Source organism: Chenopodium quinoa, unplaced genomic scaffold (genome assembly GCF_001683475.1).
Source record: "Chenopodium quinoa cultivar QQ74 unplaced genomic scaffold, ASM168347v1, whole genome shotgun sequence".
Lineage (NCBI taxonomy): Eukaryota > Viridiplantae > Streptophyta > Magnoliopsida > Caryophyllales > Amaranthaceae > Chenopodium > Chenopodium quinoa.
Genome location: NW_018744502.1, coordinates 1725695 through 1794453, shown reverse-complemented (window position 1 = coordinate 1794453; position 68759 = coordinate 1725695). Strand labels below are relative to the sequence as shown.

The 68759-nt window shown below is 37.5% G+C and overlaps 3 protein-coding genes across 3 annotated transcripts; all 3 read right to left on the bottom strand.

Annotated features, from left to right (window-relative positions):
* Window positions 1–3488: 3488 nt before the first annotated feature.
* On the bottom strand, window positions 3489–4877 carry LOC110698164. Its single transcript, XM_021875571.1, has one exon. It carries the CDS (start codon window positions 4875–4877, stop codon window positions 3489–3491), a length of 1389 nt encoding a protein of 462 aa, XP_021731263.1.
* A 3392-nt stretch (window positions 4878–8269) lies between these two features.
* Window positions 8270–14016, bottom strand: LOC110698180 (cation/H(+) antiporter 2-like). The gene is made up of 4 exons (XM_021875581.1): window positions 13565–14016; window positions 10169–11170; window positions 9077–9993; window positions 8270–8537 (listed from the first exon to the last, which is right to left on the bottom strand). The coding sequence occupies exons 1-4, from the start codon at window positions 13715–13717 to the stop codon at window positions 8270–8272; spliced, it is 2340 nt and encodes a 779-aa protein (XP_021731273.1). The 5' UTR covers window positions 13718–14016.
* A 49617-nt stretch (window positions 14017–63633) lies between these two features.
* On the bottom strand, window positions 63634–64674 carry LOC110698163. The gene has a single exon (XM_021875570.1). The coding sequence runs from the start codon at window positions 64672–64674 to the stop codon at window positions 63634–63636; it is 1041 nt and encodes a 346-aa protein (XP_021731262.1).
* Window positions 64675–68759: the final 4085 nt, after the last annotated feature.

The following is a 68759-nucleotide window of genomic DNA, read 5'->3' as shown; positions in this document are numbered from 1 at the left end:
CATCCTTTTCTATAGTGGCGGAGCCACTAAGGAACATGGGGGACAGCTGTCCCCCCAATTCCAAAAAAAAAAAAAAAAATTAGTAGTTTTTTGTTTTGTTTTTGTTTTTGTTTTTTATTTTTTTTTCTTATTTTTTTTTATAAAAAATAGCTATTAATAAAACTTATATATATGCATTTTGCATACAACTTTTATCACAAAAATGAATTTGGTTTGGTGGTTGAGTTTGTATTTTAAGGGTCACTTTGCTCTCTAGGTCCCAAGTTCAAACCCTCACAAATATATTTTATTGTGTTTAAGATTTCATTTATTCATAGTTTTATTTTTTTTTTCCTCGTAATTTTTTTTCTTTTTCTTATTTTTGGATTTCTTTTATTAATATTGGATTTTTTTTTACCTTTTTCTTTTTCTCGTATTTAAGTACTAGTTTGTACATCATGGTCACTAATAGATTAATTCATACAGACTACACTTTTTTTTTAATGAATACATATTTCTAATTTATTAATCACTTTGAATATGTGTGCTTAAATTCTTTTGTTGTTCATATTTATTAAAAGATTACCATTAAATTAATTGTTCATAACTAAACTTCATAATTTATTTATACGGAATACATTGTAAATATTGTATAAGGTAAAGAAAGTTGCAATTTTTTTTAAATGTGATCCAAGCCCCTCCATATATATTATCAATTTGTTTAAAGACTTCTTAATTGATTTTATGATCAGGTAATTGATTCGTATGTATTAGTTAGTGGATTACATAACCTAAGATTGATAGTCACAAACCAAAATTTAGTTCTTTGCTAGATATTTTTTTAATATGCAATGTAATGAGACTTTTACAACCCCTCTTTGGCCATATAGAGTAATAGTCATTTACGTGTGATTCAAATATTAAATAATTTATGGTTTGTTTATATATATATATATATATATATATATATATATATATATTTCTTTTTTGTTATTTTTGTCGAATTATTTAATATCCAAAAATTTGTCCCCCCCGAATTAAAATTTCTGGCTCCGTCACTGCTTTTTCACTTATAAAATACTTTATAATGTTACATGTATTATTTATTTGCTAGAAATTTTGCTTTAAATTCATCTTTGTTGCCATTAGTAAGGCTGTGTTTGTAGTATTCTTTTAAATGTAGGTTTTTCTATTGCTTTTTTTTAAAAAAAAAAAAAATTAAGTTACTAATTTAGAGTGGAAAAGAATATAACTGATATATATAAAGTATGAAATATAAGCTAAATTAGTCGGATGATCACTACTAGAAAATAGCCCATTTTCGATGGACGCATAATTCCGTCGGAAAATGGGAATTTTCGACGGATTTATATTCCGTCAGAAATTTCCGACGAATTCAAACAATTTCCGACGGAAATTAAATCCGACGGAATATATGTATTTTCCGATGGAATATTCTATCGTAATTTAAATTTTCGACGGAATTTAAATCCGTTGTAAATTAAATTTTCGACCGAATTTAAATCTGTCGGAATATATATAATGAATAAATAAGAAACCCTTACCTATTATAAACCCTAAACCGACATCCCTCCCTCTTCATTTCATCTTTTCTCTCTCTCTCTCTTTCTATCCGCCCCTTCTCTTTCTCTCTCCTTTTCTCTGCTCCTCCTCCTCTTTCTATCTCCTCCTTCTCTTTCTCTCCGCCTCTTTTCTTCTCTTTCTCGATGTTTCCCGGTGGGTGGTGTGACGGCGAGTGGTTTTTTTGGTCAAATTTGACCATGATAAGTCTAGATCTAGAATTTTCATGGTCGAATTTGGCCTATTTAAACCAAATTCAAGAATTTAAAGCCAATTTTGGTTATGAAGGTATGTTTTCCGAGTCTTTGTGGCGCCTTGGTGGGTGTGGATGTGGTGGCTAGTGTCGTGGTGTGAGGATCTAGTGGTTTACGTTTTTTTTTTCTTTCCTGTGGTGGGTGGGTTGGGTTTAGTTTGGGTGGTTTTAGATCTGGGTTTAGATAGGCCGTGGTGGGTGGTTTTAAATCTGGGTTTAGTTTGGGAGGGTAAGGGTTAGGTGGGGTGGGTTTGGTTAGGTCAGGGTTAGGAGGTGGGTCTGGTTCGGTTAGGGTATGTGGTGGGGTGTTTCGGTTAAGGTGGGTGGTGGTGTGGTTTGGTTAGTTGGGTGGGGGTGGGGTTGATAATGGGTTTTTGGGTGGTTGGAGGTGGTGATACGCCGTGGCGGTGGTGGTGCGTTGTTGTTTTTTTTTTTTTTTTTTAAATTTTAGTGCAGCATTTTCCGACGGAATTTCCGTCTCAAATTTCTGGCGGAATTGTGTCCGTCGGAAATTTCCGACGGACTTTTTTTGGGGCCGAAAATCTCTTTCAACGATGGAACTTCATCGGAAAAGTGTTTCCAACGGAATTTCTGTCATAAAAGACCGTTTTCCTACAAAATCTTTTTCGACAACTAGTTTCGACGGAATTTTCGTCGGAAACGGGGTTTTAGACGAAATTCAGGGTGTTTCCGATGGAAAAGGGTTGTTTTCTAGTAGTGGATAATTTTAATGTATTCATATGCATATTTTTAATACTAAGCGTTCTCTTTTAGTTGTAACATGATTTTTTTTCTTACTACAACTTCGCTCATTTTCGATCGTTCGCCATTGCATTCTTATCTGCTCTATTTTCTTGACCAATTCTCATCTTCTGGAAAAGGTTGTCCTCCCCACCCCCCTCTTGACTTCTTGAGACTATGCAATCTGAGAAAGTTTTTATTAAAGTAGGATTTTACTATACTTTGCCTCTGTTACCAAAAGTTCTTGACGCTATGGAATATGTGTACTAAGACCATTATCAGCAGTGAGGAGAAAACAAACCCTTCAATCTCTCTCTACCCACTTTCTCTCTCTTCCCATCCAATTCCTCTCATTAGAGGTTTTTTTTTTCTACACCAATGCTCTTAAAAAAAACTCCTCATCACTTTATCCTCCACTATTTACTATACCCCACCATAAATACACATCACCTTTTTTTTATCCTTTTTTTTTAATAATGTTTATACTACATATTTAACTTTCCAATACAATTAAAAATATGTCATATTTTTTTTTAATTACGTTTTAATTGTAATGTAATAATTTTTAATAATTTTTTAATTATTTTGGTAAATTTTTATTTTTTTTGTTTTATATTTTTATTTATTTAATGACGGGTAAAATTAATAAAAAGAACATTTTCAATATAATTTTGAATTTAACGTTCTTATTAGAATATAATAATTAAAAAAAATTACAGCAAATATAGATTCTACGAAAGATGTTTTCTTAAACTTAAACGATTACATAATAAGAAGCACATTTTTGAAATAAACACATAAACGACAATACAAATACATCGGATATTAAATAACAGTACGTTTACAAACTTAATGTTAGCGGTTTGAGCTAATATAATACACGAGGACGAGTATTAAAACTTCAACACGATACGATTACATTCTACAACTTTGCTTATTCGGCCGTATTATGACGAAAGTTCTGCCATATGTGTTCTACTAAATCTTGTTTGAGAGACGAATGAATTTCTCTATCACGAAGGGCAATCCTCCTCTGAAAATACGCGTTGAAATCTATGTTGGGCGGCCGCCCGACGTTGAACTCAAATGGCTCGTTGTTATTCACCGTGGCACTTGTGCTCGGTCCCGCCCGCGCTGTTGTACGTTGTGGTCGATCTTCTTCGTAGTATCGTCTCAGAACATCTGCCCGTGTGTAGTTGTGTCTTTCATCCTCGATGATCATGTTGTGCATTATTATACAGGCTTTCATAATGTCACAAAGAATATCTTCGTCGAAGGCCAGTGCAGGTTGTCGTAGTATAGCAAACCTAGCTTGTAAAACTCCGAAAGCCCGTTCAACGTCTTTCCAAACTGCTGCTTGTTGATCAGCAAACAACTTGTCTTTTTGAACTTGAGGATGTGTAATACCTTGTATAAAAGTTGGCCATTTCGGATAAATCCCATCTGCCAAGTAGTAGGCCAACTCATATTGATGTCCGTTTACCCAAAAATTTATTGGTGGTGCACGACCTTGTAAAACATCATCAAACACCGGTGAATGGTAAAGGACATTAAGATCATTACATGAGCCAGGAATTCCAAAGAACGCATGCCAAATACATAAATCCTGATCAGCAACAACTTCAAGAATGAGGGTTGCAGTCTTGCTACGACCAGCATATTGAGCTTTCCAAGCCGTAGGACAATTCTTCCACTCCCAATGCATGCAGTCTATACTACCAATCATGCCTGGAAACCCACGCAATTCATTTTGATGAAGGATTCTCCTTAAATCTTCATCTGTAGGTTTACGTAGATTTTCACTTTCAAATTGTGAAATAACCCCCTGACAAAAATGTTGCAATGCATTCCTTGAGGTTGTTTGGCCGATACGTAGATATTCATCCACGACATCGGGGGCTACGCCATACGCTAACATTCTTATTGCAGCGGTGCATTTCTGCAACGGTGATAAACCAAGCTTTCCAGCTACATTCGGACGTTGTTGGAAGAATTGATCCCCTTCAACCACCTTTATCATAATGCGACAGAACAAAGATCTTCGCATACGAGATCTACGGCGGAATTGGTTGTCGTTATACACTGCATTACTCGCAAAATAATTGTTATATAGTTGTACATGCCTTTTTTCTCTTTCCCTATCCCTTTTAGGCTCCGGGACATTTGCTATATCATTATTAAGCTGGGATTCTTGTGATGAGTGTTGGGGAATTAAAATATGAGGTAGGTGGTTAGCAGCATAATCATCAACTAACCGATCAAATTCAACGTTATTTGAGAAATCAGAAGAACTAGAGCTTGAGGTGGAGGAAATGAAAGACATGTTTTGGTTATGGTTTGATAGTTGGTTTGTTTGGGATTCTTTCTGTTTTGAATAACACTTGCATGTATATATAGTCCAAGTGACTATCAATGCTTGTGAGTTGCTCTGATTTTGCATGTGAGTAACTCTGAATTGATGTGTCATGCATGTATATATAGTCCATATGACACTTCAATGCAATCTCTGCAATGAAATTGATGTGTCATTGCACTCTGAATTGCAATTGAATTATTGATGCATCTGATGTAGGACACTTGAACAGTTGATTTGACTCTTCAATAATCTATAGCATTATCATTACTTGTGTTAAGTTGATATGACTCTTCAACATAAAGTTGTGAAGATTTTATTGGGAGATGTTTATTTGTCATTAACCATTACATGTGATTATTATTAAAAACAAATTTCATAAAGTAAATAATTTACTGCATAATTAATGTTATAAAAAACATAATTCATTTCACATAAATGTAAATAAAAAGGAGTACATCTTAACATTAATTAAAATAAAAAGGACTACATTAAACATTAATTAAATAAAAACAGTAGCAAACACATTAAGCTGATCTAAATTACATGTTCCTTCTACCATAGAGTAGTGCACGTAATTCTTCCTTGTAAGCCTCTTCATCAGGAGTTAGGTCCGGTCCCTTGTTTTTGGTGAAGCTCTACTTGTTTTTGCTTCCTTCTTTCCCTTTCCATGTCGAAATCCATCTTCTTCAACCGCATTTGTGCCTCTATTTCCCTCGTAGCATTATTCTGCTGCATTTGCTCGGTAATGTTTGAGACTTCAACAGCCACTCCTTTTCCCTTATTACGCCTGGACTTTGCCTTTTTAACGCCATCAGGTCGAGCAAGACCCCCAGAAGTGAAACCGGTAACGTGAACAACATCTTCATCATTAGTTCTACACCGCTTTTCACTTCCACTACTGTCATCCTCGACAGCATCACCGCAAGCTAATCTTTCTTCTCTTGACAACGCCCATCTCAGTTTTGTCCTCCACTTCGGGTCATTTTTAACCATTTCCCAACCATGGTGACAATTAAAATTATGTGGAGTAGGCTTGGAGGAAATATAGAATAACTTACTTGCATTATTAATTCGGTCTGCTTCGTTGTAACCACTTCCAGTTGCCCTACCAGCTTCGTCATAGCAACTACTCCATTGTATTAAATCAGTTGCCATCCTTCTCCAACGGCTTTCCAAACTCCTCAAAGGTCTGGCGGTAGGATGTGGGGTCTCTCAGCCTGCGCTTGATCATATGCTGCAGATATTTTTCGCCATAGCGTAGTTGCTTTTTGGCTTGTACCAACAATTGCATCCTCACTGAATTGAAGATACAAACCAATTAGAGCTTCATCCTCCGCAACAGACCACATTCGACTTCCTTTTGTCAGTGGTTGGTTTTGATTCACAGACACTCTTGAAGGAGGTGGAGAGTATTGAGGAGTGTCTGGAACATTTTCTTCCATTTCATCATCTAATTGAGAATCGGTCCCTTGATAAACAAGAGGTGAATGTGGTTCATAGGTAGTGTTTTGGAAAGGAGTTTAATGAGGTGTTTGTTATGTTGAATTTTGCAAAGAAGTGTTTCCAAGCCTTTGTAGGAAAAGCTGAAATCGAGGATTAGTGACAAAATCATCACCCAAATCAGAGAAATGATTAGAAAAATTAGGGTTGTTAGGATCCATAAGTTGATAAAGTAGAAAAGTAATAAAGCTTTTTATTTTTGGAAAAAATAAATAAAGCTTTAAATAATAATTAGTAAAAAAATCAACAATTACTAAAAGAACAATAACTAAATTATATTTTCAAAAAATAAAAACAGCTACAACAGCGATAATATTAATGATAATTATAATAATAATATTGGTAATAACAATAATAACAATAATAATAATAATAATAACACTAATAATAATAATAATAATAATAATAATAATAATAATAATTATAATTATAATTATAATAATAATATTTTTTTTTTTCTGAAAACCGTAATTAATAATTATAATAATAAGAAGTGAGGATTAGGAAATTAGTGAATATAGGAGATTTTTGGTGTTTTTGAAAGTATATCAAAATATATCAAAATGCATGTCTATTTATAGAGAAAAAAATTTTATGGCCGTTGGTGAATTTTTTTTTTTTTTTTTAATATTTTTAACGGCAATATTACCGTTTTATTGAATATAACCGTTGGGAAAAAGAGAAAAAATCTGATTGGCTCAATTACATGGGACTGACGTGTGTCACCTCCTCATTCGTTGCTCTGACGCGCGCCAGTACCCATGCAATTTAAATTTTTTTGCTGGCACAGCAACCAAACGACGTCATTTTTGATGCAGGAAGCACAAAACACGTCGTTTTGGCTCATTTCTCAACAAATTGAAGCAGGTGGCGTCAGCAGCTCGTGGGCCCCACTCAGTCACTGTTCATTCTCAAATCCCCTCAAGTTTTGAGCGTTTTTCATTCTCCTCAACCATGAGAGGAATTCCCCTCATTGTTGTAGCGTATGGAATTTTTTTTTTACACCTCAAGTTTCTCTCGTGAGGGTTTTTTCACTCACTGCTGGGAGTGCTCTAAGATAGTAACCATTAACCCTAAATCCTCACTATTATATATTTCAAACCATAGACATTTGGGGTCTTGTTAGATTTGTTTTGATTTTTTTTTTTTTTCAAATACCATCGATCTTTTGTTTTATTATACAAAATGGGATCTAATAACGATTAAAGATTCCATTAGAGTTTGTTCAAATAGTGAGTGTAAAGAATTTTCAGATTGAAGGTGGTGGTTAAAATAAATTTGTAAATTAAAGTTTTACCTTAAAACATAACAAACATTTATGGACAAAAGCAATATTATTAATTGAGAATTAATTAATCTTTTAATTAATTTTTTATCACCAAGTACAATGCTACCTCATGCACAATAGATCGTAGAAAGTAAAAGATTGAACGATTGGTAATTTGGTATTGAGAATTATATGACAACCAATTTAAAACTTTACACAAAATTTGATTCATGAAAAAAAAAATAAAAATACTCATAATACTTGCAATTCCAGGCCACCAATAATGAAATGATTTCTTACACAAAGTTCTACAAGGTATTGAAAGTTCCAAGCTAGTAATAATGTAGTACCAGGATCTAGCATAGATCTAAGATCTAATTAAGGCAGAAAATAGAAATTAGCAGCTCTAACTGGATCCTAACTAAACTACATTGACCTATCTGATATCTACCTAATGTCTAAAGGTCGATAGACTATAATACCTGCAGTGGTGAGTCAAGATATGTACGAATGTACGCCTCAGTGACTTGGAGTCTTTACTTGGACATAAGAAGTAACAAATCTTCGTCATAAGACATACACAAGTTGTCAGTCAGTCTAATGGAGGCTTATATTGTTGGATAATCAATATTGAGCAATTCGGGTCAAATTCTGATGAAGCTAAGAGATCACCCACATTGCCAAGTTCTGGGCATTCTTCCCAATCACTCATCCCGGTAGTTATGGGTGAATTCCGGCGTCCCCCATTCCCAACTACAAACAACTGGTACATATCTATAATGTCTCTCAAGGCAGTCGCTGTTTGGTCTCCATTCTTCACACGCTTCTCTATGTATGCCACTTGACCGGAAGTTACATACCTAATAACCAATCATGCCAAAATAAATACACAGTCAATCACCATTATGCTTTAAATTTACCACAACAAAGTCATAAAAGATTAGTGCGCACATGCTTTGAAGGATGTCCTAATAATATACACCATAAATCTAAAACCATAGATAAATATAAAGTCAAATTACGTATACACATCTTGCAAAAAAACATGGAGCTTTAATATATTTATACCAATCTTGAACAAGGTCAATTTTTAAATGGTAATCTAATAAACCTCTTAATTAAAATTGAAGAAGAGAAAGGTGAAAAAAATGGAGGCTATCTTCTAAGCTACAAGTAATTGAATATCCAACCAAGGAGGACATGCTTGGCTTCATTACTCTAAGGCTCTAATGTCTAATCTCTTCACCTAAATCCATCACAATAGAATTGAATACAATGTTTCAAGTTTGACAAACTTGTTATTACCAATTAACAAACAAATTATGTTGTCTGTCTATAATGAAGGTCATACCATGATGAATAATATGAAAAAAAATCATAAAGCTTCTGCACGTGATACCTGTTGTAGAAATTCTCTAGAAAGGCATCGTCTGCCTCATCTTGATCCCCACGACTTGGCATTGCCATTAATATTTGCTCATTATCATGTGATGCAATATTGATCCTCTCTGGAGTATTATCATTTGAAGATGTTTGGAGAAACCTAATGACAGTAAGGTTCATGCCGAGATGCATTGCAATGTATGTACTAAGAGACAATGCTTCACGATCATCAGGTCCACCAAAAAACAATGCTGCAACATGTGGCTCTGAGTTTAAATTAGCTGATTGTGACGACCCCATAAGTCCACGGTCAACAAGGATGGCAACCGTGCAAGGGGCATGACGGAGCACTCTTTGATTAGTTGTTCGTATACCCTCCTTACCACTTTCCATTTTTCCATCTATTCTCTGATGCTTATGAAAAGGGAGGATTAGAATTGATGCTCGCAAATCTTCAGCTACGTCACACACATCCTCAAACATTTTTGATATGGATGAGACAACCTTCAATTGGCGAATAAATATTCCTGTCTCATGTATGAAGTCATCTACACCATCATTGATCTCCACTGCATCATTTCCACCATAGGTATCATCATCACTTAGTTCATCATCCTCTAACTGGTGATACATCTTACTTGTTCTCTTCTTTGGAAGAAGCTCAACCAAGTGCATAAGGTAAGCACATAACGGTAAATCTTTGAACCAATTTAACCATCTGATAACTTTGACCATAGTTGAAACATTACGAGGACCATGAACACATGCCAGCACCCGTAGCTCTGTTTCTGGATTTTGTTGCTCAAGGGGTCCTGCCCTATAAGTGAAGGTATGGCTATCCTTCAAAACAATAAAAGTAATGGCGATTCCTGAAATCAGCGTATTCAAGACTATTGTTATTATCATTACCTCAACGAAGCTATTATTCCAATCCTGCAGCATTTCAAAGTGAAGATCAATTAGGTGTAAAATTTTAGAAATCTATGTATAATGAATTTAAAAAACTTTTAACAATTTTGCCAGACCGATATTTTTGTAATTTGTAGTGTGAGGATACATGTTCATTACGAGTATAAGTGTAATCTGTTTTAAGAACTGGTATGCTTACCGATTTCAATTTGATAGCGCCTAAGATAATGACGTCAAAGTGACCTTTAAGATTAAGTAACAAACCAAGAACAATCCCTTCTTTCAATGGAATCTTCAACCGATGACAAGCAATAAGAGTGCCCGAAATCTTGCCACCAATGCTTAACAATAAAACCACCACAATGCCTATCAAATTCTTAGGGATAGCAGCATCTTCTAAGTTAGCTTGAAAACCAGTGTAGCCAAAGTAAATAGGGAGCACAAAGGTATACACAGTATAAGATAGCTTGTGGCTCATTGTTCGAGCAGTTTTTCCTTTGCGAGGGAAAGTCATTCCAAGAACTAATGCAGCTAACAAGCTATTAGCAGATCCCCATCTATCTACAACACTTGAACTAAGAAGGACTAAAAGAAACAAAGGAGCAATTTGGGTATTTTTTAGATACTGACTATCAGGACTTAGCTTGTTAAGCAGAATGGCTATATGTCTCACTACGAAGCTAACAATGGCTGTGAAAAGCAAAGACCAAATCCATTCTCCCCACTTAAATCCACGACCGTCTTCAACAGTCTTCATAACTAGACCCCCACATAATATACATGTGATATCATTAACCAATGAAGCACATACAGATAAACGTCCAAAGTCAGAAGTTCCTAGCTTTAATTCGGCTATAAAGCGGATAACAAGAGGAGAGGCTGAGTTAGCTACTGCCAACATGAAAAGAAACATAAACGATGGAAAACTTTCATGTTTCTTCATAAAATACTGAAACATCAAGTATGAGATAGCTCCAGCAATGAGAATACATGGTAATGCAGCTGCAAATGTAACAATACTCGCAGCACGTAGGTGACGCTTCATATAAGATATATCTAGCTCAAGACCAATCAAAAATACAACACACGTTCTACCAAAAAACGCCAGCACATTATAGTAGTCAACTGAGTTCGAGCGGAGGAGGTATTTTTCAAACGGCTTTATCTTAGCCAAAAGTGATTGATTAACCAACAACCCAGCCTGTTTAAGAAATTTAGCATTAATCATTTTTAAAATCAATAGTTACTTCTAAAAACATCTGTTATTTTTATATAGCAACATCCAACAACAAAATCTATTACAAAGTTTTCTTTAATCTTTTTTTTTTCCTAATTAGATATAATACCTTATTTAAAATTTAGTTGAGTAGAATTGATGAGAGTGGATAGTAATGAGGCCAAATATAACGAATGTTATAATATATTGGATTATTATGGTAGTTTTTTGTATAGGAAAAATTTGGGGCATACATAAAGGGATAGAAGAAGTATATGGTACAATCAACTAAAACAACAAAAAAGCCTCTCTAAGTTTTTTTAAAGGCTTTTTTGTTGTTCTAGTTGTACCATATACTTCCTCTATAAGTTAAAATATGGTAACATAGTAATCCTTTTTTTTTTTTTTTTTTTTTTTTTTTTTATATTTGCATCACTTTGACTTATACACTATTTACATACACTTTTTAATTAATTTTTTTAGAAAAGTGACTTTTGATACTACTAAAATATCCAAGTTTGATTTTTGCTACCTATATCTAATATTATTTTTTTATTTTCCAACCACCAACAATCCAAAAATATAGATTTTACTACCCACTAATAGTTTCTGTTAAAGAAACCATTAGTGGGGCCCGCTTTCAACTATTAATTTTGTTTTTTTTCGATTTGCGTGTTGAAAAATGTTATGTTAGTTTTAGGAGTCATTTTAACCCTTAAGAATCCAATTTGAGTTCGAAATTGATTAAAAAAAAAAAAGTTAAGAAATGTATCGACTTGCATGTTAATATTTTTTTTGCCATGAAAATTGTTCGTGTATGGTTTTGGAGATAGGTTTAGACCTTTAGGATCCAAATTGAGCTCAAACTAGACATAATAACGTAAAATGCCTGGTTTTGTGAGTCCAATAATGTCAATTTGGATACGCAAAACGAGGAATTTATATTTTTTTGGTCAATTTTGAGCTCAATTTGGATCCTTTAGAAACAAACCGACCCCCAAAACTTTACTCGAACAATTTTCGTGGCAAAAAGAATGGTGACAAGCAAATCGATATATTTCTTGACACGCAAAACAAGACATTTATGTTTTTCTTTCCGATTTCAAGCTCAATTTAAACTCATAAGAACCAAATTGACCCCCAAAACCTTAAGGGAACATTATTCAATATGCAAAACGAGAAAAAAAAAACTTAATAGCTGACCACTAACGGAAAACGTTAAGGGGTAGCGAAAGCTATATTTTTGTGTTTTTGCTGGTTGTAAAATAAAATAAAATTTTAGATATGTGCAAAAATTAAAGTTGGGTATTTTAGTGGTACCAAAAGTCAAAATTTTCATTTTTTACTATTATAAAATGAATACTTGTCGTTATGTAATGTATCATAGGATTAATTACGGTGTCACTTTCACTATTTAATTTTTGTTTTTTTACAATATTAATTTACTAATAAACAATTGAAGATATTAATGGTCAAAATTATGTCTCGGAAAATATAATGATTAAAGTAATGCAAATATTTAAAATACTAAGGAAGTATATGAATTTAGCTTATTGGGATTAATACTTTAATTGAACATCCTCATTTCTAAACATTTAACACAAAAGATTGATGAATCGAAATATTAAATCAACTAAATGTCTGTGAATTTGCTAAATACTCTAACTAGCCTACTAGCTTATGCCAAACAACCCTTCATATCATGACATTGGCCTAACCCTCTAAACTTCTTAAAATTGCAACAATTCAACCCACGTACAAACTTGGACCACATCTTTTTACTAATATAGTATTTGGTTTTTTTTTTTTTTTTTTGTATGAAACTAATAAAATATATATATTCAATGTATTAATTTTTAATACTTCACACACATAAAAGTTACGCTACTTTCTAATATGGCTATTAGTGGTCAAAGTTGTTCTTGACAAAAATAACAGCTGCTTTGAATTTTCTCCTTAATCTTCCAATTGAAAATTACGAAATATATAATTGATGTCATGACATTTCAACATTGCATATATAGAACATACCACCCAAATCCAATATTCAAGTGATTTTTGGCTAATTCCTTAATGTATCAATACTATATTAAATGTCATATATTAATGTGATTATAAATATACTTCCTTCAATTCCTTTAAATTGCATCAATTTGGCTAGCACATTTATCAATGCAAACTTTGCCATTAAAATTTAAAAAAGACATTAGAAAATATTAATAAGCCTTTGATAGAAGTATGCATTGAGATAAACACAACATTATCTTTCCTAATGACAACCTATTGACTATTGAGGAACTACGTTTTTAAAATTGCACAAATGTAAAATGACTACTTTGTTAAATATAAAAAGAATAGGGGAAAATAGAATGGACGTACAGTAATTTGAGGAATAGGCGTTGGAATGCCAATAGACTTAACACCAATTTGTAGAAGGTGAGAAACAGAAAGAAGTAGAGATGCCTGCAGACCCATCGCTATTACTGGGTTAAATAAGTCATTCCCACATAATACTTTTCGTGTAACATCCATATTCTCTCTCTCTCTTTTTTTTTTCCCTCACAATTTATCAATCTTTTACCAATTTTTTGATGTTTATTAAAGATAAATAAAAATGGTTATAAAATTGAATTTGTAACAACAATAATGCTTAAAATTGATGAGAGTATTGGGAATCCCTTTTCTCCCATCTTGTATAATTCCGGCGGCCCAATGTGTAGATAAATTTTGAAAAGTATGATAATTTTAGGTGTTGTTGACATTGAAGATAGTTGGAGAGAGAGAGAGGTTTGGTTTGCATGCTTTTTTTTTTTTTTTTTTTTTTTTTTTTTTTTTTTTTCTATTCAAATGCTTGTTTTTTTTTTGTGTATCTTTGGTGGAAGGCCTTCGTTTCAGGAATTTATCTAGGAAAACCCTTCAAAATTAACTTATTTTCCACTTCTACACTTTTGATTTCTTGCATTTTTTTTGTTATGATATAAACAACTCATTATCACATTACATATATTTCAAAAATGTTATAATATTGTTAAAGTATATGACAAACTTATGCATTGATCAATACTCCAATATTCATGCTAATCTACTTAAATTTTTTCTTTAATATTATATAATATATTAAGTCCCTATATATTATTAGACAAACTAAGAATTATAAAGATCTTATAGTTCAACCACACTTTATAAAAAAAAAAAAAAAAAAAAAGTAATATATTTAAGGAAATCAAATAACTTAGTCAAATTTAATTAGTCACATAGTCAGTGGCGGACTGGGCCTTGTGCCTGGTGAGTCAAAATGACTCACCAGGGCCCAAAAAAAAATTCTAAGTTTTTATTTAAAAAAAAAATTATTTTCTAAATTCAACCTGGTGAATCCCCACTTCCTCAACTCCTCAAGCCCTAGCGCCTGCCCTTGCTCTTCGCTTCTTCATCTTCACCCAAATCCCGCATTCCCGCCGGCAGCCGACTCTGTGAGACCTCCAGACGACCAGCAGACCAGACGACCAGACCTCCAGTGCTGCTCATTCTTCTCACTGCTCACTGCTCTTCGCTTCTTCTTCATCTTCGCTCACTGCTGCTGCTGCTGCACACAGGCGGCTCCACTGCCTCCACACAGTGATTGGGTATCTCATTCTTCTCTCTATTTCGTTGATTCTGTTAGTTTTTTGGTAAAAGTTTGAAACTTTGGTTGATTTTGTTGTTGTTTGTTTGGTAAACTTTGAACCTTTTGTTAATGTTGTTGGGTTTTTGATGAAATTTGAACCTTTTTTTACCATGTGATTATGTGAATTGTGGTCAGTGTTTATTTAGGGTGTTTATTGATGTCAATTATGTCTGTCAAATTGTCAATACACCATTGACTTTGGTAGATTTATATGGGGTTTTGCATATGTGCTGATTTCATTGGCGATTCGGACGATTATTTATTCAATTTTCAAAATGAAGAGAAAACGCACTCCAAACGAAATGCAAAACATTGCTAGCTTCTTTGCTAAAAAGAATCCTACTCCAACTTCTCTTCTACATCCAACACAAAATGAACAAATTATATCTCCACCTCAAGAAAGTGAACAACATTCATCTCCATCTCATTATTCAACTCAAAATTCCCCTCAAAATGAACAAGGCCAATGTTCTCCTAATGCCCCAATCTTTGGTGAAAGATTAAGTGAACATGAATTTGCTAATCTTCCACAAGATCCAGGAAAGAGGAGAAAGATGAGTCAATTTCATAAAGATTATAGAGATTTATCACATTACATATATTTCTAAATTTTTACATTCTGTTCTAAATTTTTTTTGTTATGATATAGACAACTCATTATCACATTACATATATTTCAAAAATGTTATAATATTGTTAAAGGATATGACAAACTTATGCATTGAACAATACTCCAATATTCATGCTCAATCTACTTAAATTTTTTCTTTAATATATATAATATATTAAGTCCCTATATATTATTAGACAAATTAAGAATTATAAAGATCTTATAGTTCAACCACTCTTTATAAAAAAAAAAAAGTAATTTATTTAAGGAAATCAAATAACTTGGTCAAATTTAATTAGTCACATAGTTGATGATAGTATGTAAACACAAGTTGGTACAAAGCTATAACAACTATTGTAAAATTATTACAGAATTAGACATTGCCAAAAATAAAAGAAATTAAGGTATTGTGGAATATATATATGAAGTACTGTTCTAAACGTAAAAACTCATAAATTTGAGCTTATTGATAAGATGTATGTTAGATTTCCATTAAAGGTGATCTTAACTAGTCTGTCTCGTTAACACGATCCTCTCGCTAGCACAATCCAACTTTTTTTTTTTTTTTTTTTTTGACATCGGAAAAAGCATTATATTAATAATAAAACAAATTACACACTAAAACATTAGGGGTAGGACCACACAATCTTTTTCTACTGGGGAACCAAATGTTTTCGGAGGAACATGATGCTCTTCTTTTAGAGCCACTCATCCTGCAAAATAAGGAGTTAGTAATACTAGAGGGAGTTTTACATTTTTGACAAAAAATTTTCCTTCTAACTCTGAAGCGGTAAGAGGAGGCAAATATCTTCGACGTCTGAGAGGAGCACGTTTTGGGGTTCGTAGTAGACTTTAATTGGGACAGGCCTGGTGCATCTAGAAGTAGCATCAACATACTTTCACATGATGATGCATGAATGACTATACCTATAGTCAGATCTTCTTGCGTCAAGATTGGAGTTTTTCACCTATCATGCCCTTCAAAAGGGGGGTGACTAATCTCCATTGGTGTAGAAACTTCTTGAGTTTCAACACTATCCTTCTTCTTTGGAGGATCAAGTACTCGAATGCTAATAAAATTCTTCCGGGAAAAACAATAGTAGAGTAGTGTTCGTCCCGTGGAAACCGCCCCATACATTGTCGGGGTGAGATGTAGATAGGAATCAATTCTTCGTTTCGAAACCAATAACTTGATCCTATAAGATTTGGTTTTTTTTTTCTTCTAAAGTTAACTTTAGAACAGAATGTTATTAATACGTTGGGCCTTTCATCTTGATCGGAGGGGTTGACCTTACCTTCCAAATCCAAAGATTTGCCAACAACATTCTTTTCCACTTTGGTGTCATCTTTTACACCAATACATCTACGAACACACCCATTTCATGACCATCTCTTTCTTTTCTTTTCCCCTTCTTTCCTAACTTTCTTTTTTCTTCTTCCTTCCCAAACTGAACAAAGTCTCTAAACCACTCATCTTCTGTTGTAACCACAAGTGCATCATCAACAAAATTTTGAGACCAACCCAATCTAGAGGTCACCTCCTTGGTTTTTGTTGAAACTCTTTGTTGTTGGGCTCAATCCTAATTGCTTGCAAATGATCCATGAAAGCTAAGTCGCGTTTGTTTAGCTCTAAAGCTGCTACCGCTCTTCTAAAGTAAGCTTTCGCATTTGAGTTATCATAACACAACACCGTCGAGCACAATTGACCAACCTTGTCAAAGTTCCTCTCTTTGACATAACATGCCCCCAAGTCCAGATTAAGAGACAGCAAGGCTCAAAAAAACTAATTTATCATCATCATTACAAACCAGAACAAAGGACAAGATCTTGAGTGCAAAAGAGTATTTTGCAATGGCTAAAACCATATTACTCTGCTTGTACAATTGGTTACCCTCATCTTTTAAACTGCTAACAAGTTTCAGAACACCAAAAGGATTCTCCAATTCCCCAACTATTTTCTCTAACTTATGAGAAGAGAATTCCTCCTCTTCAAACTGAGCAAAATACAAATCCCCCCTAAGCTCCTCAAACACACCCATAGTACTTGAAATAAGAATAGGAAAACAAAGTACAACACTAGCAGCTAGATATTTAATGCCATAAAGAGCAAATAATATGCTTCTATAAACTGAACAAAATAAGGGAACACAAGCCCACAAACCTTGAACTGAAGAAATTAACAACACCGAACACTTCCCACAAGGTTAACAAGCCAAAGAACCTTCTGTAATTGACCAAAAGAAGAAGATACTTGCCGGCAAAACGAGGTTGAAGCTTAATGGAGGTGGAGATCGTCGGTGTAAGGTCGACTTGGCTCCGCTTCCTCTTCACCGCCGGTGGAACCCCAAGAGACTTAAAGAGGTGGGGAGCTCGACCACGACAAGGGGTGAGAATCTAAATCAGGGAAGATTCGCCCACAAAATAAAAGAAAATTACAGGGGTACTCGCTGGAGAACCGGTCACGGCGCCAGAACTCTGATGAGACCCTAGGTTTCCGGCAGTAGCTTTGTTTTGGAGGAGGAGAGAGAACAGAGAGTTTGGAATTTCTAGTTGACGATCCAGCTCATGTCGAGAAAAATGTTCGTTTTAATAACCCGAAACCATATTTTTGTAGGCTAAAAAGTATGGTGTAAACTATAAATTCGTGGGTTTGTGTATGTAAATAAGTCCAAATCGACCCATCTTTAATATCACTTAAAAAGTCCTTATTCTTTAAATTTTTTAAGATTAAAGTGTAAGTATTAAAGTAGTAGCCATGTAATATATGAATTTTTATAAAAAAATTGTAAAATTTGTTTGTTTGATTTTTTTTTTTTTTTTTTTTTTAATTTATTTTTTTTAAATAAATTTACTTATTGATTTTTGTAGGTAGTTGCAAAATTTTTTATTGAATTGGGAAGAAAAATTCATTTATTTATTCATATGTTAAGTTTACATACATTTTCCAACAGAATTGCAATGTTAATAAAGGAAAATAATTGCAACTATATATATTTAATATGTATTGATAGCTAGTTTTACATTATGCTCATATAAAAAATTTAGCATATGCATATTTAAAAGGTAATGATAAATAGGATCGGAATTGTATAAAGTATCGTATAATGTTAGAAAGGAAAGCTACATATAATTTTTAAAAATCTTGTACTCTATAATGTTTAACATATGATGGATGTTGTTTAACCCTTGCAAATAGTACTGTTACACCCCAAAATCAGATTTTTGACTTTGACCGAGTTAAGAGGTTTCTAGAATCAGTAAAAGGTCATTAGGCCGAATTGGTCAAGACATAAAAGCAACTGGGATGATATCACTTAGAGGCCCAATAACATAGAGGCCGGTTTAGGAGGCTAATGGATTTTAATTTTAAAAGAAGTGTTGGCGCCAAGAAGCATAACCATAACCATACAACAATTATGGGAGTCAGCCATAACCGCTCCATTAGCCTATAAATAGAAGTGCAAGGATTAAAAGAAGACATTAACAACAAGAATTTCATTTTTTTATAAGCTTTCTTTGTAGCTTTCGTAGATTCCCTTGGCTTAGTAGCCAAGCTATAGTGTAATTTATCGCGTAGCATGTATTGAAGATCATTCGTCTTTTCCAATTGTATGATCATGGACGTAACCTCTCCTTCAACTTGTACAATTGCAGAACTAACTCTATCCCTTAATTAGTGGAATGCATTTGTATCTTTTGTCATATATTTATCTACTCATTTCTTTGAGCAATCTAACTTGTTTTAGTTCTTTTGGGAAACCTTCCTTATTGTTTTGTTTTTACGTTATCAAGGTTATCAATCTTTGGAATCGGTAACTCAAGGGCCAACCCCCTAATACTCTAGAACAAGATAGAGTATTGAACTTGTTGGTAAATAAAAATATTTACCTCAACAAGTTTTTTGGCGACCACATTGGGAGAACACTAAACTAAAGCTATTTGACTTTGTTAATTTAGAAGCTTTTCCCATGGCTCCTAAGCGTTTATCACGTAAAGGAAACACTCAGGAAGATGTTAATTTATCTGAACATAATCCTGAGACTATTTTAGAGGATCAACCAGATCTAGAAAATCAACTGCCAACAGAACACATGGCACACTCTTTCGAACCATTCGAGCCTCATACATAAAGGCAAGATGAATCGTTCTAGAAGGAGTAGATAGAGGGCCAATCTCCTACCAGACACTTACTCAACACAATTTACACTAAATATGTGGAAATCATGAAGAGTCTGATGGAAGATCTAAAAGAAAGTAATGGAGAGCAGTTTGATAAGTACTATCGTGTCATGGTAGAAGAAACCGTCAGAGTGGTAACGATCGAGTTAAGAAACTTTGACTCTATTACCCAACAACCGGTTACCAGACAGGTATATAGGATTATTCTAGATATTAATGATACTTTGAACGCTACTAACGTGGCATTATCAAAGATTGTGGCGACCAAAGTAGTTACTTGAACCTTTAGTGGAGAACATAACCAACTTAATGAGTAGTTGATGAGTGTTTTAACCGATTTAGATAGTGAGATTACTGAAGTAAATCAAAGGTATAACGTCCCTCTAGGATACCCTAGACTAGATAATGTGACAAGATCTCATACAAATCCCCCCCCCTTCGGTCAGCTCCAAGAAGTATCCCTCCTTTTGGTTCTAATGAGGTGTATAGGAGTCAAGGGAAAATGAATGGTTTAGGGCCAGGTTATGAATCAGGCTATAACCATAATGGTCAGGGTCCATATTCTTCCTCCTTGCCTCCACCGGTTACCACATACCCATTAACCTCTTCAATGGGTAACATACCTCCTTTAGGAGCAGAGATTGGTGTCAGTTATGCCAACTATGGTATTGGAAATATGTTAGATCCAACATCCCATACATAAGTTGTTGTATCTGCACAAAGGATGTCCTCTCAACCTATTGGCATGAATGGCAACAATCATCTCACAACTTGGAAATTACAACTAATATCCATATGGATATCCAAACTCTATCCACCCTACACAAGGTTCTTCATGGAACCAGGGTCAGGCCAGTGGTCTATATGGAGAAAGATATCGAGCGATGTCTCAACCCAATCTTAATACTTTAGGAGAGACATGCGTTGGGTATAGGGGTTTCCACAATCCTCAAGGGAACCAACATAATCCTTTTTATATGCAAGATACACTAGTTCAACCTAATTCAAGGTCAACCTCCACAAATAGGACAGGAACCCCTGCTCAGACAAGTGGAGGAAATGATCTAGAAAGTTACAGGCCAGAACGGTGGATTTTAGAAAGGGAACATGCAATCTATATCCTGAGTGGATTGATAGGATGCATCCATTCCCAAGAGGGTTCAAGGTTCTTGAATTTTCCCCTTTTTTCTCTGGCGATAGTACAATGTTTGCCGAGGAACATTTGGTCAGATTCAATTGCCAGTGCAGAATGGCAGCAGATAATGAATTCCTTAAGCTTAAAATGTTTTCCAGTTCTCTCACTAGTACTGCATTCTCTTGGTTTACTCACTTACCACCAGATTCAATTCAAAATTGGCAAGATATCCAAACACAATTTCTTTGCCATTTCACTAGAGTTCAAGCAGGGGTCACTATAGGTGATTTAGCCAAGATAGTGCAGGAAAAAGGGAGCATGTAGGAGATTACATTCATAGATTTAAGAATGCTAAGATTAGATGTCACTTAAATATACCTGCATCAGAGTTTGTGTCTATCGTCCAAAAAAGTTTGTGTTTTCCTTTCAGGCTAAAGTTTGAAGGACAATACTTCCCTGATTTTGTTGCTTTGTCTAGCGCTGTAATGGCTTATGAGAGATGCTTAGAAGAAGAGTCTAGATATAAACATAAGTATTATGCTAGCATAGTTGAGGAGTATGATCAGGAAGATGATGTGTATAAAGCGGCAATAGCCGAGTTTGTACATGGTCCTTCATTTAAATGTCCTCCTCTAACTAATAAGAAGTTTACTTATAAAAAAGGTTTAAAATTTGATCAAAAGAGGGAATACACCTTCGATATTAGGAGATGTGATGAAAAATTTGATTGGCTTTTGAGTCATAAAAATATTAAGTTAGTAGGGAGACATGAAACTAGAAGTCCTGCCGAGGTTAAAGGAAAGAACTATTGTAAATGACATGACTCTTTTACTCATAATACTAGAGATTGCATAATATTTAGAAATAAAATTCAAGATAAAATTGATAAAAAGCACATAAATTTCCCGATGAGAAAGTTAACTCTTGCGAATTAGAGTCAGAGTCTGCGCCAGAGTCTAAAGTCTATGAAATGAATTATTTTGTGGTAAGTGCTAACATGGGTATTGTGTAGGATAACATACAAAGACCGAAAGAGGTTATCGTTGCAGTTAGATTTTATGAGAGACTAGTCAAGGAAGGAGTAATTATGTCACCTCAATGCCAGGATGATGACTATGAAGATATGATGATATGCAGATGGCACTTTAGTTCTGTTCATGCTACTAGTGAATGTTTGGCCTTCAAAGGGTTTTTGAACAATAAGATTAAAACAAATGCAATAAGAATTTCAGAGCAAGAATATTAGGCAATGAACCTTGCTGAATTTAACCTTAAAGGGAAGAAAGATAAAGCTAGGTCCTCTGAGGGTAGTAAAAAAGCTCACAGGTCACCTAACAAAATAAGTAATTACATACAGAAGGCACAATCAGTTGTTTTCTCTACACGTTAAGGCACTAGAGGGACTTAATAACTTATGACACAATCTTTGTCATTCATGTGCGGATCTGTTACATTTTGAACTGGTTAGGGCTGAGACCATCCTAAATAATCCGGATTGGATACCCAGACACCAAAGAGTTCATCATAAGAAGAGGATAGAGATTAGTAATCTGACCTCTTTTGTGAAGAACAGGTTGGGATATCTTAAGGAGAATGTAGGAAAGGAGAACTTCTTGCCTATGGCCAAACGAGACAAATATGTGAGCATGAAAAGAAGAATAGAAGGAGTGTTGAAGGATAAGGTGAAAAAAAATGATAATCTGAAGCTCAAGGAGAAAAGGAAATCCACATAAAAGAAGGCGAAATCAGTAAAAAGAAGCTTAAGCAGCTAGATTCAAGCGATGACAGTGCAACTGGATGAAGATGCTTTAAAAAGAGGTGTCCTCAGAACCATTCCATCACAAATTGTTCAACTTGGAGTTGACACAATGATTGAGCAATCAATGGATGGTGACATGTCCACCGAAATGCCTAGCGATGATATTCAGAATCATCCCATAGTGAAGGAGCTGATGAAAAGTATTTCAGAAGAAGATCAAGCTCTAGAACATCATCAGGAACAAAGCTTAGGTGAGGATCTGATGGCCACAGATTAACCTGCATCTGAGTTAGTAGACTATGACCTAGAAGGTCTTGATTTGGATGTTTTGAGATCAGATCTGGAATTTCTGTCAAAGTATTTAGAGGAGGATTGCGAGGTAGATTGCAACACTGTGACTTTACCAGTGGAGTTTAGAGCTCAAGTGGTGAAACCTGGTACCAGTTCATGGGCAGATGAAGTGGATCAGGCAGAAGCTACAGGTAAGTATAAACTCTCTGCTATATTTGATGAGTTGAATAAAGAAACATCTAGTTTACCTAGTAGAGAAACAGTAACACATGATCAGGAGCAGTTAGTCATTCAACATTGATTAAGAGATTACAATGTTAATAATGCACATAACAAACCTCTTTTTGTGATCGTGAATTTCAAAGGGTTTGAGCTAGGAAAAGTATTAGTCGATACTGGGGCCACTATGAATCTAATGCCTTTGTCTGTTTTTCATAAAATTGGTAAGAGCAAGAAATATTTGGCTAGAATTAAGATTAATATAGCTGGTTTTAACGGCAACTCTGAACGTACTAAAGGGTTGGCATGTATTGAAATCCAGGTAGGTACCACTAGGGTTGTTTCAACATTTTTTATAGTAAGAGGAGAAGCATCTTGTGATGATATCCTAGGTAAAGAATGGTTGCATCAAACGTATTCTATCCCTTCTTCTTTGCATCAGAAAATAATATTATGGAATGGTGATGAATACGAGGTAGTTTGTGCTGATGTAGAGGCTTTTATGATTGATACTAACCAAGATTTTTCTAGGGTTCTTCTGAAGTCAACACCAAAGATAGATGAGATTGTACTCAAACTTGACTCCCAATCAGTTCCTAAACTGAAGGTAGTATCAAGTGCAATCGCGAAGATAGATGCAGATGAAGATAAACACATCACCTGCAGAGTCCAACTCTAAATTTGGAGTACTTAAGATTGGATATGTTTCTTTTCTATGAACAATTGTATTTTGAACAAATTTTATGGTTAATTACATGAAAAACAAATTTAGATCTGGCACTTTATTAGCTCTTCAAAACTTATATGCAAGTTATTACTCGCAACATAATACAGAGGTTAACACATACATGGAAACTCCTGAATGTTTATCAGAATTGTCAAACTCTGATGACCATACTCGATCATCGCCAAACTCCAAAAAGGAGTTTTATGGTGGAGAAGTGAATCAAAAAGTATGGGCTAAGAGTGATGATATCAAACAGGAAGCCCATGATCCTCTAGAAGATGTCAATCTCGGAACAAATGACTGATTCACTTATGTAAGTAAGGAATTATTCGACAAGGAAAAGTCATTGTTGATTGACATACTTCATAAATATAAGGATTGTTTCGCATGGGAGCATCACGAAATGCCTGGTATAGACCATTCTATCATCAAGCATTGGCTTCCTTTTTAAACCTGGCTATAATCCTATAGTCCAGAATCCAAGACGTTTATCGCCAGAATTAATTTTGGAGGCAGGATTTATACAACCCTCCAAATATGCGGAGTAGATAGCTAACATTGTTCTTGTGATTGAAAGAATGGCAAGATCAAGATATGCATAGATTATAGAGTTATCAACAGTGCATCCCCAAAGGATCAGTAACCCATGCCTGTAGCAAATATGTTGATAGACGCTTCGTCAAGACATGAGTTTGTATCAACGCTAGATGGTTTTGCTGGGTATCGCCAAATAAGGATCGCTGAAGATGATCGCTCAAAGACAACATTTAGATGCCCAGGCTCCTTTGGACTCTATAATATGTGGCGATGCCATTTGGACTTAAGAACGCAGGGGCAACGTATCAAAGAGCTATGAATCTCATATTTGATGAAATAATTGGCGACTTTATGGAGGTTTACATAGACGATGTTTAGGTAAAAGCCCATGAATTATTAAAGCATTTGGAACATCTCATTCGGGCTTTTGAAAGGATGAAGAAGTTCAATCTAAAGATGAACCCCCTTAAATGGGACTTTGGGGTTAAAGTCAGTAATTTCTTGGGATTCTTGATCCATAAGAATGGCATTGAGGTTGATAAGAACAAAGCTAAGGCTGTTCTTAAAGCATCACCTCTAACCAATAAAAGGGGGTCTGGAAGTTTTTGGGACAAATTGATTATGTTCAAAGGTTTATCACTAATCTGGCCGGGAAAATGAAAGTGTTTTCTCCTCTTCTTAAACTTAAAAAAGGAGAAGAGTTTAAGTGGGAACCAGAACATGAAGAGGCCTTACAACAAATTAAGAGTAAGCTGGCTACTCCACCACTCCACCAGTATTAATTCCTCCCAAATAAAATGGAAAGCCACTAAGGTTGTATCTTTCAAATACAAAGGATTCAATTACAAGCATGTTAACCTAAATGTAGGGAATTTTTCAAACTCAACCTTTTGAGCCCCACTGTGTTCATGCTTTTAGGCATGGCGGCTCTCCAAGGGAAGGAAGCTAGAGATAGAAGAGTCGCCAACAAGTTGTAGGAACTTGTAAACCGTTCACAGGTGCGAAGGTTACAACCCATTCACGATCACGGAGATCGCTAACTCCATAGTGGCCCGGAACCATGATTGGATGTTCGGGAATGATGGTATGAATCCAACCTGAAAGATATTGAACCCTCCCTAAATAAGCCTCTACTAAATTCTTATGATATTCATGTGCGCTTTCCGATCAACATACATACATCAAGTTAATCCTAAGCATATTTAATTTACGTTGTTGATTATTAATGCACAATTAAATCTATTATTGGTGATCACTTGACTTAGAATCATATTAAGCCTAAATCAAATTATTAATTATCTTATTAGGCGTGATTTCAACCCTTTAAACCTGCAAGAAGGGCGTGATCAAGATATAACAATAAATCATGAATAATCCAACAACGTATAATTGACACAACAATCATCATCATAATAAAAATTATCAAAACAACATCATTTGTAAGCTCCTAGGCATGATACTAAACGGAATAATAACAAATCCTAGCATTTCACTAATAATGAATATCAAAGATTTAACCTGAACATGATACTATCAATCAAAATCAACATCCTAAACATGATGCTAGAAATCATAAAGACATCCTAACATGATACTAGAAACCATACAAACATCGGGGAAACTTTGCCGAAATATTGAATAATGACCCACGAAAATCCTCTTTGGGGGAATTTCTCCATAGTGAACTCGGTGAATGACAATCCAATCTCGAAAAAATTTGCCAAAGGAGATGACTTGTGACAATCCATTTTTTGAAAAAATTGCCAAATGAAGAAGGTGCATGACATTCCACTCTTGGAAACGTTGTCAGTTGAGGTGACAATCCAATCTTGGAAAAATTTTCAGTTGAGGAAGATGCGCGATAATCCACTCTTGGAAACATTGCCAATTGAGATGACAATTCAATCTTGGAAAAATTGTCAGTGGGGGTAATGTACCTAAGCCCTGCAAAAAATTCAAATTTTGCCAAAGGACCTTGGCAGTTTGTTAGCTTGAGGTTTACTTATTTAAGGCTTGGTGGAACTCGACTCATTGTGTAACTCGATGTACTCAAATCAACTCGATGTGTGTAAACTCGATCCAACGTGATATGACTTGATATGTACGTTGTGCATACGACTCGTGTGTGTAAACTAAACTTAATGTGGTAACATGACATGACTCAATGTGTATGATTCGTGTGCATGGACTCAACTCAATGTGACTCGAAAATGCAGAAAAAACAAAAAATTTCTGTAATTTTTGTGGAGGGTACCGACTTTCTCTCGAAAAGAAAGACGTGAAAAAGAGGTAAAGTGTTTGTGAAAAGCAAAGTTTTTGAACTTCCCTAAAAGGAAAACGATGAAAAGAATGAATCAAGTAATGATGTATGTTGAATGAGCTTAATCAAGTGTATGTATTAATTGTTGTATCTCATGGTGCATGGATTGTAGTATATTACTATCGCAGTTGATGATCCGTTAATGAAAGTATTTGGGTAACTTAGGTTCGGAGGCTAGGTACTTCATACTTTGCAATAATGAGTGATTCGAAGATGACAAGGCATGCTTCAAAGTTGTATCAAGATTTCATGACAAAGAGTTCCTAAGGGGAGGATTATTTGGCTATGTATGTGTGATGTGTGTGAGAGTGATGCTAAAGTTAGGCTGCAAAGTCTAAAGATGTGGAGAAATATTTTGAGAAGAGCCAAATGATGGTGACTTTCAGGCTAGGTAAGCTAATGAAGTAGGGATCAAGCCCCCAAGTCTAGCTCTAAATGAATAGGGATGAGCATTGGAGATCCCATGATATGATCATGCATGAATGTGAATGAATAACTATTACGGCCGCACCCTAATGTGAGGTTGCCTACGTATCCGTTAGGAATTAGGCCGAACGTAGCTCTAGCCGAACCTCACACAAGTGTGTGTACACCTCAAAGAGGTCTTTTAAGAGTTATAAAGAGGTTAAGCTAAAGGTTAAAGAATAAGGGATAAAGACTCAACACACAAAATAAGCCCCCAAGGTGTGCAATCTTGCATTTAAATCTTAGTATTTGTATGCTTGAGGTTCTCGCTTTTGAACCTTTTTTTTTTGTTTTTTTTTGTATTTGCGATTTGTATTTGAATCTTCTTTGGATAAGTGTGGGAAATCTCGATCATGTGGTCTATCACTCACTTGGCACTCATGTTTCTCAGACGCGGTGGAGATTACTCTATAAGAGATGTAATTCGAGACATGTTCATATTAAAGACATTAGAACACTTGCCCTTTTGCACACTTTTATTGCTTTTGAACTTTCGAAAGTTTGGTAAAAATCATTCAAGCTTTTGTATTTAACTTTCAAAATTGCATAAGTTGCACACCATCCCATCCCAAGGTTAGGTAGATGTGGGTTGAAAAAATGAAAGGTCAACCATTAGACGAAGCTCAAAGTAGTTTATCAAGAAAGGATTGTATATTTGAAAGGGATAAAGGTGATATGATGTGACTACAAAGGGTGCCTTGAAGCATAGGTATACCTTGTAAGGTTCGGTGTGGAATTTATTTTTTATTTATTTATTATTTTATTTTTATAAATGCAATGCAATGATCATTTGCAAGGAAAGAAATACTCATTTTATTGAAATGAAAAAGGGTAAAACAAACTCATTAAGTAAAATGGAGGGTTCCTATGCTAGACTTATTGGGGAAAAGGGAAATAAAAAAAAAGACAAGAAAGAAAAATCATAAATTTTTGTCGTTGAAAGCCCGCCTCGTGCTTTGTGCTTATCATCACTCGGTCTTCTTACTAGTTGGAGGGAATGGAAGTTTATTTGCATCGATGAAATCTTGAATGAGGTTTTGAAACCTGTAACATTCATCTGTGGTATGACGATTGCCTCGATGGTACTTGCAATAGGAGTTGGGATTCTATCTTGAAGATCGTTTTTCTGGTGTTGGATCCTCAGTAGGACCAATAGGTTTGATTAAACCTCGATCATAGGGACGATCGAAAGCAACATTATAGGATATTCCAATAGGTTTGAATTCTCTTTTGGGTTTCTTGGCTTTTGAAGCGTCTTTATCAATGGCCCAGATTTCATCAGCATCATTGTTGTTAATGTGATTGACAGAAGCGGAAGAAGGATTGTCGTTCTTCCTACTCTTGCCTATGTCATAGACGACCTTGAAGGTGCTTAAAGGTTGATATTTTAGGTGCTTTTGGTATGTCTTGAAGGCTTTTTATGAACATTCGCACATATTCTTTTTCATTTGGAACCCCAATCTTTTTGGCAGAAGTTTCCTTCCACCTATTGTAAAACGCGATAAAGCCTTAATTTTCCTTTTTGTTTAAGGATTTCAAGTTCCCTATAATCAGTTTCTCTTGAACATTACATTTTTGTCTATGATTGAAAGCATGAGTAATACTGCCCCAAGTAGCAATTTTCTCAGAACCTATAGAGAAGAACCATTGTTGACATATTGGGTTCTAAGGAAAGAGAAAATAATGAAGGGAATATTTTCTTATCAATCCCTTTAATCTCCCTGATTGTCTCAAAAGCCTTCAAATGAAAGTAAGGATTGTCAGTAGCTTTGAACTTGGGAATGTCAGTGGCAGAGAACTTGGGCGGAAGAAGATCCTTTTCTAGTGAGATTCCCTTAGAGCTTAGGCCAAGATACTGATAGTCATTGGATACTTGAATTAGGCTTTCTTCGATGCACTTGATTGTCTCAGGTGGGACATGTTTTCCTGGGTCTTCGACCTTCTTTATTCGATTGGTGAGTCCTTTGAGCATTTCAGCAAGGTCATCTACGGTCTTTTGAATTTTGTCAACATCTTCTTGTTTGGCCGCCATTGTTCTCTTTCTTCTTGTTCGAACTGGGCTTTGGAAAAGAAGTAATTTTATGAAAGTGTTATCTTTGACTAAGCGTCCTTCTCTCCTTGACCAAACACTGTAGAAGGGGAAACCACATACACTTATTGTTAATCACTTGACTCAAACTTGATTCAACATGCATAGATAGGGAAAGATCACGGTGTATGAGGGGAATGATATGTATGGAAAGCATGAAAGAGGAAAGTATGTGATGGTGGAAGGTGTTTAAGAAGGAAAGTGTAAGGTATGTGTATAAGAAAAGTATGTGAATGTGGAAGGATATGGAAAAAATTCGGGAATTGGATGGATCCTCAACTCAAATGATGGAAAAGGTAACTTATGCGTGGACCTAAGACATGGTCATGGTGTGGAAAAAAAAAGTATGTACAAAGTGTGTGAAGACTCGTGAGTAGAAGTGATATGTTCAAGACTCGTGTGATGACCTGGCACACAAACCTACACTAAAAGATATGTTAGGTCTACTAGCTGTCAAGTAAAGTAGAGAGCCAATCATACCTCGGTACATAGTGTGATCTATGAAAGTTCCAGATAGGTCTTCATCAAGTTTAGTTGCAACACCCATAGGAGTCCTATTGGTCTTAGCATTATCAAGGTTGTATTTCTTGATCAGTTCCTTTATGTGCTTTTGTTGATGGATCATGATCCCTTCTTCAGTTTCCTTAATTTGCAAAACGAGAAAGAAATTTAACTCACCCATCATGGTCATTTTAAATTCTCCACCCATGAGGTCAGCAAAGTACTTACACAAAGATTCATTAGTTGCACCAAATAATATATCATTAACATAAATCTATACAACTAAGATGCCAGTTCCATTTGATTTTAAAAACAAAGTTTTATCTATTTTACAACATTTAAAACCATTATTCAAAAGGAACTTGGACAACCTTCATACCATGCTCTAGGAGCTTGCTTCAGTCCATAAAGGGCTTTGTCAAGCTTGTAAACATGGTTTGGGAACTCTGGATTTTCATATCTAGGAGGTTGTTCCTCATAGACGTCTTCCTCAAGGAATCCATTTAAAAATGCGCATTTGACGTCCATCTGGTACAACCTAAATCCCATATAAGCAATAAAAGCTATAAGTAAACGAATGGCCTCTAACCTTGCTACCAGAGCAGATGTCTCGTCATAGTCGATTCCTTCCTGTTGATTGAATCCTTGAACCACAAGTCTTCCTTTGTTTATGACAATAATACCATGTTCATCTAGTTTGTTCTTGTACACCCATTTGAGACCTATAATCTTTTGATGACAGGGTCTAGGTTCCAGATGCCAAACTTTGTTTCTTTCAAACTCGTTAAGTTCTTCCAGCATAGCATTAATCCAGTCTGCATCAGTCAAAGCTTCAACGTGGTTCTTAGGTTCCATGGAGGATAGGAATGGATAGAATGCACAGAAGTTCCTAAGCTGTGCTCTAGTATAAGTTCCTTTGACAATGTTGCTTATGATTATATCCACTGGATGAGAAATTTGATATTTCCAGGACTTCAGTTTAAAGTCTCTGATGGGATACAACCTCTCCTGTGCAGCATTCTTGACTGGTACTTTAGTTGGAACTTCTCCTTGAGTTTCAGCTTGAACTTCTACAGGAACTTCCACTTGCACTTGTTGTAGATTCTGGAGTGGAGTTCCTGGTGCTTCCTATGTTGTTTTCTCTTCATTTGCTTCATTATTCTCTTCACCTTCCTTTTTAGTGTGCTAATTCTACAATGATGTTGATTCCTAATCTAGATCATTCTTTCGTACAAGTCCAATTTCAAAATCATCATCACCTTCCTGTACATCAATCAATTATTCAGTTTCATTAAAAATAACATGTACAAATTCTTCAACACATATTATTATTTTATTATAGACTCTGTAAGCTTTACTATTTGAGGCATATCCTAAGAATATAGCCTCATCACTTCGCTCATCAAACTTTCCCAAGTTTCTTTTACCATTATTATGAACAAAACATCTACATCCAAAAGATCTGAAGTAAGAAATATTAGTCTTTCTCCCTTTCATGAGTTCAAATGGTGTCTTATTGGTGATGGCTCTAACGGTAACTCTATTTAGTATATAGCATGCTGTATGCACTGCTTCTACCCAGAAGTTCCTAGGCAAACCACTGGAAATAAGCATTGTCTTAGCCATATCCTCAAGGCTTCTATTCTTGCGTTCCACCACTCCATTTTTTTGTGGTGTTCTTGGGGCAGAGAAGTTTTGATCCATTCCATGTTCTTTGCATAATTCATCAAACTTGTAGTTTTCAAATTCTGTTCCATGATCTGACCTGAGATTCACTAACTGATTACTTGTTCTTCTTTGTTCTTTCTTCACAAAAGCAATAAACTCATCAAACGTTTCATCTTTGCTAACAAGGAAGAAAACCCATGTAAACCTTGAGAAATCATCAATTACTACCGTAACGTACCTCTTAACACTTCTACTTTGGATTCTCATTGGACCACAGAGATCCATATGAATTACTTCCAAAGGTCTTTTGGTGCTGACCACATTTTTAGATTTAAAGGAAACACGGGTCTGTTTTCCTCTAACACATGCATGGAAAAATTTATCATTTATGAACTTTATAAAAGGAAGACCTTCCACAAGTTCCTTTGATCTAAGCTTATCAAGTAAAGAAAAACTAGCATGGCCAAATCTCTTGTGCCATAGTAGAGGATCATCCTCGATGACACTAAGACATGTCAAACTACTATTTGGAACTTCATTGAGATCCACTGTATAAGTGTTCCCTTTGCGAGTTCCTTCCAGTATAGTGTTCCCAGTGTCATTGTTGATGATTCTACACGAATTGGAAGTAAATCTAACAGAGTTACCTTTGTCACAGAATTGAGAAATACTTAATAAGTTCTGTTTCAGACCCTCGACCAAAAAAACATTATCAATACCATGGGAACTTGACCTTCCTACCTTTCCAATAGCTATAATATCACCTTTCATGTTATCCCCAAAGGTCACAGTTCCACCATAGTAAGCGTCCAGTGAGAGAAATCTTGATTTATCTCCATTCATGTGCCTAGTACAATCACTGTAGAGGTACCACGTGTTGTTCCCCCTCACTGGAACCTGCATGAAAAATCAAACGTTAGGATCAGGAACCCAGGTCTCCTTGGGTTCCTGTGTAACAGATGCAGAATCAGATTTCCTAACCCAAATCTGCCTAACATGATTTTCATTTTTGAGAGTACTCTTTTCTTTCTTAGGACATTTATTTTTCTTGTGTCCTGTCTGACCACAGAAATAACAGACAATACTACTTGGCAAATTAACATACTTCTTTTCTTCCCGGAACTTCTTCTTGTATCCAAGACCTTCTGTTCTTTTACCTTGAGCATTAGCAATCCATTCTGGTACATTAAACTCTATGGGTTGTTTCCCTTTCATATCTCTTTCAAGTTCCCCCTCAAGTCTTCCTTTATCCACTTTCAATTTTTCTAAATCAGATTTTAATTTTTTTCAAAATTTGGATATTGATCAAGAAGAGGAACTTCAGAGTTAGGAGTAGCACCTCTAAGTTTCAACAAGGAAAGTTCCACTTTTATAAGTATGTTATCATGTTTTAGTCGTTCAACAATATCTTTTAGGTTCACATTATCATCAACCAAGTTAAAAAATCATTAGAAGTAAGTCAAATTTCATATTATCTATCCGTTCATTGTGTTCTTTGTAAGTTTTAAGTGCCTTGTCACTTTGTGCTTTTTCAACATAAAGAACCATTGCATCACCTTGAACTTCTAAAACAACATCAATCAATTTTTCTTTAGAGAAATGTTTTAATTCATTAGAAGTAAACCATACCTTAGCCTCTAGCTCCTTTAATTTGGCTTTTTCATCTGTTTTGGCTATCAGACATAAGTGTGCTCATTCTTCTGAGGGTTCTTCTTCTTCTTCTTCTTCTTCTTCTTCTTCTTCTTCTTCTTCTTCTTCTTCTTCTTCTTCTTCTTCTTCTTCTTCTTCTTCTTCTTCTTCTTCTTCTTCTTCTTCTTCTTCTTCTTCTTCTTCTTCTTCTTTTGAATCCGAGTCTCCTTAGGCAGCTATCATGGCCTTTCTCACATTCTCCTTTGAGAAGGATGGCTTATAAGCTTTGGACTCCTTAGCTTGGTTTTTGCCTTTGAACTTTGATCGATCAGTTTCCTTTAGAGAACAGTCTCTAATAAAGTGATCTTTTGAACCACACTTGAAACATGTAGTCTCTTTGGAACTTGAGAATTTCTTATTCTTATCAAACTTCCTGTTACCCATCATCTTCTTGAATCTTCTCACCAGCATGGCCATCTCATCTTCACCACTTTTGATTCATCTGAGTCTTGGGCTTTTAGCGCAAAACTCTTGTTCTTATAACTTTCAGCGTTGGAACCTAAGTGAAGTTCATGAGTCATCAATGATCCAGCCAGCTGTTCCATGTTGAACTTTGTGAAGTCCTTGGTTTCTTGCAATGCAGTCACCTTAGATCTCTAACGTTCATCTTGAGGAAGACTCCTTAACAACTTTCTAGCCTGTTCATCTTTAGTAATATGCCTACCAAGAGAACCCAGCTCATTAATTATATCATTATATCTTGTAAACATTTCTTCTATTGTTTCCTTAGGTAGCATTTAAAATCTTTCATATTTAGACATCAATAAAGAAATTTTATAACGTTTAACCTCGTTTTTACCTTCACGAGTAACTTTTAGTAGATCCCATATTTGCTTAGCAGACTTGCATCCCATGATTTTGTTATGTTCATGGGGTCCAAGTCCACAGTGCAACAATTTAATAGCTAAAGCATTCAATTCATATTTTTGAAAATCCTCTTTTACAAAATCAGATAAAGGTTTAGGAACTACCTCATTTTTCTCATTAGTTTTGGTACCTCAAAATCACCAGACTAAATAACGCGCCAAACTTGGTAATTTTCAGCCTTAATGAATTTCTCCATCCTGTTCTTCCAATAAGTATAGAACTTATAATTGAACATAGGTGGACATTGGGTAGAGTACCCTTCTTCAAGCTTCTCTTTATAATTAATCTCTCCTCAGGAACTTACTCGGCAAAGTTATTTGCTTAAACGAGAGAACCGTGCTCTGATACCAATTGTTAGTTGAGACGAACACTATAAGAGGGGGGGTGAATTGTATGTGAGTTCCTAGTGACTACTGTTGCGGAATTAACACATAATATAAAAGGAACTTAGCAAAGCACACACGATTTTACGAGAAAACCTTACAAGGCCCAACTGGAAGTAAAACCTCGACCCTCCAAGGGATTTCAAACACAAAATCAATCCACTATAATAGGGAAAACTCTCCTAGTTACAACCTATTATAATCAGACCTTTAGTTAAACGATCCAGACTGAACTTGCTACTCAATAGGACCCTATCCTACCCAACCTAAGTCCTGGACTTAGATTCACTAAGCACTCCCTAAATTCTCACACTCTTAGCTTCAACCTTGAAGCTTACAATCTGTATGCAATAAGCTAAACACTCACCCAAACAAAAACAATATAAACTCTTTGACTCTAATATGTGATAGGAAAGCTACACATGGAATCTGAAACTAATATGACAAAGTTTAGACTTGGCAAACTTACACTTTAGAGCACTCTTCAGATTCTTCATGCATAAACTCACAAAGTTGTGCAAATTATGAATTCTACTTTATATAGAAGAAGTACTCATATCAAAGTAGGGTTTTAAAAAAGATAGAAATTATAAAACTACCATTTTCATAAAAACACGTTTTATGTAAATCTTTTGCAAAGAAAATCTTTTTAGAAAACTTATCAAAGATATAATTTATGAAAAGAATATTATTATGTAAAACCAGTTTTTATAAAATCTTTAGAAAATCTTCTCACTAATTAAATTCTTATCTTTTATAAAATTTCTATTTTTAAAGCTTTCCAAGCTTTGTCACGTCTCTAATAAATTCCATGCTTAAAACTTTCCTAACACATTTACAACAATCTTTAGAAAAATAAACTTCACATAAAATTATATATTCTTGCTGGATTGTCTCGTCAATTGCTTTAAGTTAAGGATACTTGGGCTTCACGCAGACTAGGATTAAGTTCCTGTGTCCTTCATTCTCCAGCTCCTTGCTGGAACTTTGCAGGCCAAGTTCTTATAGAACTTGTTGTCTTCAACACAGACCAAGTCAATATTCTTAACTTGTTGTCAAGCTCCTGTTAGAAAGCTTCTCTTGATGTTCCTGTTAGGGAGCTCAGTTAGTTCCATTGAGGAACTCTTCTTCTACTTTCTTTAACTTTCCTTGGAGTTTTCTTGAGTCTTCATAGTCAGGTTACTCTTCCACTTCCAAAATTAACTTCACCTGTTCTAGTCACAACACTTAGAGAAACTTAGTATTAGATGAAGTTTGCTTTTATCCATCATCATCAAAACTCTTAAGTTTCAACAGATGTGTTTAGGCTAGGCTAAGAATATGAAGAATTAAAAGAGAGAGAGAGAATATTAGAAAGGGTATGATGATGATTGTCGATGATTCAAAATGGGGTGAGATGACTTCTATTTATAAGAAAAAGAAGGTCAAAGCAATAAAAAAAGATCTGAATTTGAATCGGAATAAAAGTTCTTTATCGCGGCGTGCCAGGTCCATCGCGGTGCGATGGTGCTGTCATGGTGCGATGGTCCTGCAGTTTTGCGAATTTTGTTTTTATCATAACTTTTGAGCCAGAAATTGGAATAAGATAATTAATATATCGTTGGAAAGCTGTAGAAGTCTACTTCCCAACCCAATTGGAATAAAATTGATATCTTTTGTAGAATAAAAGATATGGCCAAGTGTCAGTTTTGGATAGAGTTTGTTATTTTAATCATATTTTTTTTGTTTTCAATTGGAATTGAGATTATGATATATCATTGGAAAGATAATTTCAAGGGCTATACAACCATTTAAGTTTTAGATAAAAATTATGAGGCGAGAAATTCAGTTTTGACCGGGATTAGGATTATCTAAAAGAGATGTTTTATTCAATATCAAATTCAAGGGCTATGCGTGCTTGTGCTATGGTTATGCGTTCTAGGCATCGCATAGCAGCAACCCAACACTCGCACATAGCAGCCCCTAGTAGCAGCACAGCAGCATCGCAAGCGTGTTGGTTGGCTGCGCATGTGGTGCGTGCTAGCTGGCTGCGCGTATGATGCGTGTTGGCTGGCTGGGCTGCCCATCCTTGGTGCTAAGCGCCAGCTAGCAGCCTTGGCAGCAAAGGTAGGTGCTAGCTAGCCATGTGGCTTGGTCAACCGGTCAAGGGAGGGGACCAAAGGGGGTTGGTGTTTGGCTTGGGGAGCAAGGTGAGTTGGTCCCCCCTTTGGTGGTCCTCACCTACTCTCTCCCTCCATGTGACACTTGGAGCTTGTTGATTGCCTTGCTTTTTTATTTTGTTTTTGATTAAAATAAAATAGAGAAAAATGCAAATCTCCCAAATTGATGGGAGAAGGGAGATCAACTCTCCATTCCCTATAAATACCCAAGTTTTAGGTTTGGGAAAAATCACTTGAGTTGAACTCAAAAAGGCATCTCCTTAAAAGTGAGAAAACCTTTAAGTTCATAATACTCTAGTTTTGTTTGGTTAAGCAATAAACTCAACCTGACAAAACTGACAATCAAAGTGCTTTAGAAGCAGCTAATGACATTGGTCAGAGTCAAACCGACAATGTAAATGCTCAACCTATTACCCTGCGTAGGTCACAACAACCAAGATCTCGACCAGATAGATACCTTGGTATTGTCTTAACCGATGATCAAGACATCCTATTTATGGATGGAGATGAGCCAGTGACATATAAACAAGCTATGACGATCCTCGACTCTGAAAAATGGCAAAAGGCCATGAAATCCGAGATGGACTCCATGTCTACAAATCAAGTCTGGGACTTGGTTGATTTGCCCAAAGGTTACAAACCTATCGGTTGCAAATGGATTTTCAAGTTGAAAACAGACAAAGATGGAAATGTATCTATATATAAAGCTAGACTGGTGGCAAAAGGTTACAGGCAAATTCACGGAGTTGATTATGATGAAACCTTTTTTTCAGTCGCAATGCTTAAGTCCGTCCGGATTATCCTACAATTGCTGCATATTACGATTATGAAATATGGCAAATGGATGTCAAAATTGCATTCCTTAATGGGATTTTGGAAGAAATTATGTATATGACACAGCCGGAAGGTTTTGTTGATCCAAGCAATGCTGGGAAAGTATGCAAGCTTTAGAAGTCCTTTTGTGGACTAAAGCAGGCAAGCAAAAGTCGGAATCTGCGATTTGATAAAGCCATTATTAAGTTTGGTTTTATCAAGAATCCATATGAGTCTCGTGTTTACAAAAAGGTCCATGAAAGTGACATCGCATTCCTAGTCTTATATGTCGATGACATATTACTCATTTGAAACAACACTAAACTGTTAGAGTCCGTAAAGGGATGGCTTGGTAAATGCTTTTCAATGAAGGATTGAGCCAAAGTACTTATATTGATAAGGTACTGGCATGATTCAACATGGAAGGGGCCAAGAGAGGGCACCTACCCATGTCACATGGCCTAACTCTCAGCAAGAAGTAGTGTCCATAAATAGCTGATGAGCGAGAGAGGATGAATCAGTTCCATATGCTTCGCTTATTAGATCGATCATGTAAGTTATGATATGTACTAAGCCAGATGTATCTTATGCCTTAAGTGCTACGATTCGATACCAATCAGACCTAGGAGAGGCGCATTGGACTACAGCCAAGAATATCCTAAAGTACCTGAAAAGGAACAAGGATAAGTTTCTGGTCTATGGTGGCTGTAATGATTTTGTTGTTGAAGGTTATACTAACGCGAGCTTCCAGACTGACAGAGACGACTCCAAGTCGCAGTCAGGGTACATATTATGCCTAAATAGAGGAGCGTTTAGTTGGAAGAGTGCTAAGCAAAGCACCACTACAGATTCTACAACTGAAGCCGAATACTTGGCACCTTCGAAATGAGCTAAGGAGGCAGTTTGGATTCATAAGTTCATTAGTGAACTTGGTGTTGTACCCCCCATCAAGGGTCCGATAGACCTCTATTGTGATAACAATGGAGTTATTGCTCAGGCCAGGGAGCCAAGGGAACACTAGAAGGTCAAACATGTCAAGCGGCGATTTCACATGATAAGGGAATGGAAGTCCGAGGGTGAAATCAGAATTTGTAAGGTTGGAACGGACGACAATGTAACTTATCCATTGACTAAACCTTTGCCTCAAGTGAAGCACAACAAGCACATTGAGGCAATGGGATTCAAGCATGTTGGAGATTGGCTTTGATTTCCCAGTATATGTGTTTTAATTAAAATTGATGTCTTAATGTAAAAACACTATGTTAAACCATTCGGTTTTGGAGCAATTAAAAGTTTTGCAAATTTATAATTTATAATTTAAACCATTTCTATTTAATTGTGGTTTAGAATTAAATAATGAGTCCATTCGATTTTTGAGAATATTCATAACAGGGTATCAAGACCATGTCTTGGATAAAGAAACACCTGTTAAGTGAACATTGAATATTTTAATCGAAAATTATCCCTAATCAAGATCATTTAAACGATGGACGATTAATGACCACTTGAGATTAGTGTGTAGTTAGCACCGTTTCTTGTGCTACGAGGACATGATTGTCATAACCATTTGCACAGGTACTAATTTGGAACTGTACCGGATAGACCTATGAGAGTACTTTAAGAGATTTATAAACCGTCATAAGTACATTTCTCATTATAACTATCAGAACCTTTATCCTCGACCATGAGTATTGTACGTTCTCTTCTTTCAGTACTAGTCATTTTGATGTTGTTTAACGTCTGCAGTAAATGGGGATTATAACGGCAACACTCGGGCGACTAGGTCCTCATAGTAAGGGAAACTAACAATACAAAACTGGTAATGTCCCCCTAATAACAATAGGTAATATGTCTTTGTTGTTTACAAGGCCTCTCGAAGAGCTAGATTATGAAAATGCATGGCCGTGCTAAGATAGATTTTAGAAATCATGCTTATTGACAATCCAACTCGGGAATCGAGAAACACTTCTGGACATAATAAGGATGACGAAGAATCTTACCTTATAGTTCATGAAGAGACATTAAGCGACATAGGAAAAGGGCAATACACTAATTGCACACTTGTCCGGAAAGACAAGTGGGAGATTGAAAGGAATGGTGTCCTTCCAACAAGTGTAGTATTCCGATAGAGGGTTCGGAATTATTATAAAGATAATTATTCAGTGAGGTCAAGTTATCGGAATGCCTAGGTGGAGGCCGCTTCCGATCAGAAATATTAATGGATAATTAATATTACGGCTTAATCATGACTGAACCCTTCGGGTCGCACCCCAATCGAATAACCAATCCAAATTGACGAATCAATCCGAAGGATTAGATGAGTCATTAGAGTATTACGAACAAAGACGTCGGATATCGAGCTTAGAGCATCGAGATCGAGCGTCGCAAGTCGAGTCAAATTTAGAATTCGACGAGACGTAGATTCAACAAACGACAAGTTCGAGCCAAGCTGTAGACTCGCATTGGCCTAGTCATGCGAGTGCTAGGCTAGGCCAGTTCACCAACCCATGCGTTTCATGCGTGCCTAGTATTGCCTAGCACACGCACACCGCATGGCCTAAGCATCGCAAGATGCGTGCCATGCGTGTGTATGTGTTGTGGTTGTGCAAGCATGGCTGGGCGTGCTTGCTAGCATAGCAGCACCAGCCATCGCAGCTTTCTAGGCATTTCTCAGCACAGACCACAAGCATCGCTAGGCCAACAACACGCAAGTGCTTGCTGGGCCTCGCTAACGCAAGCAGGCAGCGCATAGCACATACACATTGCAGCACACTATGTGTGCTTGTGCTATGGCTATGCATGCTAGGCATCGCATAGAAGCTGCCTAGCACTCGCACATAGCACCGCCTTGCAGTAGCACAACAGCATCGCATGCGTGCTGGCTGGCTGCGCATGTGGTGCGTGCTAGTTGGCTGCACGTATGATGGGTGCTGGTTGGCTGGGCTGCCCAGCCTTGGTGCTAGGCGCTAGTTGGCAGCCTTGGCAGCTAAGGCAGGTTTCCAGCTAGCCATGTGGCTTGGTCAGCCAGTCAAGGGAGGGGACCAAAGGGGTTGGTGTTTAGCTTGGGGAGCAAGGTGAGTTGGACCCCCTTTGGTGGTCCTCACCTACTCTCTCCCTCCTTGTGACACTTGGAGCTTGTTGGTTGCCCTGTATTTTTATTTTGTTTTTGATTAAAATAAAATAGAGAAAAATGCAAATCTCCCAAATTGATGGGAGAAGGGAGATCAATTCTCCATTCCCTATAAATACCCAAGTTTTGGGTTTGGGAAAAATCACTTGAGTTGAACTCAAAAAAGCATCTCCTTGAAAAGTGAGAAAACCTTTAAGTTCGTAATACTCTAGTTTTGTTTGGTCAAGTCCCGACTAACCTTTGGGATTAAGACCTTTCGGGTCGATTCGAGGGTGCGAGCCGTAGGAGGCCATCGCACTTGCGTGGCTCAAGCTTTGAAGTAAGAGCTCGTGTATCGAACGAAGCTCGCGTCAAGGGTAAGAATGTCTTTTCTCCTTCTCTCTCTTATGTTGTTAATTATGTGATTGTATGTTTAGTTTCTTTAATTAGTGAGCGTGTCTTGGGCGGGTTCTCTTCCGCGTAGCGTTGGACGCTACGAGACCCAACAATGGATGCTCCTATGCTTGTTGCACCTTGACTTCTACAAGGAACTTGAGGTCAAAAGAGAGACCATATTTCTTAATCCAACCCTATTAGTTATGGGGATGAATGATACTTTTGTGTGAATCATCTATGGCCAAGGATTCATAATTAAACTTTGTGGCAATCTTAGATGCCGATTAATCTGATGGTAAGCAATCTTGCCCTTCATTTTGATTGCAGACACAACAGTCTTGTAGAAACTTGATTGTGTATGTCTCCCCAAAAACCAAACCTAGTGATGAGTACCTTTCACGTCTTTGATTATCGAGTTAGGTGAAGAGTTGAAGAGTCTCGTGAAGTTCCCTTTAGCCTTAAGAAGTTCTAATCTTTCTTAAAATTTTTTTAGCCAAAATCATTTATTTCATGTCTTTAAACTCAAAATCATTTATTTCGTGTCCCTTAAAATCATTCATTTGGTTTTCCTTTTTATAAAACATCCAAACCAGTCTATTTTGGTCCATGATACTAGTCCAATTATAATTTAGTTGGATGGGGCTTGAAAAGAGCTTTCCAACAATATATTATAAGCCTAAATCCGACTTATAACGAAGAAGTTATGGCTTAAATACTAAAACGAGCCTGAACCAAGCCTTAGTTGCGACCCAATGACCATGTGGAGGGTCCATCATTCTTAAACTAATTATGATTTACTACAAGCTTCAAGAATCTTCTAGAAGGTTGTTTTCAGTCCTAAGTTCATTATGATTTGTTGTGAGTGTCCAGAATCCTCTAAAAGGTTCTAATTTATCCTGTTTTCCAAAAGATAAAGATTTAAGAATTTTACATAAGATAAAACATCTGTTTTCCAATATTTCTAATCCCGGTCAAAATAGAATACGTACGGAAATTTGGTTAACCAAATCCGATTGGAAATCGAATTCCGTACGAATTGAATCTTTCCAAAACCATTGCCGTGTGACAACACCATCGCGCCGCGACAATGCTGTCGCACCGCGATAGGCTTGTTTTACTTTAATTTGAATTCTGACTATTTTCTAACCCCTTGACCCTCTTTTTTCCTTATAAATAGAGGTCGTATCACCCCTTTTTCAATCACCAACAATCATCATCAAATCCCCTCCCTAATACTTTCTCTCTCTCTTGATTCTTTTCTTAGCCTAAACACATCCTAACACATCTTTTCTCTAAGAAAACATCATACCTCCTTCACGATCTTTGAATACTCCTAGCCAATCTCGAATTTGTCTTTGACCTTGACGTGAAAGGTTGATAGTTCTGAGGGTTTGGTCCCAAATCTATATTTCAATTCTTATTTGATTTAATAATTTTATCTGGTTTATTTGATTTAATCTTTCTTGAAGTTATTAACATGTGCATTGTTTTGATAGAAAGAGATACGAGGAATCAAAGTGAGTAATTCGATTACTTAATTATTCTTTTGATACAGAAATTATGTTAGGATGTTGATTTTAATTCCTAGTATCATGATTAGGGTGTTAATTAATATTTTAAATATCATGTGGATTTCTAGCATCATGTTTAGGTTAAAGCTTTGATCTTTGTTAGTGACATGCAAGGGTTTGTTATTAATCTATTTAGTATCATGCCTGGAATCATACTAATGATGTTAAGATGATTTTGATTATGATGATGATTGTTGTGTTAATTATACATTGCTTGATTATTCATTATGTATTGTTATTGCTTGATCTTGTTGGGTTTCGTAGTGTCCGACACTACGCAGAATGAAACCCTCCCAAAATTCGCACATAAATTAAAGTAACTAAACATGCATATTAATTAATTAACAATCACATAATTAATTAACAAGGAGAGAGAAAGAAGAAAATGTGATCTTACCCTTGATGCGTGCATCGCTCTTTCTAAGAGCTCGTACTTGAAAGCGTAAAGCTTCGCAAATACGCAAGCCTCTGACGGCTCTCACCCTCGAGACCCGACCCGAACGACCCCTACAACCCCAAAGCTTAGTCGGGGCTAGACCAAAAAAAACTTAGAGTATTAGAACTAAGGTATTCTCTTCTTGGAGATCCCTTAAAGTTCACAACTCAAGTGTCTCTTCCCAATGCCAAATGATTGGTATTTATAGGAAAGGGAGCCCTTGAATTCTAATATCCCATCAACGTGGGAGAGTTGGTAAAATGCAATTATTCAATTTAATTTTAAATCAAAAATCAGTTTAAAATATAAACGAATCATCAAACAAGTGTCAAGTTGTGAGCAAGGGGTTAGGTGAGGACCATAACCGGGGGGGGGGGGGGACCACCCTCCTCTTGCTCCCTAAGCAACCCATACAAATCACCCCCACACACGCATTAGCTAACCAGCATAAGCCAGCTAGCACAAGGCCTTGCGCACCAAGGCACACCCAGCTGTTGGCCTGGTGCTTGGTTGGGCCGCTAGCATGGCTACGTGTGCTTCCCTTACTAAGGGGACCTAGCCGCCCGAGTGTTGCCGTTATAGTCCCCATTTACGACAAACGTTTGACAACATCAAAACGATCTAGTACTCAAACAAGAGAACTTACTATACTCATGGTCGAGGAAAGAGGTTCTGATAGCTATAATGAGAAATATACTTATGACGATTTTAAATCTCTTAAAGTATTCTCATAGGCCGATCCGGTATAGTTCCAAACCAATACCTGTTTAAATGATTTATAACATTTACGTCCTTGTAGCATAAGAAACAGTGCTATAAATCATACTACACACTAATCTCAAGTGGTCATTAATAGTCCAACATTTAACTGACCTTGATTAGGGATAATTTTCGATTAAAATATTCAATGTTCACTTAACAGATGTTTCTTTATCCAAGAAATTGTCTTGATACTCTATTTTGAATATTCTCAAAAATCGAATGGACTCATTATTTAATTCTATACCACAATTAAATAGACATGGAGTGATGATAATTTGCAGAAAATTAAGTTACTCTAAAAACAAATGGCTCAACATAGTGTTTTACATTAAAATCCTCAAAATTTAATTAAAACACATGAACAGGGAAATTAAAGCCAATCTCCAACGTGCCTAATTCCCATTGCCTCAACGTGCTTGTTGTGTTTCACTTGAGGCAAAGGTTTATTGAGTGGATCGGCTACATTATCGTCTGTTCCAATCTTACAATTTCTGATTTCACCCTCGGACTTCCATTCCCTTATCATGTGAAATACCCTTTTGACATGTTTGATCTTTTGATGTTCCCTTAGCTCCCTGGCCTGAGCAATAGCTCTATTATTATCACAATAGAGGTCTATCGGACCCTTGATTGAGGGTAAAACATCAAGTTCACCAATGAACTTACGAATCCAAACTACCACCTTAGCTGCTTCTAAAGCTTCTAAGTATTTGGCTTCAGTTGTAGAATCTGCAGTTGTGCTTTGCTTAGCACTCTTCTAGCTAAACGCTCCTCCATTTAAACAAAATATGTACCCAAACTGCGACTTGAAGTCGTCTCTGTCAGTATGGAAGCTTGCGTCGGTGTAACCTTCAACAACCAAATCATTACTCCCACTATAGACCCGAAATTTATCCTTGTTTCTTTTCAGGTACTTTAGGATATCCTTGGCCACAGTCCAATGCGCCTCTCCTGGGTCTTATTGGTATTGGCTCGTATCACTCAAGGTATACGATACATCCGGCCTAGTACATATCATGGCATACATGATCGATCCAATAAGCGAAGCATATGATTCATCCTCTCTCGCTCATCAAGTGTTTGTGGACACTGCTTCTTGCTGAGAGTTATACCATGTGACATGGGTAGGTGTCCTCTCTTAGCCTCCTCCATGTTGAATTGTGCTAATACCTTATCAATATAAGTACTTTGGCTCAATCCAATCATCCTTTTAGATCTATCCCGATAGATCTTGATGCCCAATATGTACTGTGCCTCTCCCAAGTCCTTCATTGAAAAGCACTTTCCAAGCTAAGCCTTTATGGACTCTAACATTGGAATGTTTTTTCTAATGAGCAATATGTCATCGACATATAAGACAAGGAATACGATGCCACTCCCACTGACCTTCTTGTAAACATAAGACCCATCTGGATTCTTGATAAAACCAAACTTACTAATGGCTTCATCGAATCTTAGATTCCATTTTCTACTTGCCTGCTTTAATCCATAAATGGATTTCTTAAGCTTGCATACCTTCCCAGCATTATTTGGATCAACAAAACCTAGCGGCTGTGTCATGTACACAGTTTCTTCCAAAATCCCATTAAGGAAGGCGATTTTGACGTCCATTTGCCATATCTCATAATCATAGTATGCGGCAATTGCTAGGATAATCCGGACGGACTTAAGCATGGCGACTGGCGAAAAGGTTTCATCATAATTAACGCTGTGAATTTGCTTGTAACCTTTTTTCACCAATCTAGCTTTGTATACATATACATTTATATCTTTGTCGGTTTTCAATTTGAAAATTCATTTGCGACTGATATGTGTGTAACCTTCGAGTAAATCAACCAAGTGCCAGACTCGATTTTCATACATGGAGTCCATCTCGGATTTCATGGCCTCTTGCCATTCTTTAGAGTCAGGGCTCGTCATAGCTTGTTTGTACGTCGCTTGCCACTACTAGAAAACACCTAATTTACGACGGAAAAATTCCGTCGGTACACCTTATAAATCCATCGGAAAGGGCTGTTTCTGACGGAATTATGTCGGAATACGTTGTCGGAGATCACTTTGTTGGAAAAACGGCCATTTTCGCCGAAAGAGGTTCTTCCAGTACCGGAAATTCTGTCGGAAATTTCTGACGGAATTTAAATCCGCTGGAAATTTCTGACGGAAATTCCTTCGGAAAATTTAATAGAAAAAAAAGCCCCACCCACCACCAGCCCACCCCCTGCCCCCCTAACTTACACCCCTACCCACAAGCCCACCTTTCCCCTGCCCCCTACTCCCCTGACTTACCCCTCTACCCACCCACACAACCACCAGCCCACCCCCACCACCAGCCCACCACAACCCAGTTCCCCACCCACCACGAAAAACAAAATAGCAGAAGGAAAAACCGAAAAAAGTCAAAAAAATACGAAAATAAAGAAAAATTCCAAACACCCACCACCCCTAACCCCCACTGCTACCCCGTAACTCACCACTCCCACCACACCACCACCCACAAATAAAACCAATCTAACCCAAAAAATCCAAAAAAAAAAAACAAATTCACCTAAATAAACGCAAAAAATCAAGCAAATTAATCCGAAAATTAAACAACGAAAATCAGAAATTAAACAACCAAAATAAAACAAAATAAACAAAATTATATTAACACAATTTATTTAATAAGTACCGAAAATTCAAAAAAACCGAAAATTGTACAACGAAAATCAAAAAAATTATGTAATTACACAATTACAATTACATTCAAATTGATGTTGCTTGTTGATGTTGCGGTTGATTGTTGTTGTTGCGGCAACCTTTTGTTGATTGTTGTTGTTGTTGTAGAAGACGAGATCTCTGATTGATTGTTGTTGTTGTAGAAGACGAGATCTCTGATTGATTGTTGATGTTGCGGCGAAAATTTGTTGCTTGTTGATGTTGTTGTTGTAGAAGAGGAAAGAGGAGAGAGAAAGGGAAAAGATCGAGGAGAGGAGAGAGATAGGGAAAAGATCAGAGAAGGAGAGGAAGGAGGAGAGAGAAAAGGAGAAGAATAGAGGAGAGGAGAGAGATAGGGAAAAGAGGCGGAATAAGGGAGAAGATAAGGGTTCCCAATTGAAAGAAATGTCCGGGTTTTTTTTTTATATATTTGAAAGTTCCGTGGGATAAAAATCCCTCGGAATATTTGGGTTTTCCAAGGGAATATTCCGTAGGAAAATTCCGACAGATTTAAATTCCGTAGGAAAATTAACTTTCCAATTCCGTCGAAAGCCTAATATTCCGAGGGAATTTATTTCCGTTGCAAGAATTTCGAGGGATTTTCCGTCGTAACAAACACGTTTTCAACGGAATGTTCCGATAGACCCCAATTCCGTCGAAAAGTACGGATTTTCCGACGGAATTTAGGTCCGTCGGAACGATTCCCTCGGAAAACGGCCTATTTCTAGTAGTGTGCTCATCTCCATCCATAATTAGGATGTCTTGATCTTCGGTTAAGACGACACTGAGGTATCTTTCTGGTTGAGATCTTGGTCGTTACGACCAACGCAAGGTAATAGGTTGAGCATTTGCATTGTTGGTTTGACTCTAACCAATGTCAGTAGCTGCTTCTAAAGCACTGTGATTGTCAGTTTTTGTCAGGTTGACTCTGTTGCTCGTCCTCTCGAACTTCATCGAGTTTGATTTTTCTCCCACTTGTCGTTTTAGAAAGGTGCTCCTTCTCCAAAGAGACACCATCACGAGCAACACAAACTTTTTTCTAGGATTTATTGTAGAAGTAATACCTCTTAGTTTCTTTTGGGTATCCCACAAAGAAACACTTATCTGATTTTGGGTGAAGTTTGTCAGAAATTAATTTCTTGACATATGCTTCGCAAGCCCAAATCTTAAGAAAAGATAGTCATGGAGGTTTCTTCGTCCGTAATTCATATGGAATCTTTTCGAAAGCTTTTGACGGGGCGCAGTTCAGTGTTAGTGCCGTAGTTAGAAGTGCGCGTCCGTAGAAAGAGATAGGAAGATCGCTAAGACCCATCTTGATCGGGCCATGTCTAACAAGGTTCGATTCCTTCTCTCGGACACTCCATTCCGTTGTGCAGTTCCAGGTGGTGTCAACCCTGAGAGAATACCATGTTCTTTCAGATGATCGTTGAATTCATGGCTCAAATACTAGCCACCTCAATCCTATCAAAGCGCTTTGATTTTCTTGCCTAGCTGATTTTCCACTTCACTCTGAAACTCTTTGAATTTCTCAAAAGATTTAGATTTGTGGGATATAAGGTAGACATATCCATATCTACTATAGTCGTCTGTGAAAGTGATAAAATAGCGATAACCATTCCTTGCGGGTGTACTCATTGGTCCACATACATCCGTGTGTATAAGACCCAATAAGTCACTAGCCTTTTCTCCCAAATTGGAGAATGGTTGCTTTATCATCTTGCCTAATAAACATCCTTCGCATATTTCAAACGACACTAAGTCGAATAAGTCAATACCTTCTTGAAGAAGTTTCTTGATGCGTTCGATGTTAATGTGGTCAAGACAACAATGCCACATGTAGGTTTGATTCGAATCAATGGTCTTAGCTATCTTGGTGGTATTATTAACATTATAAACTTGTTTGTCTAGAGAAATTATATAAAGACCATTCTCTAAATGTGCTATACATTACCGAAATAAAATGAATAACTATTGTCTTTTATTTCAATTATCCCTTGGCGACCAATGCCAAAATTGAAATAATGTTTTTGGTAACTCTTGGAACATGATAACAATTTTCATGTTCTAAAACAAGCCTTGAAGGCAAAGACAAACTGAGAGTTCCAATGGATACGGCTGACATCTTGGCTTCATTGCCGACCCGGAGTTTGACCTCTCCCTTCTCTAGCCTTCTACTTATCTTTAGGCCCTAAGCATTGGAACAAAGATGTGAGCCACATCTAGTATCTAATACCCATGATGTTTTGCTAGCGAATTTTAAGTCTATAACAAAAATACCTGATATGGAAGCAACGGTGCCATTCTTCTTATCTTCCTTGAATTTGAGGCAATCCCGCTTCCAATGTCCTTTCTTCTTGCAATAGAAACATTCGGAATCGGATTTAGAAGAGGCTACCTTCTTGACCTTGTTTCCCTTGGTAGCTTTTGACTTAGGCGGAAAAGTCTTCTTACTCTTCCCGTTAAAGTCTCTCTTCTTTCCCGAGCGTTTGAATGGCTTTCCCTTCTTGACCATAAGCATGTCATGCTCCCCTCATCCTTGAGCGTTTGCTTAGCTTGCTTCAACATTCCATGAAGCTCGGTGAGGGTTTTCTCCATGCTGTGCATATTATAGTTCATCTTGAACTGATCATAGCCATTGTGTAGTGAATCGAGAATAATGTCAATTACCATCTCGGTCGAATACCCAACATCAAGCCTTTCCATGTTCTCAAATAATCCGATCATTTTAAGTACATGTGGGCTGACTGGCTCTCCTTTCTTGAGCTTCCTCTTCAGGATCTTCCAATGGATTTCGAACCTCTCAGTTCGGGCCTGCTCTTGGAACATGTTCTGAAATTCAGAAATGATCTCAAAAGTCGTCCCCTTTTCAAAGAAATCTTTTGGAGGTCAGGAGACATCGTGGCCAACATGATGCACTTGACATCCCGATTGGTAGTTTGCCATCGGTTTAGGGCAGCCTAAGTGACCTCCTCACTTGGAGCGTCGCGCATTTCCTCATCAAGGACGTATTCCTTTTTCTCTTGCATGAGAACTATACGCAAGTTCCTTTGCCAATCAAGAAAATTTGGCCCACTTAATTTCTCCTTGTTGAGAATTGAGCGTAACGAAAATTGGTTATTTGAGTTATTTGCAGATATGATTCTACAATTGAAAGAATTTGAAATGAAAAACCATTCATAAAACCAATAAGTTTGAAAAGCATACATGCAAATTTTCAATCTTATTAAGCGTTTTATCCACGCATTAAAATTTTTCCCTTTTAGGCAAGAATAAAACGATTCCAAGATCCCAAAAATCAAAAAGTGATTAAGCATGCTTTGACTTGTCTTAACACTTAATATTTTAGGGTAAGCAATCCAATTGCTAATAGCTCTAAGCTACTCTTGGTTTGATACAACGTCGCATCTAATGCTTTCTTGACGTTTTATCTCCATTGCCACAACATGTAAGGACTCTTTATTGATATCGTTGAGCTTAACCAAAATCAAATTGTATACCTAGTATACCTTACTTTCCTAGGGAGATAGTGATGCCTTGCTTTGGCATAGCCCATCACTATTCACCTTAATTCGGAAAGTGCTAACTTGGAATGGGAAATTTGGCTCAATTTTATAGGGACCTAGGGTTTCTATGTTGGTTGATTTAAGTGAACTTAATTAATCATCGCAACATTTGAAATCCTAAACATGCATCTAACATATCGTTCATATATAAGCATAATTATATATAGAAACATAGTAAAAGATGCATTTGGAAACTAGCATGACCCCTTGAGTCTTCAAGTCATCAAGGGTCTTCGTTGCATCCTCTTGGCTTGTCTTCTTAAAAACGCCATCTTTGAGACATCTCCACCAATTATGCAACTACTAGTAATTACGACTACGACTAATCTAAATATTAAGGTACAAAATACGCAACGGTACGCAGACGGTATTTAGATTTACAAAAATACTAATGGTTCGCAGTCCGTATTTACTATCCTAGTCGGGCCCCACTAGTTGCCATTTTCACAAAACCTGTGATAGAATATTCATTCCATTCATCCATTCACTATATGTGAATGGCCCATGCATACAACGTAAAACAAGTAACAATGCATAATACGCAAAAACTAGTAACTAATTTAGGTGGTTAATCCAATTAACTAGCCTAATTAAAACTAGTCAAAGTTGTTAACCGATTATGTGATTAAACCGCAATAAAATTAGCTCAAGTAATTAACGAAGCTCCCCCTAAATTCCGCATCAAACTTAATTAAATTAATCCAATTAATTTAATTAAGCCGGTTTACCCAAATTTGCCAAAAATAATTTTGTAAGTGCCGGAAAAACTGAGGCCTAGCCTCGTTAAAATGATTAAATAAAATAATTAAAACGGCAAAAATTGCAAAGTAGTAGCCCACAAACCGGTAGAGTGCCTAGCATCCAAGCCATGGGGCTAGGCTTGCTAGGCACGACCCAAGCTTGTGTGCGGGTGCTGGCATGCCTAGCTAGCAGCGCATGCCACGCCTGTTGGCACCAGCAGCCTCGCAGCATGCTACGCATGCTCACACATTGCTGGCGCTGGTAGCGTGTAGCTGGCCTGCTAGTGCTTGCAAGCCTCGCTATCTTGCAGCACCTGCGGGCAGGCTCCAGCATCCACGCACCAGCCCGCGTCACTACACCAAGCTCGCACACATACGCGCCACAAGCTGTTGTCGATGCACCAGCAGCCCTGCACACCTCGGCAACCACATGTGGGCTGCGCGAGCAGCCCAACTGGCCAAGTGTTGTGCTTAGGGCTCGTACCTCGATTTGCATGCTTGTGCTTCGGGGTTTTATCCCGATTTTGTGTGACATAAATAATTAATTCTAAATTAATTTTAGAACCAATATAGAGCAAAATGAAAATAAAACAAGTCCAACTTAATTAAATTCAATTTTAGTGTACAAACCAAAATTAATTTCAAGAACCATTCTTTAAATTATTTTGGCTCAACTTGATGCTACAAAATTGAGGGCTATTCTCACAAATAATTTAACCAAACATAAATTAATAATGAGATTTGACAAAATAAAAGGAGTTGGAAAAGTAACCAAAATCATACAATGAAAAATTTCCAACACTAACGTGTGTAAACTTGAAAAATTACATCTTCCAATATGAAGATTATTTAAATTTCAATCATAAGTTTTGAACTTTTAAGACTTTAATTAACTCAAAAATGATTAAATCAAAAATTAGTTCAACATGGAATCTAGAAAGTTAAGTTCCAACCAAATAAACAATTAAAGATTTGATCTTTAACATTTTTAGGGACTTCAAAAATACAAATTCACCATAAACATTCACACTTGAAACAATTAATTTGCAAAAATGTGAAATTGCAAGTTTATGTGAAAAATGAACTCACCAAATTAAGCACCAAATATGACTTCATAAACATGCTTAATAAGGGTTATTATTTCAGTAGATTAATGATGTAACCATACTCATAATCTAACATAAACATGCCATTATTAATCAAGGTTTAAAGATTTAAAAATTTCGTCAAAAACGAAAAATCCTCGAAAAACATGTTTCTGTGTGGATTTTGGCTTCTTGATAGTCCTCAAACAAGGTCAAAACTGATTTAGAACATCTATTTCACCCAAAATTCACTACTTTTGGGTCGAAATCCGGGTTCTATAGCCAAAATTATTATAAATACGAGGTTAAAACTAATTAAAACGAGCTTCTAATCTAATTAGAAAGCAAAACCAGAAATTTAAATCCATTTAAATCACCTTAATAAATTTTTAGTTACAATAATAAAATGAGCGCAGCTTCGATACCGTTGTTGGATTTCATAGTGTCCGACATTACACGGAATGAAACCCTCCCAAAATCCGCACACAAATCAAAGTAACTAAACATGCATACTAATTTAATTAACAATAACAGAATTAATTAACAAGGAGAGAGAAAGAAGAAAAGACGATCTTATGATGCGTGCTTCGCAATTTCTAAGAGCTCGTACTTGAAAGCGTAAAGCTTCGCAAATGCGCAAGCCTACAACGGCTCTCATCCTCGAGACCTGAACCGAACATCCCCTACCCCGATGCTTAGTTGGGGCTAGAGCAAAAGAACTTAGATTATTAGAACTAAGGTATTCCCTTCTTAGAGATCCCTTAAAGTTCACAACACAAGTGTCCCTTTCCAATGCCAAATGATTGGTATTTATAGGGAGGGGAGCCCATGAAATCCAATCTCCCATCAATGTGGGATAGTTGGTAAAATGCATTTACTCAATTTAATTTTAATTCAAAAATCAAATTAAAATGCAAATGAATCAACAAACAACAAGTGTAAAGTGGTGAGCAAGGGGTTAGGTGAGGACTATAAGGTGGGGGGGACCACCCTCCCCTTGCTCCTCAAGCAACGCACACAAACCGCCCTCCCCCCCCACACACACTAGCCAGCTGGCGCAAGGCCTTGCGCACAAAGGCACACCCAGCTGGTGGCCTGGTGCTTGGTTGTGCTGCCAGCATGGCTGCGTGTGCGAGCTGCCTAGCAAATACTCTATGCATGCATATGGGATGCTGCTAAGCAGGCTGGGCGCATATACCGCCAAGCACAACTTTCTAGCTGCAGGTGCTGTGCCGCTATCGCTAGCATTCGATAGCTAGCTGCTGCTTCAATGCTTGTGCTAGGAGCATCCCAGCGCGCACCACGCACAACCCCCAACACACACACACATAGCATGCTGCTGTTGGCCTTGCTTGTGATGGTGCGAGCTGGCCTTTGCCATGCCTAGCATACGGCTGGCCCATAGCAGGCTTTTCCTTGCACGCATGGCAGGCTCGGCCAGCATGCTCGGCCATGCGAGGCATGCTGAGCTTGCGGCCGAGCCGAGCCTTAGGGCAATGGCTCTGGCTAGCCATACTAGTCATCCTAGCCCTCCATTGGCTAGTCCACTTCGAGGCTAGGATTTTCTCGTGCGATGACTTGTTGTTTGCTTGATTTCTCGTCTCGTCGATTCCTAAATTTGACTTGACTTAAAACGCTCGATTTCCGACGCCCTAAGCTTGGAATATGACGTATATGTTTGTAATACTTTAATGACTCAACTAATCCCTCATATTAATTCTTCGTTTCAGTTCGGTTACTCGATTAGGTGTGACCCGAAGGGTTCAGTCAAGATTAAGATGTAATATTAATTATACATTAATATTACTGATCGGAAGCGGCCTCCAACTAAGCATTCTGATCATTTGACCTCACTGAATAATTAGCTTTCTAATAATTCCGAACCCTCTGTGGAATAATACACTTGTTCGAAGGACACCATTCCTTTAAGATCACGCTCTTTTTGCAAGGTTAAAGGAAATTTGTACTTGAAATCACGCCTAATAAGATAAATAATAATTTGGTTTAGGCTTAATATGATTTTAATTCAAGTGATCACCAATAATAGATTTGATTGTGCATTAATAATCACCAACGTAGAATTAAACAGGTTTAGGATTAACTTGATTTATGTATGTTGATCAGAAAACGCACATGAATGTCATAAGAATTGAGTAGAGGCCAATTTAGGGCGAGTTCAATATCTTTTAGGTTGGATTCGTACCATCATCCCCGAATATCTAGTCATAGTTCCAGACCACTATGGAGTTAGCGATCTCAGTGATCGTGAATGGGGTGTAACCTTCACACCCGTGAACGATTTACAAGTTCCTAAAACTTGTTGGCAACTCTTTTATCTCTAGCTTCTTTCCCTTTGGATGCCACCATGCCTAAAAGCATGATCACAGTGGGGCTCAAAGTTGAGTTTGAAAAATTCCCTACAGTTTTTGGCGACTCGGTAAGGGAAGATTTCTAATTTTGATTCCTAAAATTTATTTTGGCAATCAATTTAGAATAAGTGGATGAGACTTGAAAGATTCTAAATATTCTTGTGCGTAATTTTAATTAACGTTGTGGCATAAGCATAAAAAGGTTCACATTAGAAATGAAGGAATTATGTCTTCGTCAAGTGCAATTACTAGATATATCGAGGATCACTGTTATGGAGATAATTAGTTCATTCTTTTGGGTCGTCATGTCTGTTGCTAGATATGATAAATGATATTTGGACTGGTCAAATAGTCAAAAGTCCAATAGAATGGATCCTATAAGGTTACACACAAGAGTATTGGATTGAACAAGTGAGAGGCCCATTAATGGGCCTTATGAGACTATGACAAACCATAAAAGGGTTTGGGCTAGAGTATTTATATAAGAGTTAGGAAATGGGCTTGACATGGTGATAGGCGTGTCGCGTACCTAGCAAAATATAACCTAACTGACCACTACTATGTAGCAGGGCAAGCAAGGGTCGAATCCCAAGAGACTAAGGTTCAAAAATAATTAAATAGACTCAAATTCCTACTAAGCAAGAATCAATAATGATCGATTAACTAAGGAACTAATGTATGGAAAATTCGAAAATAAACTAAAGAATATGAAGAAATCAAGTAATTAAAACATCCAAGATCAAGTATCACCACAATTACGAATGATGCAATTATATTTCTACCCCTAACATACAATTCCAATTTAATGGGGAAAAGTAAACCCTAATCAATACCAAGGACCTCTCTCGAGTATCAATGGCTTCTCTGACATACAATCAAGCCTATTCTCATGGTATCATGCATATTAGAGACATTAAACACATTACTCTAACTTCCCAATCATCAACCCAACTATTCTCATGTTGAAAATCAAACCCTAAATTGATCTACTCAAATCCGTTTAAATCCAACTCTCGCTGCGATAGAAACAATGGAATAATCACAATACTAAGATTACGTCTAACCTAGTATTGGCATAATCACAATCAATTTAGCATAGCAATTGTAAAAGTCATTAGAGAATTTAAAGTTTTAATTCATGCATCAATCATAATTGGGCTACCCTAGATCTTGGAATAGAAATCTACTCACACATATTGAAAGAAACAATAACAATCATAAATATGGAAAACATAATTGAAAAGCAATTATAATGAAAGAGAATGAAGTAGAAGTGAATACCAAGGATTCTTCAATTGAAAGGAATTAAATTGTTGAAGAACAATGCTCAAATCTTGTGCAAGGAATTAAAATGCTTCAAAATGATAAACTAGAATTCTAGAGAGGGAAAGAGGAATAATGGAAAACTTAAAACTCAAAATTCCTGTAAAGCTTATAAAAATACACCGAACACACTAGAGAAGAGATTGTTAGCAGGAATTGGCTCAAAAGAGCCTAAAACCATGCAAAAACGTAATGAAAAGTTGGGAAAATATATGTATAAAACGTGTATATCAAATTCCCCCAAGCTAAACTCTTGCTTGTCCTCAAGCAAAACAATCAACATCAATCAATAACAATCGACAATCAATAACGTGTATCTCACATCGGTGGTCACTCAACACACTTTTTATGTGGCGAGCTAAGAATGAGCTCGATCTCTCACCATCCCCACCAACAATGCAATCCCCCCATCTCACAACACTCGCGTGTTTAGAGGGTTATAATAACGCTCAACCTAGTCAATGTCGACTCGAAATGCAACATATACTCCAGCATTTTGACAAAAGAATCAATTCACATGAACGCAATGCTATGCACGAAGATCGGAAGGACTTTGTGAAGCTTGTAACGTAGGGCGGGAATAAGAATGGGTAGGAAAATAATTTGGGGAATGAGAGCTATAATAGTCTAACCAGGGGGAACTATCAAATGCGATGAGTCACACCTCGATTCATCAACTTCGATCAATGAAACACAAACCCAATTACAATGAAAACACAACCATCATCTCATCCACCTACATTCTCAACTCTTCAACCTTCTTTTACTTGTTTGCTTCATTTCTTAATTTCTTTATTTTTTTTTATTTTTTTATTTTTTTTTATTTTATTTTTATTTTTTTTTTCCAACAAATTTTTCATTTGAAACTTTTTCCAAATATTTTTCTTTCTTTTCTTTATTTCTCTCTTTCTTTTTCAAGAAATGTTACTTTTTTTCAAGTAATTCAATCAAACCTCCTTTTCTCACTTTTTCTCTTCTTCTTCCTTTTCTTTTCAATATTTTTGCATCAATTGCAACTTGAAACAGAATCACGCAAAAATACCGCATAAAATAGCTCCCCCAAGCTAGACTTGGGAAAAATAATCAAATTGGGGCCAAGGGGTAATTTTTGTGGCGTTTATGAAAAATATAGTCAAGCTACAACATGGGTAAGCAAGAAGGGAACTGATGTTCTAATTTTGTCTGGAGGCTACCTAATGAACATGGCCTTCGTCATTTCAACGTGCACGTTCAATGCATTACGACACACTACTAAGAGTCTAAAGTCAAAACTAAGATCAATGCTACACCAGGAACTAAACACACACAAGAATGAATATATAAGGCTCAAGCCTCACGGTTAACACAGTCAAGCTCCTGAATTATACATAGTTAAATAACCTTGACTCCTACTAGGGATCAACAAATTCGAGGTCAAATCATGATCTTTCGGACTACAATGCAAGTTGCAATCAACATTAAATCAAAACCTTTTTATTATTTAGGATAGGGGCACAGGGAAGCAGTTCAATGGCTATTAATTATCATGATTCTCTTCGTATATTTTTTTATTTTTTTATTTTTTTTTTGGAATTTTGAAAATAATAAATCAGAGCAATTAAACTAACCTAAGAAATAAAATAAAACACACCAAAAGCAATAAGAAAAACTCAGAGAACATACCAGGGCTACTATGTACAAACTTCCCCCAAGCTGCACTTGGCAATGTCCTCATTGCTGCAAGTGGGAAGTAGGAGATGTCGGAGTCCTCACTCGAACTCGATCTCAGTCCCATCACCATCATCATCATCTCCATCGTCATCACCATCATCTCCACCATCGTCATCTCCATCGTCATCACCATCATTTCCACCATCGTCATCTCCACCTCCTCTGGCTGCTCCACTGCTACCTGCAATGTCAGTAATACTAGGATAGATATACCACGAGGGATGGGTATCATCGCTCGAGATATGACCCTGCCTGCAGAAAAAATCATATACAGGAAGCATAGACTGACGTTTGTCAATCTCTAAAGTCTGGACTCGGCCGGCTAAGGACTGTTGCTCTAGCCTAATCTGCTCCTGGCCTAGCCTAAGGTCCTGTATTTCGGCCATGATAGCCTCATGACCGGTAGGGGGAGGTGGTGCATCAGTGGAGGTAGAAGGCTGGCTGGCTCGCTCTCTCCTATGGTATGTCCAAATGGGTGCAGAGGGAGGAGGGCCATCGCCAAGGGCGTGGAGTAGGTAGGAGGGCTGGAAAGGCTGAATCCTGGTAATCTCAGGGGTAGGCAAGGTTATGGACCGCCTAGTACTCCTATCTAAAAGCCACCTATAGCTACCGTATTCCACTGACAACCAGCCGGTGGTGGTGAGGTATTGCTGGTCTAGGGTGATAGGTCCTGGTACTGGGCGGTATTGGGCTTCTATAAAGCCCTCCTTAACCACAAGATGGGTGACGAGGCCTCTTAAAACAATCAGAATGTTACTCCGATCGCCATTGGGTTTGAGGGTGGTGAAAGTTGCCTCCTGTTTCCTAAGGTGAAGGGCAAAGAGGTGGGCAATGTTCATCTTAAATCCCTGTCCCTCGTCCCCTAGCCTAAGGTAACTACCTAGAATAGCCATCTCATCTGCTCTAACGTTGTTTGGCTCTATCCTACCGAAAATGGTCCATCCTGAAGACCTAGTCCAAAACCTAAGAACTGGTTGGTGTATTTTGTTGGCTCGGGCATGTTGCATTGAGTTAATGTTTTCCCCTGTCATAGCCAACCATAATTCCCCTGATGTATAACTGTCAGGTTGTACAGTTAAACCCGTAGAAGGGAGTCTGAACTTTCTACCAAAACCATCTAGAGTGAGACGGTGTGACCTGTTCAACAATCTATACACTACATGCGTCACTAGGCCATCCCTACCTTTCACTACATCAAATGAGCTAAGAAATTCTAAAGTAATGTCTTCACATGTGTAGTGAATCATATTAAACAACTGATTCATGCCAAGTTTAGCAAATAATGTACGACATTCATTGTCAATAGCTAACCTAGAGAGCAAGGCTTGGTCTATAAACCGAGTAGGAATTACCTTACGGTGTCTAAGTTCAAGCAACCTCGTTTTCTGGTTTGGGAACTCGGCGACGAAGTGGATGTTAGGATATTCCGGAATGCTCTCCAAATCTAGTTGCGGTTGTGCTTGAGCCGCCCTACTCCGTTTCCTTGTAGAGAAGGATGCCATGGATGATGAACTTGGAGCTTTCTCTCTCTAGAGTTTATGAGAAGGTGGAATTTTTTTATTTTTTTTTATTTTTTTTATTTTTTTTAGTGGAAAAGGTTGTTGTGGATGTTAGGAATGGATGAGGAAGATGAAGGATGAAGGAATTTTGTGTTTTGAGTGGGGATTTATGGTGGTTTTTTTGTAGAAATGAGGAGTTAAGGTGTTGTGAATTTGGGGGTTTTTAGAGAGAGAAAGAGTGGAAGAGGGTTAAAGATGAAAGAAGGAATGAGAAAAGAAAGGGGAAAATCGGGTTTTTGATGGCTGAATTTCGCAGGTTTCTCTTCGCGCCCGATCGGGCGGGTGCTGCCTGGTCTGATCGGGCGTAAGAGGTTTCTCATGTTCTGCTGCTGCTGCTTATTCCTGAAGTACTCGCGCCCGATCGGGCAAAGACTATTATTATTATTAATTTTTTTTTTTTTTTTTAGGAAAGTTTGGTGAGGCCTTAACCTCCTGTGCCCGATCAGGCACTCACTGCCCGGCCTAATCGGGCATGGGGGGTAGAGTACGCAGCCAATGTAGCCGAACCAAAAGATGCTCTCGCACCCGATCGGGCTTATCTTGCCCGGTCTGATCGGGCGGATAGTAATCCCTGCTTCGCTTTTCTTTCTTCCATATCGTCTCTCGCGCCTGATCGGGCGGATAGTAAAAACCTTATTCTTCCACTTTTGCTGAACTTTCTCGGCGTCCCACTTCTCCTATATGCTGATGTTCTCTGAAGATAAAAGACACACACAAAACTTCATAAAAAAAACTTAAAGGGAAAAAACAAGGGAAAAAAAAAGAAAATAAGAGAAATTAATTGAAAAACGGATTGCCTCCCGAAAAGCGCTTGTTTTTAAGGTCTTTAGCTTGACCATAATAATTCTCAAGAGCTTTGTGATGGGGATGAGAGTGTGATGTCCACCCCCTCATCGATGGGATCACCGACTCGGTAATGCTTCACTCTCTGTCCATTGACCTTGAAGGGTTCCCCTCTTGTGTTCTCCAACTCAATAGTGCCGTAGGGGAAAACTTTTCTGATCTTGAATGGCCCCGACCACCTAGACCGAAGCTTACCTGGGAATAATCTCAACCTAGAGTTTATAAGAAGGACTTGATCCCCTTCTTTGAACTCTCTTCTCACAAGGTTTTTGTCATGCCACCTTTTTGTTTTCTCTTTATACAACCTCGAACTCTCATAGGCTTCGAGACGAAGCTCATCTAATTCATTAAGTTGTAACAATCTATTCCCTCCCGCTGCTTTGGCATCAAAATTCAAGCTTTTTATGGCCCAGAATGCTCGGTGTTCTAGCTCGACGGGAAGATGGAACGCTTTTCCATAGACAAGCCTATATGGGGTTGTTCCGATTGACGTTTTGAAGGCCGTTCGGTACACCCAAAGTGCGTCATCTAGCTTGACAGACCAGTCCTTTCTTGTTCGTGTAACAGTTTTCTCGATGATGGACTTGATCTCTCGATTTCACACTTCAACTTGGCCACTAGTCTGTGGGTGGTAGCCAATTCCAAGCTTATGTTGCACTCCATATTTCTTCAACATCGCCTAAAATCGATGCTCCATAAAGTGTGTTCCCCTGTCACTAATCAACACACGTGGTAAACCAAAACGAGGGAAAATAGCTTTCTTGAAAAACTTACTTACCACACGAGCATCATTGGTTGGAGTAGCAATTGCTTACACCCACTTTGAGACATAATCAACGGCTAGCAAGATATAACGGTTGCCATAGGAAGAGGGAAACGGACCCATGAAATCTATCCCCCACACATCAAACAACTCGACCTCGAGTATGTTGTTAAGTGGCATCTCGTTCTTCTTAGAAATTGTGCCCATCCGTTGACATCTATCGCAAGCCTTGACATAGGCATATGTATCCTTGAACATAGTAGGCCAATAAAATCTGCATTGCAAGATCTTTTCAATTGTCTTCGAGGGGCCTGCATGTCCACCACAAGGTAAGTCATGGCAATGAGAAATTATATAATTTACCTCAATTTCTGGAATGCATCTTCGAATCATAGAATCTGCGCATTGTTTGTACAGGAACGGATCATCCCAGAAATATCTCCTTGCCTCAGAAAGGAATTTCTTCCTCTGTTGAGAGGAGTAGCCATGAGGCATTGTACCTGTAGAGAGGAAATTAGCCAAGTCAGCAAACCAAGGTGATTCAGTCTGTAATAAAACTAATAAGTGCTCTGTAGGAAAAGAATCATCAAAAGGAACATCATCTCCATTCTCAGGGTCAAGGAGAAGACGGGAAAGATGGTCTGCAACAACATTCTCCGTTCCCTTGGTATCCTTGATTTCGATGTCATAATCCTATAGTTGAAGAATCCATCGAATCAACCTAGGCTTGGCATGGGTTTTGGTCATCAAGTACCTTAATGCTGCATGATCTGTATGAATGATGACCTTAGAACCTACCAAATAAGAATGAAACTTGTCAATTGCATATATTACTGCTAGCATTTCTTTTCTGTCGTGGCATAATTCATTTGAGCAGAACTCAAAGTTTTGCTAGCATAGTATATTGCATGAAGCTTCTTCTCCTTCCTTTGCCCCAACACGGCTCCTACCGCATAATCACTAGCATCGCACATGATTTTGAACGGCAGACTCCAATCTGGGGGTTGCATGACAGGAGCAGATATCAAGGCTTCCTTTAACCTGTTAAAAGCTTCAAGACAAGCATGAGAAAAAACAAAAGGTACATCCTTGGCCAAGAGCTCATTTAGAGGTCGAGGAATTTTCGAAAAATCCTTGATAAAACGACGATAAAAACCTGCATGTCCAAGGAAACTTCGAACTCCTTTTACAGAGTTTGGTGGTGGTAAGCGCTCTATGACCTCTATTTTAGCTCTGTCTACTTCAATACCCTTATTGGATACAACATGGCCTAAAACAATACCTTGTTGTACCATAAAATGGCATTTTTCCCAGTTTAAGATTAAATTGACCTCTTTACATCTTTGGAGCACCTTCTTCAAATTTTCAAGGCATACATCGAAGGTTGTTCCATAGACGGAGAAGTCATCCATAAAGACTTCTAAGAGTTTTCTATGAGTCCTGAGAAAATTGCCATCATACATCTATGAAAAGTGGCAGGGGCATTACATAGTCCAAATGGCATCCTGCGATATGCAAAGGTGCCATATGGACATGTGAAAGTAGTCTTTTCCTGGTCATAGGGACGGATGGGAATTTGAAAGATACCAGAATATCCATCCAAGTAACAGAAAAAGGAATGCTTTGCCAACCTTTCAAGCATTTGATCAATAAAGGGTAGGGGGAAATGATCCTTCAGGGTGGCTTTATTCAATTTTCTATAATCTATACACATTCGCCACCCTGTAACAGTCCTAGTGGCGACTGGCTCACCCTTGTCATTTTTGACAACAGTCATACCTCCCTTCTTTGGTACTACTTGTATAGGACTAACCCACTTACTATCAGAGATAGGGTAGATTATTCCTGCAGCAAGCAATTTCAGAACCTCTTTTTTCACTACCTCCATCATATTTGGATTAAGTCTTCTCTGAGGTTCTACAGAAGAGGTATGATTGTTTTCAAGAAAGATCTTATGCATACAAAAAGAAGGATTAATACCCTTGATATCGTCAATGGTGTACCCAATAACACTTTTATATGTTTTCAGAACATTGAGCAATTGCTCCAATTCTGTGTCCTTGAGTTCAGCATTAACAATAACAAGATATGAATTGTTTGAACCAAGATATGCATACTTTAAGTTAGAGGGGAGGGGTTTCAACTCTACCTCGGGAGGCTTAGAACTCTCCCCAATACTCATTACACTCAATGTCTCTCTGATTGGATTCATGTTCAAATCGGCCTTTGCTTCTTCAAGCAGCCTGACATACTCCCTTGACTCCCAATTTCCATCATCATCTTCCTTCCCTATTAGCACTTGTTCAAGAGCATCATCTTTTTTATTCAGGGGAAGTTGCTCACCTTGCAGCTCATCAAGCACATCAACCTGGCAAACAGTGTCTCCCATAGAGGGAGCACCCATAATATTCAAAAGTGAGTATTCCAATTTCTTATCACCTACTTCAAAAGTAATCTTACCTTTCTTCATATCAATAATTGCACCTGCAGTAGCTAAGAAAGGTCTACCAAGTATAATTGGAACATTCACATCTTCATCCATCTTCATCACAACAAAATCACAGGGTATGAAAAACTTACCTACGCGAAGAGGTACATCCTCAAGTACACCCAAAGGAAACTTCACTGACCTGTCTGCAAGTTGCAGAGTTATGCGTGTGGGTTTGAGTTCACCCATTTGCAGCTTATTGCATATGGACAGTGGCATGAGGCTTACACTTGCACCTAGATCACACAATGCCCTGTTAATTTCGATATCTCCAAGCTTCACTGGAATCGAATAGCTACCTGGGTCTCCTAATTTCTTAGGGAGAGTGTTCAGCAAAATAGCACTGCACTCTGCATTCAAAGCAACTGTAGTATTCTCTTCTAATTTCTTCTTGTTAGATAGCATATCTTTTAAGAATTTTGCATAAGAAGGCATCTCAGATATTGCATCTAAAAATGGAATATTAATATGAAGCTTTTTAAGAATATCAAGAAACTTACTGAACTTTTTCTCAAATTTATCTTAGGCTATCCTTTGAGGAAAAGGAACCTTAGGCACATACGAAGCAAGTGGCTTTGGTGGTTCTTCCTTTGATTCATCCTCGACCCTAGAGTTGTCAACTTCCTTCTCACTTGCACCTGCTTCTTCAACGACCTCCTTTGATGGCTCCTTGATAGGAGGATCTTCCAATTGCTTTCCACTCCTCAGGGTAACAACATTCATTTGGCCTTTTTGAGGTTATTCTGTCTGGCCCGGAAAAGTTCCTGGAATCTTTAAAGATTGGCTAACTTGATTGGCAAGTTGGCTTATCTGGTTTTCCATGAGTTTACTCTGGGCCTGCAACTGTTGGATAGAGCTATTTTGGTGTTGGATGGCACTATTTGTTGCGGTTATAAAGCTCTCTAACGTCACCTCAAGGCTAGATTTCTGAGGTTGTGGTTGCATTGGTTGTTGGGTGGTTTTTATTGGAAGCTAGGTGGTGGTTGGTTATAGTTGTTGGATTTAGGTGGTGGTGGATTTTGCTGTGCTTGGGTGTTCTTGTATGAAAATTTAGGATGGTGTTTCCATCCTTCATTATAGGTGTTGGAATAGGGGTCATAAGGCCTTTTGGGGTTAGAGGAGTAGAAAGCATTGGCCTGCTCAATTGACATCTCCTCTGTATTCTGCGAAATCTGCGGGCAATTTGGTGCAATATGACCCTGCACATTACACAATTGGCACAACTCTTGTGGGCTAGTAGAGGTTCCAGCTTGGAACTTATCAAACCTGCTTGTTAGTGCCTGCACAGAACTGGTTAGCATAGTTAAGGCATCAACATCAAGTTTACCTCCCTTTTTCACAGTATTTCGGCCTCTTGGATGATAGTTATCATTGGCTGCCATCTTCTCTATAAGTTCCTTTGCTTCAGCGGGGTTCTTTGTCAGGTGAGAGCCTCCTGACGCAGCATCGATGTAGATCCGAAACTCATGAGTCATGCCATTATAGAATGTCTGCATTAAAATCCACTCTGGAATGCCATGATGAGGGCATTGTCTCTGCAACCTCTTAAACCTTCTCCAAGCCTCATAGAGAGACTCATCATCTGATTGTCGAAAGGTTGATAGCTCGTTCCTCAACCTAGCAGTCTTCTCCTGCCCTAAAAACTTCACTAAGAAGGCCTTCACTAGCTTGTCCCATGTACCGAACGAGTCAGTGCCTTCATCTCTCAACCACTCTTTTGCTCTATCCCGTAATGAGAAGGGGAAAAGGCGTAGTCTGATTGCATCATCTGGAACGCCATTCATCTTCATAGTATCACATTTCTCCAAAAAACTATCAATATGACTTACTGGGCAATCATGTGGTAGCCCTGCGAATGAATCATTGGAGATGAATTGGATGAATTGCGGCTTGAGCTCGAAGTGCTGAGCCGTTACAGGTGGTCTTATGATTCTAGAAAGGACTTTGGTAGTCGTATCAGGAATACCGTACTCCAAAAGGGATTTCGTTGGTTGGTCTACCATGTTTCTTCTACGTCGATTTCTTGTTCTCCTTCTTCTTATAGTTGCCTCGATCTTAGAATCAAATGGTTCAAGATCTTCTGAACCTGAGCATCGTGTGGGCATGCACAAGAAAAACTAGAGAAAAAGTATCAAAAACACAAGAGAGAATAGCCGAAGCAACGAAATAAGCTTAGCAAAAACGAATCACAAATAATCTAATGAAACCGTTAGTCCCCGGCAACGGCGCCAAAATTTGATAGGTGTGTCGCGTACCTAGCAAAATATAACCTAACTGACCACTACTATGTAGCAGGGCAAGCAAGGGTCGAATCCCAAGAGACTAAGGTTCAAAACTAATTAAATATACTCAAATTCCTACTAAGCAAGAATCAATAATGATCGATTAACTAAGGAACTAATGTATGGAAAATTCGAAAATAAACTAAAGAAAATGAAGAAATCAAGTAATTAAAACATCCAAGATCAAGTATCACCACAATTACGAATGATGCAATTATATTTCTACCCCTAACATACAATTCCAATTTAATGGGGAAAAGTAAACCCTAATCAATACCAAGGACTTCTCTCGAGTATCAATGGCTTCTCTAACATACAATCAAGCCTATTCTCATGGTATCATGCATATTAGAGACATTAAACACATTACTCTAACTTCCCAATCATCAACCCAACTATTCTCATGTTGAAAATCAAACCCTAAATTGATCTACTCAAATCCGTTTAAATCCAACTCTCGCTGCGATAGAAACAATGGAATAATCACAATACTAAGATTACGTCTAACCTAGTATTGGCATAATCACAATCAATTTAGCATAGCAATTGTAAAAGTCATTAGAGAATTTAAAGTTGTAATTCATGCATCAATCATAATTGGGCTACCCTAGATCTTAGAATAGAAAAGCTACTCACACATATTGAAAGAAACAATAACAATCATAAATATGGAAAACATAATTGAAAAGCAATTATAATTGAAAGAGAATGAAGTAGAAGTGAATACCAAGGATTCTTCAATTAAAAGGAATTAAATTGTTGAAGAACAATGCTCAAATCTTGTGCAAGGAATTAAAATTGCTTCAAAATGATAAACTAGAATTCTAGAGAGAGAAAGAGGAATAATGGAAAACTGAAAACTCCAAATTCCTGTAAAGCTTATAAAAATACACCGAACACACTAGAGAAGAGATTGTTAGCGGGAATTGGCTCAAAAGAGCCTAAAACCATGCAAAAACGTAATGAAAAGTTGGGAAAATATATGTATAAAACGTGTATATCACATGGACTCATATTTATAGATATGATCTATAAATAAAGTCCATGCCTACGGTTGAATGATGACAAAACAAGTCACAATTAACAAGTTAGTGAATTGTTCAACAAGGCAACCAATTCCCAAAACCCTAACTCTCTCTCTCTCCTCATGCACGCACGCCCTCCCCTCCCCTTCACAAAACCTCCCGGCCACCCCTCTATGGTGGCGTGTGGTGTTTTTCATGGTTAGTTCGTGTCTCTCTCTTCTCTATAGAAGGTTGATTGAAGGGTTCAATCACAACTAACTAGCATTAGTGGAGGTTCAATCTGTGCTCGTGGACTAAGTAGAGGAATCACACTTAGGGTTCTTGATTTCCTTATTATTCTTGCTCGATCACACGTGGAATCACGCTTCAAAGGCATAATTCTATATTCTTTATGTGTTATGCATTGATCTTGGTTGTTTACATGCTTATGAATATGATTCATGCATTTTCGTTTAAAGCATCTATAGTCCTACAGGAAAGACCATCCATAAGGCTTAAAAACATAGGGATTTTTACACTTCGGAAAAGCTTGAAATATCTTTCACAACTAAAATCGAATAAACACTACGAAAAATTGAAAAAAGAAGTCGAACACAGAAAACTGCCACAAAGCGTTGGAACTGTCGTGAGATGACATAGTTTATCGCCTAAAGACAGCTTTATCGTGGCGCGATAGAGTTGTCGCTGCGCGACAACCTCTATTTTCTCGCGCCGAGGTCTCGCGACATTACGCCAGAATTCTGTCTTCTTGTTTTGCTCGTTCTAGTACTGTTTTTCCAATTTTACTTCCAGATTGAGTTTTTCCCATTTTTCTGAATCCATATGTGTTCTACATATGGTCTTAGCCCCTAGGAATTCACGCTCCATCAACCCTAATGAACGCTCCGTGCAACAATTGGTGCATCCGAGTTTGTGAATTCACTAAACCATGGAAGCAATTCTAACTTGCGGGGTCCCATCCATCGTGCCAACCCTTCCAAAGGTAAGGCTTCCGTACAATGTATCCGGACTCATAACCATGGACCTTCTTGGACACCATAATCCTTGACCTTTAGAGAACTAGAGCCATGGTTAAGTTGCAAACTCATTGCATCATATTGTGACTACTTGTGCATCTATTACTTGTGCATACCTTACTTTTGATTAAACTAACCCTTTGTGTTGACTTGTTTTGTTTGTAAATAAAGTCTTAACGAACTAACCAAGGACTAAAGAGGAATTTGCTTAATCAATTGGTCAATTAATTTGAACTTAAGTCTAAACGTACTTGACTTATTAAGACTGAAAGGAATGGTGTCTTTCCAACAAGTGTATTATTCCGATAGAGGGTTCATAATTATTAGAAAGCTAATTCTTCAGTAAGGTCAAGTGATCGAAATTCCTAAGTGGAGGCCGCTTCCAATCAGTAATATTAATGTGTGATTAATATTACAGCTTAATCTTGACGGAACTGTTAGGGTCACACTCAATCGAGTAAACGATACAAGACGACGAATCAATCCAAAGGATTAGATCAGTCATTAGAGTATTACGAACAAAGACGTTGGATGTCGAGCTTAGAGCGTTGAAACCGAGCGTACCAAGTCGATTTGTGTTTATAATTCAACAAGACAAGAAAAATCAACAAGCGACAAGTTCGAGCTAAGCCGTAGCCTCGCATTGGCCTAGCTATGCGAGTGCTAGGCTAGCCTAGGCCATGCACCATGCCGAGCTTGCTAGCAACCCTGGGTAGCTAGCTGGTGTGGCATGGCCAGTATCGCTGGTGTGCTAGGCGTGCTAGCATGTTAGTGCATCGCACATAGCAGCCATGCATCGCAGCATCGTACTAGCATCGCAGCGTGCTATGTGCTGTGGATGTGCATGCTTGCATGCTGGGCATCGCATCATGCTATGTTTTTTGGCTATGCATGTTTGTGTGCTGGGCAGCCCCTAGCATAAGCAGTAGTTGCCAGGCAGTGCCTAGCATTCGCTACGCAGCAATAGTAGCCCGCATTGCATGCGTGGCTTGCTGGCTGCGTGCATGCGTATGTAAGCTAGCTAGCTAGCCCAACCAAGGTGCTAGGCGCCAGCTAGGCAGCCTTGACAGCCAAGTCAGGTTGGCTGCCGGTTATGTGTGGGCTACTCATGGGTTTTTGGTGGGGACCGATTCATGGTGGCTTTGCTTGGTGAGCAAGGAGTATTGGTCCCCCCCCCCCTTTGAATGGTCCTCACCTACTCTTAATCACCCTTTGCCACTTGGAGCTTGTTGATTGCTTGGCATTTTAATTTGTTTTGGATTAAAATAAATTGGTGGAAAAATGCAATTCTTCCACATTAATGGGAGAAGAGGAGATCAAGGCTCCCTTCCCTATAAATACCCAAGTTTTGGGTTTGAGAAAAATCACTTGAGTTGAATTGAATATGGCATCTCCCTATAGGTGAGAAAACCTTTAAGTTCGTAATACTCTAGTATTTTCTTAGTCTAGCCCCGACTAACCTTCGGGGTAGAGGCCGTTCGGGTCAGGTCTCGAGGGTGGACTCCGTCGGAGGCTCTTGCGCTTGCAGAGCTAAGGCTTTGAAGTCCGAGCTCTACGGAAGCGAAGCACGCGTTGAGGGTAAGAATGTCATTTCCCTTTCTCTTTCTTTTGTTGTTTAATTATGTGATTGCATGCTTAGGTTCTTTAATTAGTGGACGGGTCTTGGACGGGTTTCTCTTCCGCGTAGTGTTGGACGCTACGAAACTGAACAGCGGTATCGGAGTCGTGCTCATTTTAATTATTATAACTAATAATTAATTGAGGT

Coding starts and splice junctions, on each gene's coding strand:
- LOC110698163 (XM_021875570.1), bottom strand. CDS start 64,674: ATGGTAGACCAACCAACGAAATCCCTTTTGGAGTACGGTATTCCTGAT.
- LOC110698164 (XM_021875571.1), bottom strand. CDS start 4,877: ATGTCTTTCATTTCCTCCACCTCAAGCTCTAGTTCTTCTGATTTCTCA.
- LOC110698180 (XM_021875581.1), bottom strand. CDS start 13,717: ATGGATGTTACACGAAAAGTATTATGTGGGAATGACTTATTTAACCCA. Junction 11,171..13,564: donor CGCCTATTCCTCAAATTACT/GTACGTCCATTC, acceptor TTTCTTAAACAG/GCTGGGTTGTTGGTTAATCA. Junction 8,538..9,076: donor CTAGAGAATTTCTACAACAG/GTATCACGTGCA, acceptor ATTGGTTATTAG/GTATGTAACTTCCGGTCAAG.